Source organism: Gigantopelta aegis, chromosome 1 (assembly GCF_016097555.1).
Source record: "Gigantopelta aegis isolate Gae_Host chromosome 1, Gae_host_genome, whole genome shotgun sequence".
Classification (NCBI taxonomy): Eukaryota; Metazoa; Mollusca; class Gastropoda; order Neomphalida; family Peltospiridae; genus Gigantopelta; species Gigantopelta aegis.
The window spans coordinates 14,066,205-14,138,293 of record NC_054699.1 but is presented as its reverse complement, the minus strand read 5'-3'; the positions used below and the strand labels follow the sequence as shown (position 1 = coordinate 14,138,293).

Below are 72,089 nucleotides of genomic sequence, written 5' to 3'. Positions count from 1 at the left end.
GTACCGTATCCTCAACCGAACGTTCTTCGTACAGCGCAAGATTTCTCTTTTAATTGTTTGAGACGAACCCTACAATTTGAAATCGGCAAACGCACGTATTAACTGAAACTGACAACAGGCTGTCGTTTGTGCTTTGCTGAGCTATGGCGGCACAGGCGACGAATCGAGCGTATACTTTTAACTTTAATCTACCTCAGCTGCTGATAATTTGTAATTATTATTTTTATTTATTCATCATCATCATTATTATTATTATTATTATTTATTTATTATAATTAATTTTGTATTAGTACTGTAGGGACAATATGACGCTGTTTGTATATCTATGGGAAACGTACACAAAATGGTCCGCTAAATTCAGATACTCCCCCACCCCCTCGCCTGTTCAGAAAATGCACTGTCCGTACAGTACTTAGTATGTATTCCTCCTGTTCCAGATGGTTCGGTAGTATTGATCAATCAAATACATGTACTTATTTACCGCTTATATACATTTTTGCTGTGAATATAACCAGCCCTCGTTTGTGGAGGCTATAGACACGGCCTTCGTATATATAACAACATCGTATATAAACACCGTCTAGTTCAGAGTATTCTTTAAAAATGTAACAATTCCTATCCCAAGTCAGCTGTTATGGCATATTTTGTATAATAATGAATTTGACAAGGTGGAAAATGACGGTGTTTGTGATCCAGATGTTTAGAGTTTTTCGCGTACGACTAACGATAAATTTACCTATAGATGCAAAGGCCTAACTAGTCGGGATTGTCGATGTTTAATATGCTTCTGTTACTAAAATAAATTAATGTATGAGCTTATTATCATTCAGTACATGTTTTTTGTTTTTTTTCTATTTACCCTACGTCGCAGAGGACGGTCAAACGTTCTCGTTACACTAGCTTGGTAAATCGTTTTGGCACTGCGGTTATTCGGGGAATGCCCGTCACGTGACTCAAAATAATACGTCACCCCTCTGCTCTCCAAATTGCCGTTATTTGATTTCAGAATTATGGATCGTACCCATAATTTAATTATATGTTTTTTAAAATAAAATATCAATAATAACTGTGATATGGTGGTTATGTAGATGGTTCAATAAAGTACTTTTAGGTGCAAATCAAATGCATATACCTTGTTGGGTCAATAATTAGGTCAACCATCTGTGACAGAGCGCGTTTAACAGTCCCAAAATATATCAAGATATTGTATCTAATATTGACGTAGCCTTTGACAGTGATAATTTAAGTAATGTTACTCTAACAAATAACTTACCTTGTGATTTACCTAATAGCATGAACCATGTTACTGCTGATAGTACAGTCGAGTCACCTCTCAAAAAGGTTTACAATGTTAACCCACCCTGTATTATTAAGAGTAGCAACAACCCGCTCTGTGATAGTAATTCAAATGAATATGTTGAACCACCCTGTATTTCAAGTGTATACATGTATTTACCCTCAAATGATACTGTGTCTAGAAAGTTTGGCTCACCTTATGGTGGCACTACAAACGTATAATTACCTCCTGCTCGTACCACATATGCTAATATATCTTGTGATAGTATTTCAAATGTACATCCACCTTCAGTTTATCTCCACCTTCAGTTTATCTCCACCTTCAGTTAGTTATATGTTAACAAATGTTGGCCCGCCCTGTGATAGTATCTCAAATGTATACTTAACTTTGAAAATACTCAATTATCTGTTATTAGTATTAATGTGTGTGGGATGTGAAGTAAACTAACAATCCCTGACTTTGAATAATGTATATCTAAGTATGATATTCTTTGTTTTACTGAAACAAAACCCCCAAATCAAACAGACTGCATGTCAACATTATTACCTGGAATAACCATTGGTATAACAAATGAATTGTCTTCTACTATAGATTTCAATATCAAAATTAATTCTGAATATGTGTCTTGGTTTAACATTCCCACAAAAATTACAGGTCATTGCGGAAAACTAACCATCCGTGTTGTATGCATCCCCCCTGTTGGATTCGCATACTATAAAGGAGATATTTTTGACATTATTGAAAGTGAACGTATTGAACACATAGAACAACATAGCCCACTTTTACTACTAGGTGATTTTAATGCTAGAACAAATTGTTTCCCAGAATACACTGTAATTGATACAGGCATAGACATAATAAACAACATGGAAAATTATAAGTTAGAATTAGAAATTAGAAACATATAATATACCCATAGAAAGATCAAGTCAAGATATAACCAAAGTAAACACTCATGACATTAAATTATTAAACATATGTAAATCACACAATTTATATATAATAAATGTCAGATTAGGACACGATAAACACATAGGGACATTGATTTGTAAAGGCAACAGTGTTGTTGATTATGCCATTGGCAACCATCATTTGTTTAATGGGGCGATCACACTGGCCCGAATAAGCTTCCGTTTGTTTTCCGTATACGAAAGTGGTGTGATTTTTTAAACTGGCCGAATGTCCCTCCGAATGTGTTTTCCCCCATTGTATCACCGAATGCTTTCCGTTTGTATTCCGAATGTTTTCAGTATGGTTTCATAATGGTTTCAGAATAGACCGAATACTTCCCGCATGTTGACTTCGAAAGGTTTCCTTTCCGAACGCTTTCCGTATGCTTTCCGAATGCTTTCAGAACACGGCGAATCGACCTAGAATGGACCGAACTCTTTCCGCATGCTTTCCCGCAAGGGTTCGGAAAGCGTTCGGAAAGGGTTCGTCATGTTCTATGTCCATTCGGGGTGTTCGGAAAGCATACGGAACATACTGTGCATTCTGGAAGTGTACGAGCAGTTCGGAAAATGTTCTGAAAGAATACTGGAAGGGTTCTGGCTATTCGTTATACATTCGGCGGCATAAATGAAAACAAATCCGGAAAGGATACTGAAAACGTTCGGAAAGCATTCGTCATGTTCTAGGTCCATTCGGGGTGTTCGGAAAGCATACGGAACCCAGCACCTCCAAATTTTCATTCCGAATGCACCAAGAACTAAACGCATGCTTCCCGGACGTTTTCCGTACATGCCGTATGCTCCTAGAATGCTTCCCGAATACTTTCCGAATACACATGGACGCCACATTCGGATGGTCGATGAAAATTATTTTGAACATGCACAACAAATTTTTGGAACTACCGAATGCCGTTCCGTATGCATCTGTACGGAGCCGAACAGCCAGTATGCTCCTAGAACACACCGAATGCTTCCCGAATATGATCCGTTCGCTCCCCTAACACCCAAATTCGTATTCGGAAAACAAACGGAATGGCATTCGGGCCAGTGTGATCGGGCCATAAAATAGCAAAACATTTTGATGTATGTGACTTTGACCAACTGTTTGCAGATGTACATTGTGGTTTAATACTTAACTTATATGTCGACAAACATGTAAATAATAACGATATTTCTAATTGTATGACATATCCAGCTAACAAAAAACCTAGTAAATGGAAACCAGAATAACAGACAGAATTAAAAAATAATATTAACCAGGACTCACTTGAAATCATATCCACAATGCTTTGTAATAATTCTATTGACATTCAAACACGTATCGATACTGCAATAGAGGCTATGAATTTTTTTATTTTAGAAGCGGATGAATCGACTCTAGGTCATGCACGATCTTGCACGATCAAGCGACGAGTAAAACGCAAAGGTAACCAATCACTGTTGGGTAAGACAGTTGTCGAGTTCTCCGCGAAAAATATCAGGAGACCAAACAACTCAACAAAATCTTTAGAAAATAAAAGATTAATTTATGGAAGTAAAACGTATAAATCGTCCTTGCTGAAAGAACATTCTGTTCAAATACTTAATATAGAAAAGCAAATGCGACAACAGAGAAACAATGTCCCAAAGAATTTTACAAACTACTCAAACCATGTAACGAAGATAATAACTTACCACCGTTAGATGATTTCTATATTTCTTTCTAAACTTTAAACAAAGGCGAATCGGACGATAACGAAACACAAATAAACTTGAATAACATAGACTCAGATAGGGAAAATGTTTTAAACAGTGGGATTGAAGAAAATAAAATATTAAATGATACAAAAGAACTGAAAAACGGCAAGGCACCTGCAATCGATAATATCTTTCATGAATATATTAAAACAACTGCCGGTATGGTGCTACCAATCTATGTTAAATTGTTTAACACAATCTTCGACAATGGTGTTTGTCCTAATGGATGGTTGACTGAAGTAATCAAACCCATTTTTAAAACTAAAGGAAATCGTTCATTACCAGAAATTTATAGACCAATAACGGTGCTCTACTGCATCTCTAAACTATTCATCACAATTTTAAATAACTGATTAAATGCTTTTATTGAAGAAAATAATATACTGAATGAATCTCAGACTGCTTTCCGAAAAGATTACTCTACCAATCGACCATTTATTTAATATACATTCCCTGATCGAAATTTTAAAGAAAATAATAAACAAATTATTTTGTGCTTTTATAGATTTCCAAAAAGCTGTTGATCTAATTTCTAGAACTAGCCTCTGGTAGAAATTGTTAAAGAATAATACAAATGGAAAATTCTTTCAAATAATTTATCAAATCTATCAAGGAATAAAGTCATATATTTGTACAAAAAAACGAAACCTCAGATCTATTTCCATGGAACATCGGTGTCCGACAAGGAGAACATATGTCACCTGTCCTGTTTTCCCTTTATTTAAACGATCTAGTTACTTAAAAAGCCAAAATTGCACTGGGGTATCGCTGGATACAAATGAAACGTTCTCGGAAACAGCTCTTTACTTTTATGTTTATTATATTCTGACGATACTGCGCTTCTCAAATCAAACGCCTCTGACTTACAACAATCCATAAATGTATTTTCACGATATTGCAACAAACGGAAACTCAAAGTAAATGCAAATAAAACTAAAATAATAATTTTCAATGGCACCAATAAAGAACACAAGACAGTTTTACGCTTGGAAACCATGTCCTGGAAAAGGTAAAAGAATATAAGTACCTAGGTCTTACTTTTACCAAACTAAATAAATTTAATACAAGCAAAAAACAGCTAACTCCAAACGCAACACAAGCAATGCACTTTGTCCTGTCTAGATCTAAAGACAATAACTTTTCAATAGAATGCAAATTAAACCTATTTGACTCCATTGTACTCCCGATTCTCTTATACGGATGCGAAATATGGGGTTGCGAAAACATCATATCACTGAAACTATTCATATACAATTCTTAAGACACATTCTACCAGTTAAAAATGTCACCCCGCTATTCATGTTATATGGGGAACTAGAAAGAAGATCCCTTAAATTAATTATTCAACAAGAATTATATGTTTTTTGGCCCGTATCCGGTAAACAAACAGAATTAAAGTTTTTACTGCATGAATTTATGTTACACGACTCTTCTGTTAATGGATATAGTTATGAATGGATAAAATGGTAGAAGATACATTTAACCAGCTACGCATGACAATTGTTTGGATGTCACGGAACTTTTCAGCCATAAAAAAAACTTCTTAATCAAGTAAAATTAAGACAAAACGATCAGTATTTACAATAATGGAATTGTAACATACATGTATCTTTATCATCATGAGGTAAAACCTACACTATATTTAAAGAAAAACTTAGATTACAAAAATATCTTATTATATTACCACAAACATCCTGGGCTATATTGCTCAAATTTGGAACATCTAACCACTACTTAACAATCGAAATAGGACGCTGGGACAACACTCCAGTAGAATATAGAACGTGCACATTAGGTAATTAGATGTTCTGAGACCAACAGGCTGGTAGGTACTGGGTTCGGATCCCAGTCGAGGCATAGGATTTTTAATCCAGATACCGACTCCAAACCCTGAGTGAGTGCTCCGCAAGGCTCAATGGGTAGGTGTAAACCACTTGCTCCGACCAGTGATCCATAACTGGTTCAACAAAGGCCGTGGTTTGTGCTATCCTGCCTGTGGGAAACGCAAATAAAAGATTCCTTTCTGCCTGTCGTAAAAGAGTAGCATATGTGGCGACAGCGGGTTTCCTCTAAAACAGTGTCAGAATGACCATATGACCAATAGCCGATGATAAGATAAAAATTCAATGAGCTCTAGTGGCGTCGTTAAATAAAACAAAATTTTTGTTCTGTTCTGAGATGCATATACCATGAATGACGCACTGGAGCGTGGAGCCTGTTTTGTTTTAACTCGAGTAAAACGATGTCTCTATTCTCAGTGTTGTGACTTCGACAGAAAAGTAGATGCATATACATTGCGGCCGTTATGGTATGTTCAACTATCCATTTTGGACAAAAACAAATAGTGGTCAATATATCTTGGGGTCGTTATAGAAGATCTAATCATTCATTGTGGACCATAAATATTGACCGCTGGCCGCATTGGACAGGTGGCTATTATATACAGATAAAACACAGAAGAAAATGCAGTAGCATACAGCTACCGATAAAGCAACAAGGGTTTCGGTATAGAGTCATTTATATAAAGACTATGTACCAGAATTATCAAATGTTTGACACACAATTCCAAAGACAACACATTGTTGCAAGTGTTATATTTCAGTGTTGTGTTTACAATTGTAAGTACTAACTAAACTATAGGGATAATTTTTTTTTGCTTAATTAACTAAAAAAATAGCATTGTTACAATGTGCTACCAGAGAATTCCTCAATAATTCTTAACCAAAAGAGAAAAATATAGATAGTGCATCTATCAAAACAACATGATTTTATACCATCAAAACGCTCTTAATATGTCGATCATCCTTTTCCCAATAACATGCTTTTGGTAGTAAATGGTTTTGTTTATCTCGAATTTGTATGTGTTATTCGAGGTATAATCATTACATTTTAAACACATTTATACATGATGTAATCGTTATAGGACATAGATACATATATACCCCCATCAATATTGACAAGTGTTAGGCCAGTTTAAATCACCTGAATGTAAAACTAGGGTCGAGTAAACACGATGGAATGATTTTTTAAAAATATAAATGCCATAAGTGCTAAGTACCTTGTGTCATTAACGTTTTGCAGTAATCCACAGTGTGCCATCACGATTATAGCAATATGTTCCTTCAATTTGTCTTGTACAGGTATACACGTTGAGTTAGTGCAATGTTCTTAAATTAAATAATACAAAGCTGCAGTACACAATTTTGAAAATGTGTTGGGAAATGTTGCAAATTAAAAAGTAAAACAAACCCCTACAAAAACACAAAATCCCCAAACATACCACCACCCCCCCCCCCCCCCCCCACACACACACACCAAAACAAGATAATTTAAAAAAAAAAATAATACACAACAAATTTTATACCTCCCAGAAGAAAAACCAACAAAACCAACAACAAACAAACAAACAACAAACAAAAAAGCTACCCTCTCCCAAAACAACAAACAAATAAACAATAAAAATGCATAACAATCAACACAAAACAAATAAAAATCAGCCAACAAAAAGTACTCATGACGGGACCAACCGGTAGCACATTTACATCATATGCCTATATTTGACAAATACCTGCTATTATTACTATTTTAACAGATATTCGAGAGTGCATATCATCACATCTAGCTTTATTCCAATGATCTCTGTCCTATGCTATTTTTTATTTAGTAAACACATCTGGGAGTGACAGTTCTCTTTGTGGCAGTGCAGGATGCATTTTGCAGCAGTGAATCTGGTTGGAAGTGACTGTTCTCCTATAGACGAGACACCGGATAGAAATCCATGCAATCAATAACTCGTTTGTCCAATGCACACACGACTTTGCATTGCGCAGAGATACTGTATTGTTTTTTTTATAAAGACACACATTTGTATAGTCTTGTCGTGTCATGGATGGAACTCTCTGGCGACGTCAGAGGTTGTGCCCACGACAGACGTGCTTGAACAGTTCTCTGATGGAATAATGCCCAAAATACCCACAGCCACACCCACAGTCTTGTCTGATTTTCTTATTTTTAATGTTTGTTTTATGTGTTTAGGACATTACTAAATAAAGATACAAATTTACATAGTCTTGCCTTAGTTTCGTATTTTTGGTGTTTATTTTGTTTGTTTTATATGTTTTTGTGCGTTATGTTTTCAGATTGTGTTATGTTTTGGTGTGTTTAGTGCATTACAAAATATTGAGTTGTATCAGGATTATACGTTTGTTACTGGTACTTAACCAGATACATCGCGACGTTGTAACGAAGGCACTAAATCGTAAAAGCGGACTTTAGTTTTAGTACTTTCTATAGATAAGACAACACAAATTACCGATATTTTTGTTAATGTAGACACTGAGAACGTCATTTTTCTTCTCCGTGACCAAGACCACCAATCTGTCAGCTGACTGGCTGCATTTCGCGCGTGCGTCGTCAGCTTGTTTCCTATCACTTGACACGTTGAAGCACACGTTTTCAAGTAGTATGTACCCGTGTTCACTTGGGCAGTGACCTGCAAATATATTATATCTTTAATTATTATTAGGATTATCTTTTAAAACCAAAATTGTCAAAACTCATTTATTTGGTTTAAACTGACCCTCACCCCCCCCCCCCCCCCCGAAGAGAGAGAGAACGTGTTTGTGTACATACTTATACATACATATATGAACGCATACATATATTATGCATACACAACGAACACGCGCGCACACGCACTGATATACACAGGTATGGTGTGTGTGTGTGTGTGTGTTTCGCATCTTTCAGTTTATAACAGTGTTGAGTTGTGAAAATGCGATATTTCAGTGAACAAATATATCCCCAAAACGCCAACTGCAGTACTACAGATCGCGAGATATTATCTGCATCAAGACTACAACATTTTGTAATTTTTATAACAGATAGCGGCAGCAACTGCAACGCTAAATGTAGTTACTGCAGATCGCTGTCGCTCAGAATACCAGTACTCATTCAATGCCGACATCTCCAATGTGTATCAATTAGTCAGAAAATGTGACTCTGGAATGCATCTAATGGCCTCTGGGTATTTTTGCTAGTTGTTTTATGTGCGTATTTTTATTTTTGTCAACAGATTTCCTTGATGCAGCCTGAACAGGCGAAAATTTGAATTAAAAAGGGATATATGACTTTGTAAGGAGGCTTCTGACATTTTCCTTTTAAAATATATTATCTCAAGCCCCATTGCTAGTTTAGAGGAGAGGTGCCAGCAACCCACCCACACACTCACACACACACACACACACACACACACACACACACACACACGTGTACAATCTAATATGTATTTCAGTGATGTGCCCCCCCGATCCAAGTATGTGTATTGATATGCGTAGTACAGTTAGTGAACCTGTGTCCGATATAACACTGTCTTGTACAGGTGTACAATCTAATATGTATTTCAGTGATGTACCCCCCGATCCAAGTATGAGTACTGATATGTGTAGTACAGTTAGTGAACCTGTGTCGAATGTAACTCTGTCTTGTACAGATGGACAATCTAATATGTATTTCAGTCATGTGCCCCCTGATTCAAGTATGTGTATTGATATGCGTAGTACAGTTAGTGAACCTGTGTCCGATATAACTCTGTCTTGTACAGGTGTACAATCTAATATGTATTTCAATGATGTGCCCCCGATCCAAATATGTGAGTTGATATGTGTAGTACAGTTAGTGAACCTGTGTCGAATGTAACTCTGTCTTGTACAGATGTACAATCTAATATGCATTTCAATGATGTGTCCCCCTATCCAAGTATGTGTATTGATATGTGTAGTACGGTTAGTGAACCTGTGTCGAATGTAACTCTGACTTGTACAGATGTACAATGTAATATGTATTTCAGTGATGTACCCCCCGATCCAAGTATGTGTAGTACAGTTAGTGAACCTGTGCCTAATGTAACTGTCTTGTACAGATGTACACTCTAATATGTATTTCAGTGATGTGCCCCCCGATCCAAGTATGTGTATTGATATGTGTAGTACAGTTAGTACACCTGATTCGAATGTAACTCTGTCTTGTACAGATGTACTATCTAATATGTATTTCAGTGATGTACCCCCTGATCCAAGTATGTGTATTGATATGTGTAGTACAGTTAGTGACCTGTGTCCGATATAACTGTGTCTTGTACAGATGTACAATCTAATATGTATTTCAGTGATGTGCCCCCCCCCCCCCGATCCAAGTGTGTGTATTGATATGTGTAGTATATTTAGTGAACCTGTGTCCATTATAACTCTGTCTTGTACAGATGTACAATCTAATATGTAGTTCAGTGATGTGTCCCCCGATCCAAGTATGTGTATTGATATGTGTAGTACAGTTAGTGAACCTGTGTCGAATGTAACTCTGTCTTGTACAGATGTACAATCTAATATGTATTTCAGTGATGTGCCCCCTGATCCAAATATGTGCATTGATATGTGTAGTACAGTTAGTGAACCTGTGTCCGATATAACTCTGTCTTGTACAGATGTACAATGTAATATGTATTTCAGTGATGTGCCCCCCGATCCAAATATGTGCATTGATATGTGTAGTACAGTTAGTGATCCTGTGTCCGAGATAACTCTGCCTTGTACAGATTCACAATCTAATATGTATATAAATGATGTGCACCCCGATCGAAATGTATATATACCACAAGTGTTGTATGCAAGACAAATGTTGTCTTGTATTGATATGCGTCGTACAGTTAGTGACCTGTGTCCGATATAACTGTGTCTTGTACAGATGTACAATCTAATATGTATTTCAGTGATGTGCCCCCCCCCCCCCCCCGATCCAAGTGTGTGTATTGATATGTGTAGTATATTTAGTGAACCTGTGTCCATTATAACTCTGTCTTGTACAGATGTACAATCTAATATGTAGTTCAGTGATGTGTCCCCCCGATCCAAGTATGTGTATTGATATGTGTAGTACAGTTAGTGAACCTGTGTCGAATGTAACTCTGTCTTGTACAGATGTACAATCTAATATGTATTTCAGTGATGTGCCCCCTGATCCAAATATGTGCATTGATATGTGTAGTACAGTTAGTGAACCTGTGTCCGATATAACTCTGTCTTGTACAGATGTACAATGTAATATGTATTTCAGTGATGTGCCCCCCGATCCAAATATGTGCATTGATATGTGTAGTACAGTTAGTGATCCTGTGTCCGAGATAACTCTGCCTTGTACAGATTCACAATCTAATATGTATATAAATGATGTGCACCCCGATCGAAATGTATATATACCACAAGTGTTGTATGCAAGACAAATGTTGTCTTGTATTGATATATGTAGTACAGTTTGTGAACCTTCTAATATATCTCCGCCTTGTATAAAATTACACTTTAATATGTATTCCAATCGTGTTCCCTCGAAACCAAGTTTGTATATACCAGAAATGTTACCTTGTACTGATACATGCGCTACAGTTATTGAACCTGTGTCCAATATAACTCAGCCTGGTACAGAATTCCATAGAAAACCATTTACCTATGATATAGTAAGTAAGTCAAGTGTGTATGGACCACAAACTATGCCCACTATAGAAATACCTACAGTTTTTAAAACCATTGAAGATATTTACATTGCGGAGTCACCCTTTAAATCAAATCACGACCAAGTAGTCAGTTAACGTTCTTGAGTTTAAATGTGTACGGTTTGAGACGCAAACTTCATATCCCAGAATGTGTAGATTTTGTAGCAACATATGACATTATTTGTCTCACTGAAACTAAAACAGACGAACCGGACTGTATATCAAACTTTATACCAGGTTACAAGTTTTACCTTAATAACAGAAAAAGAAAGCTGCGCCCATCGGGTGGGATAGCCATTGGTATAAACGATTCACTGGTTACCTGTGTTGACTTTTGTTTTACAAATGGCTCTGGAAATAGGGTAATTGAGAATATAAAGGAGTACAAATACCTGGGACTAACGCTAAACAAACTTAATAAATTTAACACAACCAAAACTGCTAACACAACGAGCAACAAAACATATCTGGTCCAACCTTATTAAATACAGAACTGCGAACCATTACCTACCAATTGAAACCGGACGATGGAATAATATCCCTTTAGAATACAGACTTTGCACACTTTGTAAAACAAACGACATAGGTGACAGATATCATTACCTGTTTATATGTAATTCTTTCACAGATATCCGCAAACTACTGTTGAAACCATATTTCTATGTTAAACCAAGTACATTGAAGTATAATGAATTAATGAATACCCACAGAATTAGTTATCTAAAAAACACATGCAAACTAATAAAAGAAATCATGAATAAATTTAAGAAACCGTAAGTAGCAAACATTACATATTATTTACTACATCATAAGCTATATTTATATACCATTGATAAACTATCTCATTTACTGATTTTTGCATTTGTATTATATCTGTACTACTACCAATATTATAATTATACTATTTTTGCTCCTGTAAACCATGTCCTACCATTGAACACATGTCCTCATATGCCGTAGAATACGGCCTGAGTGTAATACATTCTTGACTTGTCTTGTCTTGTCTTGTCACCAACTGGGTGGAAGTTAAAATCACAAGTGTAGGGCAGATGACTTCCTACATTTGTCGTCTCGTAGGTTGTGATGAAGGCAGGTTGGGCGTGGTCAACAGTTGGTGGGCTTGGACAGTCTGGAAGATAAATCAAGCATCAGAAGGGTGGCGCAAGTCCACTAGTGAGAAACCTATTTCTTGTATTAAGTATTGAACATCAAATTAAAATATTTTATGCGGTGGCCCGTCAGTTTAGTCGGCTGGCTTTTCTTTGGTTTAAAAACACATTGGGCCAGTTTCTCGTGCTCGTGCTAAGTAACACCAGGTCATCGTATAACCTTAGGTTAACCCGGGGCTATGTAACACGCCGAAAACCTTAGCATGTAGCCGTGGAGTGGCGGCTTTTCACATGCTTTGATTATAGACGTGTTACGAAAACCACGGGTTTTATATGGGTTATCTGAAGAGTTCGCGGAGTGCATTTGAAAGTTGGGGTCACTGTCAGTGCAATTGCCCGGGGTGGTGGTGAACATTTTAGTCCCCCAAAGGGCCGAAATTGTTAAAAATTTCGGGGACATGTCCCACACCGACTCCCACCCCGACATAATTAATTTTAATGTTCAGGTGTCCAAATGCGACATTTCTAGCCTTCCTAATACAAGAATCATGGAAAGGGGTGGCCCCCGCGGTTCCACTATGTTGTGGGACCTGGTTTTCTTCGCTTGGAAGGTATATAAACCATCGTATCCACTACATGCATGTTACATCTTCACAATGGCTGAAACTAGAGGTAAAAAAAAAACTTCAGTGAAGATGACAAACGTCTATTGATAGATCTGATTAATGCAAATATTAAAATAATTAAAAGTAAAAAAGTGATATGAAAACACATTTAGTGAAACAAAATGTGTGGCATGAAATACTTTTAAAAATTCAATAGTCAGTCTTCCGTAAAACGAGACCTGGGACAACTGAAAGAACTTTGGAAACGTTTGAAGTGCAAAGCCAAAAAAATGTATCCCAGCTGAAGAAACATCAGAAAGGGACTGGCGGCGGATCACCTATGGCTGACATTGCCGACATGAGTTGTACAATTCGAGGCATGATTCCTAGTGAATTTGTGGAAATGATTAATCCATTTATGATGACAACGCCCTACATACAAAGGAGTCTGCAAATTTACCGTATGTTAAACTATTATAATAAGTATTAATTAATATCGTATCGTATTATTTCAGAAGCAGAAAGGGGTCTTTTATATGCAACATCCCACAGACAGGATAGCACATACCACGGCCTTTGATACACCAGTTGTGGAGCACTGGCTGGACCAAAAACTAGCTGAATGTTTCCACCATGTGGGATCGATGCGATGACCCACCGCACCATGAGCGAACGCGCTTACCACTGAGCTACGCCCCACTCCCCATATGTATATATTTGTTTGCAAATTTTTGGTCTATCGGTATTTATATTCATACCATGTTTCAGTTAAAATGGAACCATCAGGGGCGGATCGAGGATTTTCTAATGCGTATGCAAATTAAAATTTTATGATGTAATAAATTCCAATAACAACTCAAATATTAATATTTATACATTAACTATTCAAAAATAGTTAAACAATGGAAATACCTTGTTTGTAGGCAAAATACAATAAGCACGGCCATCGTATACACTTTCCAGATGTCCACTTACGAGATTGATTAAATGTAAAGCTGTTGGTCGCGTTAGCCGATACCGTTTTAGAAATTCAACATCATCATACAGGTCTAATGATTCCAAACGGTCCCTGAAAATACGTTCACGCCGCATGGCCCGCCGATATTGGCGTAAAAAACGATTACCGTGCCAAAATTGTTCCATCTCAAGCAGAAAACCAAGAGAAAAACCAGCTCGATAGCAGGTTTATCGCGCAGTGCAATTGTAAGCTGGTGTTAGCCTGGCGTTACTGAAACCCGGGCACGTAAAACGTGCAATCTAAATAACCCATGGTTTAACCTGAGGTTAACCTGGGGTTTCCATAACCCTCTGATAAACCCGACACGAGAAACTGGCCCATTGTGTTGCACAACGAACAAAGGAGTAGGACAAAAGTTTGCAAAATTAATCGGCTTGGCATAGACGTGTATGTGACGACGATACTATAACATCATAGTTAAATTAACATGAATAAAGCACACACACGCACGCACGCACGCACGCACGCACGCACACACACACACTTGAAAATAAGTTGAAATGAAATGGGATTTCAATCAGTGCCTCGATTCCCGATGCGATCCTAGCGCTAAGATCACCTTAAGTGCTAGCACTTAACGTGATCATAGTGTTAAGATCGCTTCGACTCTCCTTATTTGACGTTCATTAGGAATCAAGCTTACGATGAAGACCGAGGCTGTTTCAAGCCCTCTTGTGTTACACCTACCCCCACCTGGGGGGGGGGGGGGGGGGGTCCAAATGCTTCGTACGGGATGTTGCTAGAGTATCGCGTCGCGTATATCGGGTCACGGGCAACCGTGGCTTTGGTGTACGGCGGCCCTGCTCCACAGAAGGGAAGAGGACCGAGGAAGAGGAAACGCGCACTTGTGGCGGCATAGGGGGACCAAAACTGGCGGCTTAACCACCAGCGGCGGTCCGTTCTGCGTCGTCGCCCCCAGCCTGACAGGACAAGCCAGCTGGGGAGACCCAGCCAGCCACGCTTGACAAGTCGACGCCAGGAGAGGAGCTGAACATCGCCATTTGCGAGACTCGACGGCCGGCGTCTCCCGTTCCTGTACCTTCGCGTTCGTCTCCGTCGAGACCCCCATCCCAGGGGGACTCCGTTGAGACGAACAAAGAAGTTGGTATTGCGAAATGGAAGAACGCCACTCCTCAGAATGACCAGCCAGCCATGACACGGCCTTCCGTTTCTGGCCGAGGTAGGGACTTCGCGACATGGAGTCTCGCAGTCAGCAAGATCAAGAGTCAGTACTCTACAGTACTTTAAGTACTTGGTTGGAGACACACCAAACATGAACTCGCTGCCGGGAGGCATACAGGAGGGTTCTTTCAAGCACTTCCACGATGGCAATGAGGTGGCCATCCAAGACATGGACTTATCGCTTTGCCTAGTATTGACGACTCGTCGGGATGGTCCGTACAGACAGAGAATCGTCTTCTGTGAGATGGACAGCAACACCGTCTACAGAGTACTCAAGATCATCGCCGGCGACCATTACGCCGAACTAGCAAACAGCCTGCTAGGTCACAGGTGGAGGACGCTTGTGTCACAGTTCATCGGCAAGCACTTCATCTCGTCCCCGTAAGTATCAACTTCTCTGAGTACTTTCGCCTTCAGTTAAGGGCTTAGTCAGAGTATATTTCGAAATTTTATGTTTATTTTATTTTTTTGTAAACAGTCCGACACACTTTATTTTTGGATGCCCGTCTAAATTGCTCAAATCACCTTAAAAACTTAAAAACACTAATTTTATCTTTGGACTTTAAATTGTTTGCCAGACTTGTTAGTTTGGATGAATTATCTCATTTTGGCCGTAGGTATTTGACCTAACTACTAAAATTCTTATTCTGAATTCCGCCCACCCCCCCTCCTAGCCCTGACTTAATCACTGGCGATGTCAGAGGTTAAGCCCGTGACAGGCGTGTTCAAAACATTCGTGGTATATGAACACGTTAATATTGAGGATACCAATTATGGCATGACGTCAACAAAAACATAACGTTTTTAGGGGACCCTGCTCTATTGGTGACATATGAGTCGTGGATCCCAGTTATGTTACTGTTGCCAGTTTGTATCATCTTCAGAACAAAAACAAAAACAAAACATAGAAATCACCTCCGGCTCCTCCCCCCCCCCCCCCCCCGCCAAAAAAACCCCCAACAACAACAAAACAAAGCTGAAGTTGTCTAAATTTGTACAGGTTCGTGCTGAACCACTGACGTGTAACAAAACATTCACCAAAAGACATAACGCAACACTGTTTTCATCTTGTAGTTGTTTGTCAGGATTATCTTTTTAAATGGTTCAAAATTTCATTTACGTGATTCTTTAAACATGAAAGAAAATGTAGATAGACTGTAACATATATTGTTTTAATATTTTTAAAATCAGCGAAACGTGCAAAATACTATGCAGAAAACATTTTATACTGACCAACATGTCTTGATTCATAACAACTGTCGATCTTTCTTTTTGTCTTTCTTTTTGTAAACGCAAAGGGCAATATTTTAAAAACAATCAATGATCTGTATGGCAGTGTATTAAATATTAATCCAACGTAATTGACTTGCCACAGGATGAGGTCAGTGGGGCAGGATACGACGGGTGATGAAACACGATTCTACCAGTGAGTCCCTGAAACAACACAAGAATATGTCCAACAAACTGAAATCCATACGCTCCAACAACAAGGTAATGGTAGCAACTCTTCTCAGAGAAGAATGGAACGTTCATTTTACGACACCTCAACACAATCTAAACTATAGCTACATTTTGTATGTACCATCCTGATTCCCACAGACTGGGTAGCACATACAACTGTATTTGATATACCAGTCGTGTGGCAGTGGCTGGAACCAGAAATATCGAAATGGGATCAGCGACGGGATCGATCGCTGACCGACCGCGATGTATAGACGACGATACTCACCCACTCGATATGGACCGGAACGCATCGCAGAGAATAAACTTTTCAAGATAGCTTGTAGCTTGTAACACACTTTGTTAATAATCCTACCGGCCTCGCTGGCGTCGTGGTTAGGTCATCGGTCTACAGGCTGGTAGGTACTGGGTTCGGATCCCAGTCGAGGCACGGGATTTTTATTCCAGATACCGACTCCATACCCTGAGTGAGTGCTCCGCAAAGCTCAGTGGGTAGGAGCAAACCACTTGCACCGACCAGTGAACCATAACTGGTTCACCAAAGGCCATGGTGTGTGTTATCCCGCCTGTGGGAAGAGCAAATAAAATATCCCTTGCTACCTGTCGTAAAAAGAGTAGCCTATGTGGCGACAGCGGGTTTCCTCTAAAAGACAGTGTCAGAATGACCATATGTTTGACGTCCAATAGCCGATGATAAGATAAAAAATCGTTAAATAAAACCAACTTTACTTTACTTTTGTTAATAATCCAGTATACAATCCACATGCCTTAGTCCCTGAATCTGGTATGACACTAATCATGTTAGTTTAAATGAGAGTTTACTTCAAATTTAGTGTTTACAAAATAATTATAATGAAGTAAACACAGTTGGGTGCAACTGTTACCACCACGTTCGTCAAGAAACAACGGAAGCAATTCGATGTATGGGGATCTTTATTGACAATTGTAAATCAATAACAATCTTTAAAACAACATAATATTATGACACGAACATCGGCATAAAAAGATAGTCAAATTGTACAAATGTACTCTCAATTATACAAATATAGTCTAAAGTTATACAAATATATTCTCTGCAGTATGTTTAGCAAAAAATAGAATACTCTTGTATATTAATAGAGAAGCATACAATTAGATACACTAATGGAATTAGCGCTACTTCAAAGTATCACCAAATATATATTCATGCAACATTAATAAATAACCCGAGGTAACATATATATTATCAATGTATAAACCACAACATGAATCACTAAGTTACAATCACAGTATAACTACATGTATAATCCAAATATTATATACTAGGATCGATCCCCGTCAGTTTTTATTCCAGCCAGTGCACCACGACTGGTATATCAAAGGCCGTGGTATGTGCTATTATGTCTATGGGATTGTGCATACAAACGATCACTTGCTGCTAATCGAAAAGAGTATCCCATGAAGTGGCGATAGTGGGTTTCCTCTATCAATATCTGTGTGGTCCTTAACCATATGTCTGACGCCATATAACCGTCAACAAAATGTGTTGAGTGCGTCGTTAAATAAAACATCTCCTTCCTTCCAAATATTAAATAGAACAGCATTATTTTAAAACTAAATAACATTTATATCTAATTCTTCATACATATCTATATTTAATACTAGCTACAATTTATAAAACTATAATGGCTTCTTAATGATATTTAACGTTATGCATATTAGTATAAAGTAGTGCAGATAAGACAAATTGAAGAAAACTAAACTCAGGATTTGAAAGATGGCAAATGTTCAGAGAAGGAAAACAAAACATATCTTAGTAGTATATTAATAGGGGTCAGAAATCCTCACAAATGAGGATTCTCATCAGCATGCACGATCATTAATTAATATGCTAATGTATGCACGACGTCACAGACCAGCCGCGTAGAGGACAGGTCGGCGGACTTTTTGCACTAAATCAACTGTTGATGAGTTCATTCATTAAGCTAGAACAGTGGATAATAATCAATACCATATACAGCAAACGGCGCGAGTCACATGGTCCTTTACAAATAACACGGGCCAGGTGTTCGGGAAAATCGATACGACCACACCCGAGTGAATGCGAAATCACGTAGTAGCGCGCTATGTATACCCGACCATGGTTGGGTATTGATTTTTTTTTTGTCAGACCAAAGAGTAATATTGTATTTTAAAGTTTAAGGTTTTAAAAGATGGGATTTGTTTTGCATTCGTTAATGACAATTCATTATAGATAGATGCATAAAAATTAATAAATTGTGTTTGCTATATCCATTTAGGAATTGAAGAAAAGAAATTTGCGCTGAGTTTTGGTAAAATGGGGTTTTGATGCAATATCGCCATTAAGAAATATATTGCTTTCATTCGTGGTAGACTCGTCCGTCATCACCCCTTGTTTCTATTTATAATAGACTCGACCATATATGAAGGAATGTAATTGGCTGATTGAAAGGGGGAACAATAAAAATCATAACCCTCGTTTTTTTTTTTTAAACGTAGTTCAAGATGATGCGGGTTTAAACCTTAAATAATATATAAACTATGAATTTGCTTTGACGTCATTTTTAATTCGATTCATCATGGGGTTCACATCGTGTCTCGAATGTGAGAGAACGGTTACATCAGATTCTCCCTCCTCTTCCTCCACCTCCTCTATTTCCTAATTTTCTATTGTTACAAAACCTATTTCCAAGAGGCAAAAAGTCACGTGACATTGCTCTCAACTCTCATTATGTAAGTTTGTTTAATTTACCCGTTGACAGACACGAAGTAAAGTTGTTTGCGAGAAAAAATTTACCCCCAGTGACAGTGATCACTTTATGTCGTTTTATGATAATGCTGTCCAGAGACCATATGGCAAGTTTACCATCGACTTACGACGACCTACAACAAGTGAAAAGAACAGGTTGCAACCCAATATGTTAGATAAGCCATCACGGAAGCAACACAGGCAGTACGCCCTACCTACGGACAACGAAACTATATGTCAAAATAATACTTTAAAAGACTATTCCTCTCCATTCAAAAATTCAGATACTCGACCCGTAGACACGGTAAAATCGTGTTCTGCCTGACATAGGGCCACCATGCTCAGATTTGTTTTTCCGAGCAAACACATGAGGAAAGAGTGAACAAGGCATATGGCCACCATGCTCAGATTTGTTTTACCCAACAAACACACGAGAAAAGAGCGAGCCTGATATAGGGCCACCATGCTCAGATTTTGTTTACCAAACAAACACACGGGAAAAGAACGAGCCAGACATATGGCCATCATGCTCAGATTTGTTTAACCCAAAAAACACACGAGAAAAGAGCAAGCCAGGCATATGGCCACCATGCTCAGATTTGTTTTCCCCAACAAACCCACGAGAAAAGAGTGAGCCAGACATATGGCCATCATGCTCAGATTTGTTTAACCCAAAAACACACACGAGAAAAGAGCAAGCCAGGCATATGGCCACCATGCTCAGATTTGTTTTCCCCAACAAACCCACGAGAAAAGAGTGAGCCAGACATATGGCCATCATGCTCAGATTTGTTTAACCCAAAAAACACATGAGAAAAGAGCAAGCCAGGCATATGGCCACCATGCTCAGATTTGTTTAACCCAACAAACACACGAGAAAAGAGGGAGCCGGGCATATGACCACCATGCTCAGATTTGTTTTACGCAACAAACACACGAGAAAAGAGCGAGCTAGGAATGTTGCCACCATGCTCGGAGTAGGTTTTCACAAATGTACTTCTCTGTGACTGTGCACGGGAAGTCAACAACAACAACAACAATCGACAACAACAACAACAACACACAATAAACAACAACAGACGTCGAGAAAAGGGCGAGCCAGACATATGGCCACCTTGCTCAGAGTAGTTTTTCACAAATGTACTTTAGTGAGAGTGTGCATCGGATGTCAACCCATGACTTGATCTGAGACTTTAACACGACACAATCTTCCTTTCCTCGCAAGTCGTTTGGTTCTCCAGGTCTCCATTTTGAAAATGTGACGACACTTCCGTCCTCCCAGACAAACGCACCCTCTGTTTGCACGTCAGACAGGCCAATAATGTACCATGCTGGACCTAGAATAAGAAAGAAAGACAGAAATGTTTTATTTAACGACACACTCAACACATTTTATTTGCGGTTATATTGGCGTCAAAATAGAATAAGAAAGCAATATTCAATGCTATAGGCAAAATTTACATACAATAGAGCGATTGCGTAATTAACTAAAGTGAGGGATTTGACCCGCAAAAAACCCACAAAAAAAACCTTTCTGCTTAACCTATAATTATCACGTACAACAGGTTAATTACGACAAACTAAATGCAACCCCGTGGGCGGGATTTAGCTCAATCGGTTGAGTGCTCGCTTGAGGTGCGTGAGTAGCAGGATCGAACCACCTCAGTGGATGCATTAAACTGACGAAAAGAAATGTCTCATTCCAACCAGTGGATCGCAACTGTTTAAAAGCTGTGGTGTGTGCTTTCCTGTCTGTGGGAAAATGCATATTATTGCTGAATTAGGGAAAATGTAGCAGGTACCTGTGATGAATACGAGTCAGAATTACCAAATGTTTGACATCCAATAGCCGATCATTATTTAATTCATGTGCTCTAGTGGGGTCAAACAAACATTTAAATGCAACCCTAACTATGATAAATGCACTTAAAACCCAGATGGGGGCGGACGGGACGTAGCCCAGTGGCAAAGCTCTTGCTTGATGCGCGGTCGGTTTAGAATCGATTCCCGTTGGTGGCTCCATTAGGCTATTTCTCGTTGCAGGCAGCGCCCCACACACAACTGGTGTAACAAAAGCCGTGGCATGTACTACCCTGTCTGTTGGATGAAGCCTATAAAAAAGAAAACCTTGCTGCTAATCGAAAAGAGTGGTGACAGCGGATTTCCTCACTCTATATCTGTGGTCATTAACCATATGTCTGACGCAATATAACCGTAAATCAAAATGTGTTGATTGCGTCATAAATAAATCTTTTCCTTCCTTCCTAAAGCCCAGATGTTTTCTTGCCCTGTACAACCGTTAATGTGTGTTCTAGTCTCTCTTCCCCGGTTATAAGTTCCCGCTGGAGGTAATAAATTAATCTTTCAGGCACACTGGGAGCATTATACATTTGGGGTGGGGGGTGGGGGTGGGGAGAGGCTGACTGTGATTGATGACACAAAACGCGCGAGGGTGGTACTACCAATAATGAGATTTACTACCAATAATATATTTGATTCACAATTACTGGGGGTGGCGTGCATTTTCCCCTGCTCTGTTGTGCCTGTGTTTTCTGCCATCCAGTAATCTGTGACCTTTGCAATCTATTGGGTCATTTACAGCTTTGCACGATAACTAAGCCTGATGAGACTTCGACACAGTCACGTCGCTTTGTCGCCCTTGGAGTGGCTGTCATATGAAGTAAAAGCAGAAAAGTATGTTTAAAGCCTGCGTGGTGTATTTGACGAGGGTTTGGGAGCTCTGTGAGTGCGGGTGGGTGATTTAGATCAGTTGATTGAGTGCTCGTCTGAGGGGCTTGCGTCGCAGGATCGAACCTGATTCAGTCAAGTGATTGGCACTTTCTCGTTCGAACTACTGCATCACAACTACTCAAATGCCGTGGCATGTGCTTATCTGTCTCAGCGAAGGTGCATATAAAAGATCCTGTGCTATTAATGGAAAAATATAGTGGGTTTCCTCTCTAAGACTGTTAGAATTGCCAAATCTTTGACATACAATAGCCGACGAATAGTTAATCAATGTTCTCTAATGATGCCATTAAACAAAACAAACTGTCAGTGCTGTGGGGTATGCGAGGGACTAATCAGGTTAAACCAAAACAAACTGTCAGTGCTGTGGGGTATGTGAGGGACTAATCAGGTTAAACCAAAACAAACTCTCAGTGCTGTGGGGTATGTGAGGGAATAATCAGGTTAAACCAAAACAAACTGTCAGTGCTGTGGGGTATGTGAGGGACTAATCACGTTAAACCAAAACAAACTGTCAGTGCTGTGGGGTATGTGAGGGACTAATCAGGTTAAACCAAAACAAACTGTCAGTGCTGTGGGGTATGTGAGGGACTAATCAGGTTAAACCAAAACAAACTGTCAGTGCTGTGGGGTATGTGAGGGACTAATCAAGTTAAACCAAAACAAACTGTCAGTGATGTGGGGTATGTGAGGGACTAATCAGGTTAAACCAAAACAAACTGTCAGTGCTGTGGGGTATGTGAGGGACTAATCAGGTTAAACCAAAACAAACTGTCAGTGCTGTGGGGTATGTGAGGGACTAATCAGGTTAAACCAAAACAAACTGTCAGTGCTGTCAGTGCTGTGGGGTATGTGAGGGACTAATCAGGTTAAACCAAAACAAACTGTCAGTGCTGTGGGGTATGTGAGGGACTAATCAGGTTAAACCAAAACAAACTGTCAGTGCTGTGGGGTATGTGAGGGACTAATCAGGTTAAACCAAACAAACTGTCAGTGCTGGGTGGTATGTGAGGGACTAATCAGGTTAAACCAAAATAAACTGTCAGTGCTGTGGGGTATGTGAGGGACTAATCAAGTTAAACCAAAACAAACTGTCAGTGATGTGGGGTATGTGAGGGACTAATCAGGTTAAACCAAAACAAACTGTCAGTGCTGTGGGGTATGTGAGGGACTAATCAGGTTAAACCAAAACAAACTGTCAGTGCTGTGGGGTATGCGAAGGACTAATCAGGTTAAACCAAAACAAAATGAATGAATGAATGAATGTTAAACCAAAACAAAAGAAATCTCGTTAAAACGTTTAACTTTACTTTGCACAATACAGTTGATATAATACCATACAGTAATATCAGGATCACATATTACCTTACATTGATTTACCCGCAAGTGTTAGATATAAAAGAAACATCTGGCGGTATTAAATCTATGCAGAAATTTAAAGTGAAACTTGCCTCGAAAGACACCTATGTGACAAAAGTAATGATATCAACCTTTCAATAGTCAATATCCCTTTATGTCTAGCAATATACCTTTGGCTCCAGGTTTTGTTATCTACATATCCCAACTTGTACGATACGCTAAGGCATGTTCATTGTATGTAAATTTTAAACAACGCGATATCATTCTGAGACACACATTGTTCCATCAAAGTTATGATGTGCAGAAACTCTGCTAAATACGATGCACCACTGACCAAAATGACAGCTGAGGCTGTACCATATTCTGAACTTGTGTATAATTTTTCATCACTTTTGTGAAATTCTTACCCATTTGTTATCCGTTTAGATGATGTGACAAACTGTGGTGGCAGTACTCATGACGGGATCAACCGGTGAGACAGCATATGTCTATCTTTGACAAACACCTGCTATTATTACTGTTTTAACAGTTACACAAGGCTACATGCCATCACATATTGCTTGATTCCAATGAACTATGTCCTATACTATTTTTGATTTAGTAATTTTGGTGTGTTTAGTTCATTACTAAATATTAATTTGTGTCAGTTTTATACGTTTGTTACTGGTACTTAAAAAGTTAAAATTTTGGTTTGTTTAACGACACCTCTAGAGCACATTGATTATTAATCATCGGTAACATTTGGTAATTTTGACTGGTAAATAGAGGAGACCTGCAACATCTTCTTAATGCAGCAAGGACTCTTTTATATGCACTTTCCCACATATAGGAAAGCACATACCACGGCCTTTGTCCAGTTGTGGTGCACTGGTTGGAATGATAAAGAACCTAGTTAGTTGAACAGATCCACTGATATGGTTCGATCCTGCGACGCAAGCACCTCAAGCGAGCACTCAACCGACTGAGCTAAATCCTGCCCCATCTGGTACTCAACCAGATACATTAAAATGTTTTAACGATTGTACTATATCGTAAAATTGATATTTTATTTTAACACTTGTTATAGATGAGCCATGAACAAATTACCGATAGTTCTATCGACGTAGACACTGACAAATTCATTTTTCTTCTCCGTGTCCAAGACCACCAATCTGTCACCTGACTGGTTGCATTTCGCACGTGCTTCATCAACTCGTTTCTTATCACTGTCCTCCTTGATGCACACGTTTTGAAGTAGTATGTACCCATCGTCGATCGGACAGTGACCTGCAAATATATTATATGTTTAATTATTATTCGTATTATTTTTAAAACGAACATTATTAAAACTCATTAATTCATTAGAAGAAGAAGAAGAAGAAGAAGAAGAAGAAGAAGAAGAAAAACACAAAACCCACAACCCCCAAAACCCCCAAAACAAACTAGAATCAAATTGAATTTTCAGTTAACCTAAACAAAAATTAAAACATTTACATTCATTTTGGTAATTCGATTTATTTGATTTTCGAATATGGCGATTTAATAATAAAATATATTCTCTATATTGGAAATTAGCTCGCATTTGATATTGCTTGGAACGACAGTTTAAACCACAGTTAATGTTCGATTAACAATGAAGTGTGAGTTCAAATTCAGCAACCCTGACGTTCTGTCGTAGATATGACAAATATAGATCTATGTAGTTTTAATATGTTTCAAATCAGATCTTCCATTAGGAAATGACCACTGGTCATAAATATCGATACTGAATGCGTTAAGCTGCTGACACATATATGTTAACAATGGTTAGATTGGTTGAACAAAAGATCACCAAGACTCAGAACAGCGTCGTCTTTAGGCAGACCCATTTTTCATTTTATTTCAACTTATTTTCGTGCTTATATCAAATTAAGACTGAGGGACACTGTCCTGGGCACACAACTCAGCTATCTGGACTGTCTATCCAGGACAGTGCGTCAGTTGTTATTATTATTTTTGTTTTATTTTATTAAAAAAGAAAATGTTTTAATTAAAAAAAGTTTTATATTTGTTTTATTTTATTATTTTTCTTTTTTTTTCTCATAAATTTTATTGTCCCCAGAAACAAGAGCAATGTCAAGGTTGGGGGCCTCGAATCATTACTGTACAATTGTATGACGTATAGGTATAGATAAATCAAATTCGGACCCCCCCCCCCCCCCCCCCCCCCCCCCCCCAAAAAAAAAAAAAAAACCCACCAAAACATTAAAAACAATAATAAATAATAAAAAAAAAAAAAATAAAATTAAAATAAAAAAAATTAATAAAAAAAATTAAAGGAAAATAAAAAAAAGAAAAAAAAAGAAGAGAAACAACATAATTTTGGGGATCAGCAAGATGAGGAAGAATAAAGAAAGGAAGTGAAGAAAAGAAAGTAGAAGAGAGGAAGGAGAAGAACGAGTTTGTATTCTCCCACTCTGCACAATGATCATAACTAAAAGTATCCATTTCTAAAATATCTTTTCATGATATAAGACTTCTTTTGTCTTCTTTTATTTTCTATTTGAAAAGATTCAACCATGATGTCCAGTTTTCGGTGAATACTTTATAATCACAGTTTTTAAGAAGAATGTATTTCTCTATTGCAAATTGTTATTGTAGAGTATTTTTAATTGGTAATATATTTAAATTCTGTTTTTTTGGTTCTCATTCTGTAGGTATAATATTTTATGTTAATTGTACGCCAGTTTACAAATCTGCTTTTTTCATTGTCTACCATATCAAATATTATTATTTTCTTTTTCAGCTGAAGGTATACACCAGTTTCTGCCAAAATCCATTTTTCTACTTCTTGCTATAGTTCATATACTATTTTACAGTCATAAAAAAAGATGTTGTTAGTTGGTTAGTCGTTAGTGAGAGAGAAGAGTGTGTCCTTACACCTACCCATTGAACTCTTGAGAACTCGCTCTGGGTTGGAGCCGGCACACACACACACACACACACCACACACACACACACACACACACACACACACACATACATATATATATATATATATATATATATATATATATATATATATATATATATATATATATATATATATAACTATCGATAGATCTAAAACCCCAGTCTCACATACACGAATTATATCCCGAATGTCCAGGAATATACACCATCCTATGCAGCTCCGATTGTCCTTGATATTTCGGCAAAATTTGCATAATTCGGCTTCTTTCCCGAACTGAATACAAATGCTCACGACTGCTGCAAGAATTAATACGATACCACTACGATCTTGAACCCGATTCATTACGGATCGGGACGACATACTACGTGTCCCCTAGGATAACTTCCTGAATAGGCTACGAAAGAAAGAAATGTTTCATTTAACGACGCACTCAACACATTTTAATTACGGTTATATGGCGTCAGACATATGGTTAAGGACCACACAGATATTGAGAGAGGAAACCCGCTGTCGTCACTTCATGGGCTACTCTTTCCGATTAGCAGCAAGGGATATTTTATATGCACCATCCCACAGACAGGATAGCACATACCACGGCCTTTGATATACCAGTCGTGGTGCACTGGCTGTGATGGGAAATAGCCCAATGTGCCCACCGACGGTGATCGATCCCAGACCTACCGCGCATCGAGCGAGCGCTGTGCCACTGAGCTACGTCCCGCCCCGAATAGGCTACGAATCATGACGATTAATGTGGAACGCGTCAAGAATGACTACGACACGCCTACAAATCCGCACGACTGCTACACGAATGAGTACGACTGCCTCAAAAACCAGTACGACTGCCGCAAGACGCCTATATGAAGGCTTCCAAACAGGCCAGATTTCACCATGTCGCTCTTGAAGTCAGCAAGGGACGTTAGAAGAGCCAGCCTACCCCTGGAGAAACAGAAGCAGAGAAACATCCAGAAGCAGAGAGAGAGAGAGAGAGAGAGAGAGAGAGAGAGAGAGAGAGAGAGAGAGAGAGAGAGAGAGAGAGAGAGAGAGAGAGAGAGAGAGAGAGAGAGAGAGAGAGAGAGATAGAGATAGGGAGAGAGAGAGCCAGAGGCACAGGTAGAGAAAGATGTGTTTGGCATGTGGAAACTGCCATCTGGTCCCAAACTTATCAGCTACCTCATCCCATTCGGCTTGTGTTGTTGGTCATTGGATGACTTCATTAGAATATGCTTCAATGATTGCTTCACAGACATCACGCACAATAGAGGAGATGGTGTTGTGACCCACACGAAAACCACAGATCAGAGAATGATAGTTGTCTCCAGATGCGAGGTGCCCGAGGGTTATGGCCAGCTTCAGCTTTCCTATACCACGTGTCCTTCTTCTCTAGTCTATCACCGAGTCTGTTCAGCAGCTCATGGGACATATTAGGCGCCATTGTGAGAAAGTTCCTGTAAGCAGGTATATCTTCATCTCTCAGCTCCATCATCAGGTGTTCATACTGTCCCACCATAGGTCTCCTGAGCAGCCATGGCCTGGTCCAATATCGTCTCGTCCTCCTTCCCTTTCCAATTCTTCTCCAGTCTTGGTCCACATGCTGGGCTATAGCAAGCTCATTCTGTGCAATGTCTGCCTCCATTTGCACCAAATCATGAAGAAACACTAATGTTCTAGGACCATCACCCATGGTTGTTGTTGGTAGATGTAGTCTTCTTGTAGGTCACAATTTAGACTGAATGTGCCTTGATGCCTTGTATTTATACCAGTTAGGCCATGTATCGTAGTGCAAACGTGAAAGGTTTTAGCAGATCTTACTGCAATCTTACCGAGTTTCTTATTGGTCTTAGTCATTCATATATAATCGCCAGTAGTCTTGGCGTTGTCGTGTTAACACCATGGGGTGATCGCGTGAATTCTTGCAATTACATAGTAGGAACTTATTAAATCTTAGCTATTCTTAACAGAAACGTACTGGATTCGTACGTACGTCGTAGTGGTGTTGTATCAGTTCTTGATGGTTCGTAGTGAATCTTGAAGCATTCATACTTCAGTAGTCGTACGAATACCCACCGTTTAACCACAAATATCCTGAATGCGTCTACGAACATACTACGGTTAGGAACGATGCCGTCAAGAACTCGTAAGATTGAGTCACGATTTCAACTTTATTCACGATTACTCCTGACAGTTTTGAACATGTTCAAAACAATCGGGAGACGATCCAGAACATTCAAGAATACTGATGAAAGGCCAGGAACCCCATACGGTGTCAGTACGTATATCGAAGAATCACCAAGAATTCTTCAATCGGGCCCATTCGGGATATAATTCGTGTATGTGACACTGGGGCTTAAGTAACCATTTTGTGTAAACAAAAGGAAGTTAACTAAGATTGAATGTATACTTGCCAAATACACATTTGAAGTTGGACCATGTGCCATCTGGGAGACAGGTTCTGTTACCAACTGGATGGAAGTTAAAATCACAAGAATAGGACAGTTTACTTCCTACTTTTTTCGTCTGGTAGGTTGTGGTGAAGGCAGGTTGGCCGTCGTTAACAGTTGGCGGGCTCGGGCAATCTGGAAGATAAATCAAACATCAGAAACCTATTTCTTGTATTACATATCGAACACCATTAAAATATTTTAGGTGGTGTCCCGTCAGTTTTATGTTCGGCTGTTTTTTTTTTGTAAAATTTAAAACACATTGTATTGCACAACAATAAAAAAGGGTTAGGACAAACACTTGCTAACTTACCCTGCTTTCTATATGGTACATTTTAAAAAAATGTTTTATATATTTTTTATTATTGTCCCCAGCTAATTTTGACGATGCCAGGGTTGGGGTGCCCTGATTCATTGCCTCACAGAATATGAATTAGATTATACACGCTAAATACTGGAAGTACATACACTTTGTGGTAGTATGCTGATTATAGTAATAGTAATACTTATACAAATAATGTACATGGTGATATATTTAATATTAATGCATATGTACATGTAGATAGTAGTATTATAAATGACTAGTTAATAGAAATATATTTAAATAGGCTGGTTGATGTAATGGGGACATAAAATAAATATATAAGTTTAGAAAGAAAGAACGTTAAAAAGAGAGGTTATAGTAGGTGTCACAACCGTATTTTATTGTACATAAGTTGTGGAGTATCGGTTGTGTAGATTATTTGAATATTTTATTTAGCCTATTACTCGCAGTTGTCATATGGTACCTTTTCACACGTGCAGTCAAATATCTTAGCACTTGCAATGGTTTGGTCTGCAGTGGCACAGCGTGATTGTGGACTAGTCCATTTTCGTTGACACTTGGTTAAAAGTGCTGGTCAGGGCTATTGTTAGGGGAACCCAGAGCTGTGATGCACACGGTGCACGGGCAGTGATACATGGTGTGTGGACACGTGTCACGTTTTGGAACTAGAGAGGTTTCCTGTGAACAGCTGGGGTAAGTAGGGTTTTGTTATGTATCTATGTTTATATTATATTATACTTGGAGTTGCATTATGTTGTAAGTATTTAATTTTAACTTGTATATTAAGGAAAAGGCGGTAATTTGTTAGGAAATTGTATAGTTTGGCAGTAAATATTGTATGTATACTTATAGTAATAATTGTTAACACTGGTTAAAGTAAAATTGGTTGTATAATGTAATTTTAATAGTTGACAACTTTGTATATGTATATTTAATGGACATAGTGTATTAAATAAGAATTGGCCGTAGTGTTTTGTAAATAGGTTGCACTAATAAATGGCCAATGAAAAGTACTGGAAATAGATATTTTTTGTGGAAACCAGGTTATATGCCAAAATCCTGTAAATCAAGGTTTAGTTACTTTATTATGGTGTAATCATGGCAATTGTATTATTTACCATGTTTTTATTGTCAGGTCAGGTGTATTATTGTGAGCTGGGGTGATAATGGGTTACCAGCAGCTTGTTGCGTCACCGTGGGGACTGATACCGATGGCCTCGTTGATAGTGGAACAGTGACGGTCGGATTTATTGAGTTGGGGTGATAATGGTTACCAGCAGCTTCTGGTGTCACCGTTGACCGACACTATAGATGGCCTTATTTATGGAACAGGGTGACGGGCGAGTCGAGGGTTGCAAGAACAAAGCAACACTGTCGATGAACTTGACCTGGACTTGGTTACACGTATTTGAAAGGGGTCTCTATTCGAAAGGGGTCTCTATTCCAGAGACTGATAATTTACTGGTGCTTGGTGCCTGGGTGTTATTATATATGAACAGTATTACCTTATTTCCAGTGAATTGTTTATAAACCACCACTAAATATTAAGATTAAATAATTTATTGATTCTTGGTGTATAATAAATGTTCAAATATTAAAATTATTGTGTTTTTGTTTTCTGTTGGGATTTGTGTGATTAAGAGCCCTTGGTCACTCTTGACGTGACAGTAGGTAATAATTGATTTATTTATTGTATTCGAATTCCTTTTTTTGTTTAAAATCCAATTTACAACAACATGCCACATATCAGTCACTTTATTACAATAGTAAAATAAATGTGTTAATGTTTCTGGTGAACTGCCACAGAATGTACATTCATTAGTATCTATGTATTTAATTTTATGTAAAAAAGTATTAGTTGTTAGTATCTGGTGTATAATTCTGTATTGAAACCATATCAAAGTTGTATCTTTGAGACATAAAAGGCACTCTATAATAGTTTCACCATTCTTTTGAGTCAAAAGCAAAACAATGGTTTCTACATCTTATGTGTGATTGTCACGGGGATCCTATAATACCCGTAACTGAATAAAACACGATTATCCAAATATCTCTCCTAACTGTATATCTATTAGATCTCTCTGTATCGGGTAGTCTAATACCCGAGTGGCTCAGCTCTAGGTATAATCGGAGATAAGATCTTATATAAATATATATATGTAGCACGTTTAGTTCACTAGAAAACACAACAACACACAATACACTTTGGAATCTGTATTAACACTACGCTGACAAATGTACTTGCCGCAGTAGTTAATTAACAACAACAATATAATAACAATCCAGAACTAATCACTTAATTAGGTGTCTAGTTTACACAATGTTCTAATCACTTCACGGTGATACAACACACACACGTGTGATAATTAAGAAACGCTGCCAGGGGAACTTAATTAATAAAGGAATTACAACTCTATTCCTAACTGGTTAATTTTTAATTAACCCTTAACTACTCATTCAGTAACCTTGTAATACAGAATTAATACTGGTACATATCCCAATAAAGACAATAACCTACAGTTTACCTAGGTCCGCTAGGATGACTGGCTACGCTTTAATATTTTAGAACAGTGAAGCCTACAATTTACTTCGTCAGATTACCGGAGATACTGTCTAAATAATATAGGTATATATATATATAAGTATTAAAATATTTAAAGTCACATCAATCACATCAAGGTTATACAACAGAGCAGAAACATATATTTACCAGTCCAGTCGGACTACGTTCCCCGGGAGCCTTCCAATGTTTCGCGCCGATATATCTAAAATCCTATCTATTTATTCAAAAATCTCAGAGACAGGGAATATCGCCTGGGGGCACAACGCGGTACCTCACCTATCATGTGATATTTCCACAACTCCCAGGGACGGTATTTTTTCTTAGATGGCCAGACTTACTGTCGCCAGTTCGCTAGAAATACCCCGGTCGTAAACCGCACTACCGGAGTTATTACGTAACTACTGGCCACATGGCCTCCACATCTGGTCTAAGTGCATATTGGGACGCAGCTCTACCACGTCGCGCGGGGGTATTACGTAACCACGGCCCTCTAAAACAATTAACATCGCCACAGGCGAAAGATAAGAGCATGTTCCGTCACAGTGATGTTGGTGTAATAATTTTGTGATTTAATAATTTATACATGCCTTTAATACCTGTTTGACTTTTAAGAATAATACTAAATTTCACTGGAAATACAGGATTAGTTAGCAATGTAAAGTGGCCATTTCTAACGTTGTCTGCTTTATTTATAAATGCCTTAATGCCGTTTATAAGCAATGAATATTCTAAAAAGTGTGAATTTACATTATATATATTTTTTAATTTCTCAAATGTAAAGAAATTTCCATCTTCATCAAGTAGATCGTTTATAAATATTATTCCCTTTTCTAAATAATTTATATAACAGAATGGGTTTGTATTTATTGTTATATTGCTGTTGTACCAAATATTTGTGCTTAAAATGTCTTCTATTTTTTCCAAAATATGTTTTTGTTGAATTAACTCCCAACTGTATAAGACATCTTTCCAAAACATGTTTTTTAATTTCTTTCTTTTTATATTCAAATAATAATCTCTATTTATTACAAGGTCTCTATTGGATTCTATATGGTACATAACTATATATTTAAATTAGCACACACACACAAACACACACACACACACACACACACACACACACACACACACACACACACACACACATATATATATATATATATATATGCACGCATACAGAAACACACACACACACACACACACACACACACACACACACACACACACACACACACACACAAACGAAAATAAGTTGAAATGAAATGGGATTTAATTCATTTCCGTGCATATTTTTGTGCATATATCCAATTAAGGATCACACCTCAGCTATTTTGGCTGTCTGTCCAGAACAGTAGGTTTATTGTTGGTGGTTAGTGTTTATTGAGAAAGATGGGAGAGCAGTGGTCTTTAACCTACCCAGTGAATCCTTAAAGTTCGCTATGGATGACAGGCGGTACCGGGCTGCCGAAGTCAGTACCTAAGAAAATTATGTTCGATGGCTTAGCCAGGACACCATCGAGTGCTGGCCACTCTCCTAAGTACACCCTTGAGACTTGTTCTAGTTTGAGGCAGTTAGTTCGATTTATTTGACACTAGTTGCTGTTTTCAGTGTTTCTAGCAACCAGTCGATCTCCAAACAAAGCACATCCTTAGAGGAACACTATACACGGTTCCTTGCATGTGGTATTAGAGTTTGTACGTGTGAAGTTGTTTTATTACTGCCAAAATATGTTTAGGTCCTTAAGTTATCGAACGGACGCAATATAATACCTACAGTTGCTATATTACACACACATATTATGCACATATGTAATGTTTGTGTATGTACATTATTGTGTGATCCCCCTAGAAAACAAAAAGAAACAAAGTAACAAAACAAAAGCCATTAACAAAAAAACACAAAAAAAAAAAATCCAACTAGCAACGACAAAAACAACAAAGAACAGTCAGCAAAACACAAACACAAGAGCAAACTGCGCCACGTATATACCATGTAAAACAGAAGAATGTTGAATGCACCTTACAATTATTATCTTGTCTCGTGCTTACAATAATCACTAATTGATGACACGAGAATACAGTTCAATCAAAAGCTGTCATGCGAATTTCCTGGTTATTGTCAAAGGTAAACATTCTACAGTTTAGCTTTCATTTTCCGTGAATCACCCTGCACTTGTCAAAAGCTACGACCATCTACTTAGCATATCACATCATATGTTATTCAGAAATCCAATTCCAGAGTTTAGCTTTCGGATTCTGTAAATCAACACTACACTTGACTATAGCTACGACCATTTACTTAACCTATCACAACACAGACAGTGTTTCAAGTCTTACAGCTCTCTAAAGCTCTCCTCTCTCTGACATTCGTGTCAGAAAAACTATTCAACAAACAGACTCGTGCTAGAAACTATTAATATCGAACTCCTTTATCTCATCAGCTCAGAGCTGGGAATCTCGAACTCGAGAAACTACCAAGCGACACATCGCAGACGAAACCTACATATTGGATTTTCAAGGAATTGTAACCATCCATCAACAATTTACCAAGACAATCAAGCTGACGACAGCGGATTAAATACCGTTAAAGCTGGCTCACACATTCATTCATCTGTCTCATCTATCACACTCTGCCTATCATTCTCGTTATCTTAATATATAAAACTTTCCAATTTCTCCCAAGATTTCGATCTGTTTCGACCCGTTCTGTTTCCTCCAACATTCAGTAGATTTTTAAAACAGTAAATTCAGTACCCGTCACATCACAATGCCAACCCATATTTTCATATATACCATGCTTTTGGAAACATGCACAGCAGCGACATCTACGGCTATTTTCCCTAAATCCTGCCCACGACCAATCTTCCAGACAGTGCATAATCATTCCCATCTAGCTAAAACAATCTAGAATCGTCACTGTACTTACACGCTTTGACACATTTCTTTGAGTATCTGCTCGTCGGTTTACACACTTCGTAAATGGAACAGCTGTGTTTTTCACAAGGACCTGCTATTCTCTGTCAGAAAGAATAACTACAAAATTAAGACCGAAAGTATGTGATTTAAGGACAACAGTAATTCTAAATGTTAATTAGTATGCTATTTATATTACATTTATTATTGTATATATTGATAAATCCAATAAATAATCGAAATAAATAAAAAGTGCGAAGGAGAAACATCAATGCATAAATTCACAAGACTATACACCGTTTATATTAAACAAGAGCGGGACGTAGCCCAGTGGTAAATCCTTGCCTGATGTGCAGTCGGTCAAGGATCGATACCCGTGGGTGGACTTGTTTGGCCATTTCTCGTCCCAGCCATGCAGACCATGTTATTTGCTATCTTGTCTATGGAATGGCCCATATAAAATATATTTTGCTACTAATGGAAAAATGTAGCGGGCTTCCTCTCTTAGACTATATATCAAAATTACCAAATGTTTGACATCCAATATGTCTTAAAAATAACATTTCATTAGATGGAGAGAAATCCAAAGTTGTACATTTTCGGACCCCATCTATATCTAGAGCAAGTTATTATTTTAAATGTGGCGATGTGGTTTTAAACAGTGTAGATAAATATACTTATTTCAGAATTCTGCAACATGAGACTGCAGATGTTAATGTAACTGTTAAATCGTTTGCACAATCTGGAAGTAGAGCGATGAGGCTTCTTATGTCCCAACATAAGACTATGCGTGGTATGGCCTATAACATTTTCAGTAAAATATACTACTCATTTGTTTTACCTATTATCACTTACGGAGCTGGTATATGGGGTACTAAGGAGTTTTCTGTTAATAACAAAGTACAAGACAGTGCTTGCTGATTTTTTTCTTGGTGACGGGGGAAAATAGCCCCAATGCAGCTGTAAATGGTGATATTGGACGGATTCCAATGAAACTGTCTTCGTGGAAGTCTGTACTTGGACGATGGAGCAGACTTGTAAATATGAACAATAGAATAGTTAATAAACGCATTTTAACTGATCAGAACATTTTAAAAACGTACCATTTAAGAATTGTAAGTTTAATGTGCACCAGATTTGTTTGCAACAGAATATTCAGAACGTTTGTAATGTTAATGTGGTTTTACCCAAATTTATCCTTAAGATAGTTTTAGAACAATATGGTAATCAGCTTGCTATATCTTCGACAGAAGCTATTTTACAGAATGCAAGAAACCTAAGATCTTATCGTTTCTTAAAGCGATGTGTGTACATTTTAATAACAGACCGATATAGCAGTGCCTTGCTCAATGTCAATATGGCGTTGTTCCTATTCGGTTAGAGACCGGCCCATTTGAGAATTTGCCGGCGGGTCAACGATTCTGTCTTATATGTGATAAACAATCTGTTAGGATGAAATTCATGTTGTTTATAAATTACCCGTAATATGATGATCTTCGTTTTAAAGTGTTCCAACATAGTCAGTTATATTGTAAAACGTCTATGTTGTTACCTGATTTTCAGAAATTAGTTTTATTATTTATTTAAGCATACTGTTTCTCATAATTCCATAAGTAATGACTTATGTACTTTTATGTTTGTTTATTTTGTTTATTTTGTAAATGTGTGATGTACATACAGTGAGACGTTAATAAAGTGGCAATGTTAGTCTGTCCATTTGCCGATGGTAAATAATTCGATGGTCTAGCGGTGTCGTTAAACAAAAATGTTAACTATGTTTTTAATATTTTGACTTTTACAGTTGAATACATAATGATATTCTTCTCCAATATCAGTATTACACAGTTTTATAGTCCTCGTTTTAAATTCTGTTGTCCTGGCTTAATGTTTAGTTTTCTCGTGATGATGTGAACATTTAGTTGCCGAAACGTTGAAACTGTTACCTTGTGGTTTTCTACAGATATTTATTTATATTATAAGTTATAATTTCTTTTGTTTAACGACATCACTAGAAAACATTGATTTATTAAAAATCATCGACTGTTGGATGTCAAACATATCGTCATTTTGATGCAGTCATAGGGAGGAAACCTGCTACAATTTTTCCCATTAGTAGCAAGGTATCTTTTGTTTGCACCATCCCATATACATGATATCACATACAACGGCCTTTGATATACAAGTCATGGTACATTAGCTGGAATGAGAAATAGCACAATAGGCCCACCGACGGAGATCGATCCCAAACTGATCGCACATCAAACGAGCGCTTTACCACTGGGCTACATCCCGTCCTATTTTTATTATAAAGTTTAGAGCATATTATCTTTAGGAATGTTAAACTATCTGCCTGTTTCGAGTGGTATTTTGACGTATGCAATTTTGTTATCCAGTGTCTATTTTAATAAGATAATCTTGTCAAATAGGTTCCAAAGTAATATTCCGTTTTGAATAATGTATTAAATGGGTCCCTAGAAGAGGTTGTAATATAAAAAAAAAAAACACAAAAAACCTCCAAAACAAACATACAAAAAATAACCCCAACAAAAGCCAACCCTACCCATCGTATATGAAATCAACGTATCATCGAAAATAAAAATTTTAATGAATGTTAGCCACTCACGTGACATCACTACTAATACACTATCATGAAACTAGAGACATGTTTTATGTTCTCGACTGAATGTACGTGGAAAGTGCTATGCAGAACTGACTTTAGAATTAAAACATACCACATTATCCACATCATATAGAGTTATTTCCCATTCCCATCACCCCCCCCCCCCCCCCCCCCCCTTTCCAGGTATTTCGAATACTTTAAAACACTATTCACATATTTTGAATAGAACATTAATAATGACAAATATTCGAATATTCGGACGAACACTAGTAGCTGGTAATACTTACTGAAGGCCAGTCTAATTCATCACTCATATCTGTTCCAGTTTGTGTGACAACCGAATTTCCTGCTTGTTGGATTGTAATTCCAAAAAGTTTACATTTCCCACTGGAATGCTGAAAGCTGCTCGATTTGCACTTGTTGCGGAGCTTGCATTCTGTCGCACATTCTACAATACCAATGTTTTCTATAATGTCTAAAATAAAGGCATTTAAATCTCTGTTCCTTCGTAAAAAGCTGAAGTAGTCTAGATTTGCACAGGTACGTACCGAACCACTGACGAGTAACAAAACATTCAACGAAAAACATAACACAAGTACAACTGTTTTCATCTTGTAGTTGTTTGTCAGGATTCACTTGTTTTAAATATGTCGAAAAACTCATTTACCTGATTCTTTAAACATGAAAGAAAATGTAGATAGACTGCATCATATATTGTTTTAAATATTTTTTTAAAATCAGGAAAACAGTTATTTAATGATTTTAAAACACTTTATACTGACGAACATGTCTTGATCCATAACAACTGTCGATCTTTCGTTTTGTCTTTCTTTTTGTAAAAGCAAAAGCCAATATCTTCAAAGTAATCAATGATCTATATGGCAGTGTATTAAATATTAATGGAACGTAATTGACTTGGAACAGATTGACGTCAGTGGGGCAGGATGAAACGGGTGATGGAACACGATTCTACCAGTCAGTCCCTGAAAAAACACAATTATATGTGGAATGGAAACATCAGGCTCAAAGTCCAACAAACTGAAATTCATAATCTCCAGCAACAAGGTAATGGTAACAACTCTTCTGAAAGAAGAATGGAACGTTTATTTAACGACACCTCAACACAATCTAAACTACAGCTACCTTTTATATGTACCATTCCGGTTCGGTCCCACAGACAGGGTAGCATATACCACAGCATTTGATATACCAATGGTGGGGCACTGGCTGGAACCACAAATAGACAAATGGGATCACCGATGGGATCGATCGCTGACCGACCGCGATGTATACACGACGATACTGGGCCGGAATGAATCACAGAGAGCAAACTTTTCAAGATAGCTACTAGCTTGTAACACACAATGTTAATAAACCAGTATACAATTCACACGTTTCAGTCTCTGCATCTGGTATAAAACTAATTATGTTAGCTTAAATAACAGTTTACTTCAAATTTAGTGTTTACAAAATAATTATAATGAACTAAACACACTTAGGGGTAATTGCTACATAATTATAATTGCTTGTTAATGATATTTAACGTTATGCATATTAGTATAAAGTAGTGCACACAAGAACAAAAATAAAGAAAACTAACCTCAGGATTTCAAAGATGGGGTGATAAGTTTGAGGTGGGCGGAATTTGGAATAGGAATTTAGTAGTTAGGTCAAAGACTTAAGGCCAAATATGAGATAGCTGATCCATCCTACCATGTCTGGTTAAAAAGTTTAAAGTCTAAAAATAAAATTAGAGTGCTCGGCCGGAAAAAAACCTTTTAAGGTGATTTGAGTAATTAAGATGGACATCCAAAAATAAAGTGCTTCGGGCTGTTAACAAAAAAAAAAAAAAAAAAAAAAAACCCAAATAAATAAATGAAAACCTCATAAATAAATACACTTAAAATTTTGAATGGCGGCCAAAAAGTCCGACTAAGCCCTTACCTGGAGGCAGAAGTCCTTGAAGAGTTTGGCGCCTACGAAGACGAGATGAAGTTATTTCCGTTGAACTGTGGCACACGTTTCCTCCACCTGTGGCCTAGCAGGGTTTTAGCTAGCTATCGCCGGCGATAATGCTGAGAACTCTGCGGACGGTGTTGCCAATGTAATTAAAATTAGCTCCACTGTTACATGTGTATCTCATAGCAGCCCGTTGAAGCTCATGTCCAGTTGACCTTTCATGCGACCAAACAAAACCGTACTTGCAGAATCATGCCAGTGATTTGAAAATAATTTGAAAACATTCTGAATTATCCCGAGGGTATACGACATGTCTCGTGTGAATTACGAATGCATTAAAACATGTTTTATTTTATAAAATAAATAATTTGTAATGTAAAACTGAAGACTGATTTAAATAAATAAATAAATAAATAAATAAATGTACAATTGAAGATTGATAACCCATCCCGTACGTATTGGTATGGTTCGCTGTACTGCGGCCACTAAAATAGACGCCCGATATTTTTAGAATTTGTATGCTCCCAAATAACGTTATAAAAGTCGACGAGTGATTGGTCGATATTTAAATTATTACTTACAGATGAAATGTCACCTTGACATGGGAGTCTACGCAATGTTGTTAGATCTACTGGTAGATGCTGTTAGATCATCTCGGCGCGACATCATCACTAATCCAAGCGTCCCGCTCGTAGCTCCGTGTCGTGCATGCCCACCTCACTGCCGTCGGAGAAGATCTTCAAGGCTCCCTCTATGATGCCTCCCGGCAGTGTGTCCACGTACTTAGAATACTGGTTCTTGATCTTGCTCACGGCGAGATTCCAGGCGACGAAATCCCTGCCTCGGGCGGAGGCGGAGGCCGTGCGTTGGCTGGCTGGTCACTCGGCGGAGTGACGGCCGTCCGTTTTGCAACATCAACATCCTTATTCGTCTCAACGGAGTTCCCCGGGGGTGGTGGTCTTGATGTGGACGAACGTGAAGGTGTTGGAACGGGAGACGCCGGCCGTGGAGTCTCGCACATGACGATGTATAACTCTGGCGTCGGCTCATCAGGCTACACTGGCTAGGTTGCCTCAGCTGGCTTATCGGGTTGCGTTGGGACCGGCGACGCAGATGGGACCGCCGCCAGCTTTGCGCCACCCCCCCCCCCCCCCCTACGTGCCGCACGTTTCCTCCTCCTCGATCCTCTTCCCTTCTTCTTCTGTTGTATCGGTCGCCAACACCAAAATCACTACAGGCTGACCTAGGTACGGGACTCGGATACCAGTCGAACAGCATGGGATTTTTAATCCAGATTATATCAACACCCAGAGTGAGTGCTCTGTGCTGGGGTGGGTATGGCAAGTTAAACACTTGAGCCACGATCCATAACTGGTTCAACGGCCATGGTTTGTGCGATCCTGCCTGTGGAATAAAGTTTTAAAAGATCCCTTGCTGCCTGTCGGAAAAAAGAGTAGCCTGTGTGGCGACAGCGGGTTAGCATAAAAAACACTAAAATGACCATATGGATACACCTCCATCTAGCCGATGTTAAGTTAAACCGAAAATCAATGTGCTCTAGTGACGTCGTTAAATAAACAAACTTTACTTTTTCCTTCTTTGATCGGGTCGCCATACACCAAAATCACGGTTGCCTGTGACCTGGTAGGTACGGGTTCGGTACCCAGTCAGCATGCATACCATATCAACACCCAGGTGTGTGCTGGGGATGGCTCAATGGGTGGGTGGGGGGGGGGGGCACCAGTCAGTGATCGAGCACGGTTCGACAAAGGCCATGGTTTGTTCGATCAAACTCGGGGAAGTTTTTAAAACTTGAGGCATATGTGTCTGTGTACCCATGTAGTGGCGACAGCGGGTTTCCTCTCTAAATCTACCATGTGATTACATATGTCATCGCCGTTTTACCCGTCGACCAAAAACCAATCGAATAACGACGAACCAATAGACATCTTTCACAATCCCATTGCGCATGTGCGCGAAGAGTAACGTCCCTTGCCGAATTAAGACAGTATACAGCTTTGGTGGTGGTGGTGGTGGTGGTGGGGGGGGGGGGGGGCACGATCGACAGTTGTCATGAGCGTCGTCAATCGCCTCGTAGCTTCTCTAGCGACAAGCGAACATATTTCGTATCAGATGGTAAAATGGGTGCGATAAACTGTCTGCTAGATTTTACATGGGAATGGTATAATATCAAAAGCAGTGAAATATTAATCTTGGACGAAGTCTCTGGAGCCGCCTGGCATAGGTTTTAACAACGCAGTATTAAAAGGTGCATACCATAAAATTAACTTTAAGGGTTTTAACAACGCAAAATTAAAATATCCATACAATAAAAAAATTAACTTAAGTGGAATGTGTTTACTACTTTTAACAATTAAAATTATACTTAAATATGCACGTGGATTTTTAATTATCCACATGTATCAGTATTTAAAATTTAACAAAATATGTCTCCCCTTCCTCATAAAAAAAAAACAAAAACCCGTACCTCACATAGACCTTTATCACAGCTCTATTTTCCCCTTGTCGTTTCATTAAAAAGACAGCCCTACAACTACTAATCAATGCTACATGTATGTCTGTCCACAAATTATTTATTTTATTTTATTTTATTTTATTTTATTTTTACTATCAATTATATCAGATATACATACAACTTCAGTTGAAATAATATCTGATATTTACTTAGTATCTATATGAATATGTAAAAATTATGTATATTTATACCCCAATTCCGGTCTCGTTGCCATGGTTTCTTTTGTTAAAAGTGCAGGTGTATTTTCCGATACAGTTACACTTTTCCTCCAAAAGTGTAGATATATTACAATACACCTACACTTTTGGAGAAAACGTGTAGGTGTATCGTGATACAGCTACACATTTCATTTAACTACACCTGTAGTTTGAAAAAAAATAATTATGGATAATAGAATGAATTTTTATTGTCATCACTTACATTGAAATCCGGAAGGTATTTCCGTTGTTTCTCTTTTATTTGATGAGCACGTGTTCACATTTGGAGAATCGCACAACTGCGCGACCGTTACTAACACTTTCCCTCACGTTCACACTTGCGATGTTCGGTTGCAACGCATTGTCTTTTAAATCCTTCAACACTTGACTTACTCTTTAGGTATCCATATTGGGGGAATGTAGACGAATTTTTCCCTTGTACACGTCCAGCTGTCATAACAAACATACACCATACACCACCACGTGTTCTTGGACGTGTTTGCGGGAATCGGTAGCTTAACTGTCTCCAAAAATATTTCTCCTCCTGCAATATTCTTGATTGTCCAAATTAAAATGCACAGAAAATTAAGTCCCATTTAACTAAAACAAAATATCCATCCTGCTGGCTTATTTTCAGACACACGACCATCGTTCACAATTCGCCGTTACAAAATAAGACAAAAATGGTCTTGCATGGTAACATCATTTGCATACAACAAAGTTCAAACTATGTTTTCGTAATATTTCAACCAATAGAACCAGCAATCTACAGAAATTAGTTTGCAGGATGACATCATTTGAATATACTACAGTTCAAATTACATGTATGTTTTTGTAATATTTCAACCAATAGAAAGAGCCATCCAATTACACTTGCGCACTTATTGACAATAGTTCCTTTGAGATATTTACAGCACGATACGTCTATTAAAATCATGCAATGTGCCGAGCTATAGTCAGTGTGGTATGGATGTTAACTACCCCCCCCCCCCCCCCCCCCCACACACACACACACACACCCACACCCATAAAGTAAATTCCCCAAACTTAAGAAAAATCACTAAATATTATTTCTAGTTCTACATATCTTAAAACGTTTTGTTGTTTTTTTGTTTGTTTGTTTGTTTGGGGTTTTTTTGTTGTTGTTTTTTTATTTGTTTTTTTTGTTGCTCTTTTTGGGGGGGGGGGACGATCTAAATATAAATATGTTCTCGGAAATATCATTTTAGTACTTAATTCTCCATACTATTCCCATCCCGAGAAACAAACTCCGTCCCTGAGTTTTAATATATTCCGATACCAGTACAGACCTAACACACGCTGATAAAACTGCCTCAAACTGCATTTGCACGTGCGACACGAACTACTGAAATAGACCGCTTCATTGCTCCAGAACAAAATGTGAGGTTCACGACGTCTGGTCCCCGTTATTTTCGTTTCACTGTTTACTACTTTCTAGTTATTGATTTGATTTACCATAGAACTAATATAATAATTCACTCGACCTTAAGTAGGGTATAAGTCAGTTATACCCACACTTACTCGGTGTATCAGTGAATATCCCAACAGTTTTGGTCGTGAGAACCTCTTCAGCTTCTCCTCGGAGGCCTAACGAACGAACACAAGTGTAGGGATATTCACCGATAAACCTCGTAAAGTGTGGGTGTAACTATTACGTATATGTATGTGTATGTGTATGTGTATATATGTATGTATACGCAGGTCTGTTTTTGCGAGGTCTCGCGTGAGTTCACGGGTAGCGTCCACGAGTTGCTCCGCGACACGGACATGTTCAGTGAAACGTGAAAGAGGTAATTATAATTGTGTTACAGGTTAACTTTTAGCGTCATTTCGATATAAAATGCCTTTCTACGTAATACGTAATGGACGCAGATAAACAATGGTGTCTTGTTTCAAAAATGTTCCTTTCGCGAAATTGTCATTTAAATGAATAAATAGTTTTATTTCTCGACGCACTCAACACATGGACTATATTACGCTTATACAGCGTCAGACAATGGTTAAGGACCACTTTCTTTTTGCTTCATATATTCCTGTCGCCACTACATGGGCTACTTAATACCCATTGCAGCAAGGGATGTTTGTCATTAACGCGTACCCACATCTGGTATTCACTCTACGAACACCAAGGACAAATGTTGAACCAGTTATGAATCAAAACGTGGTAAGGTAGTTTACTATAACCCATGTGTGCCTTGCGGAGACTCACTCAGGGTTTGGAGAGGTATCTGGAGAGAAAGATGCCTCGACTGAGATACGAACCCAGTAGAGACCAGCCTGTAGACCGAGAGAGAGCCACGACGAGAGACCGAGGCCGGTCATTCATTTTAAAGAAGAATAGCTGTATGTCGCTCGCTCGCTGACATCCAATATCCGATCATAAATACATCAATATCTGTCATTAAACATGATAATCATCTCTCTCTCTCTTTGTCTCTTTGATCTCTCTCTCTCTCTCTCCACTCTCATCTGCCTGCTACACGGTGTAGAGATTTTCGCCTTTTTCAATTGTCAATACTAGTTTGTATTTCTGCAAATAAACTTGCAAGCTAAACTGGTTACACACCACACTAAATACTCCATGCAATCCAATACAATATTTTATGTATTGTTTATATTTTCTAAAAAAAAAAGTAGCTCGAACTGGTCATGTGCTACCAATTTGAGGGAGTGCTCTCAACTGACAAGTACCTTGCAAGAAAAATAAACAGATCGGCCACAACATTTTTCAGTTAACAGCCCTTATGCCAGAGCACCGCCGCGTGTAGCTGTTATACAAGTGACACTATGCCACCTGCACAGTAGTTATCAGTTGTTACTGCATATAACAAAGAACTTCAAATCAATGGATTGTCTAAATACTACAGATGCCATCCTACATGTAAATATGAAAGAAAGATTTCAAAAAGCATATCAGAATTTTGTAGTATTTTTTCTATGAGGAACTATTTTCTAAACTGTACTATATTAAGCTGATACAGCAAGTAACGACACAACAGCGTTTCTTTTTTGCTTCATATGTTCCTTTTCTGCCACAATTTAATACCTGACAATACGCATGCTTGTCATTAACGGCGTACCCATATCTGGTATTCACTCTACGAACACCAAGGACAAATACAAACAAACAATTAATCAAAACGTGTTACGGTAGTACTATTACAAATGTGTGTTGTTCGAAATGGTCAAATGTCTGACATCCAATTTCCGATCATAAATACATCAATATTGTCATTAAGCAAAACAAACTTTAACTGATTGATATGATAATTATTACCTTAAAATTGGTCTCTTTGATTGGTCTCAGAGTCCATCTCCCCTTGGAATTCATGCCTTTCTGTCATTGTAATAATATTTTGGAACTGCAACTAAATTGGCATATTAAATATTATTCTTGTTTAGAATACCCGTGTCTGTATATTTTAGTATTGTTTTGTCTTTCTAATATTTGTTGTAGCTGGAACTGGATATTAGCTCGCAATAATGTCGTATGTAGGAAGAAATAAAAACTATATTTTAGGAAATAAAATGAAGGTTTAGTTACTACAAATATTAAGAATACCAAAAAAAAAAGAAGAAGAAGAGAAAACATTATATATAGAGAAACTGCTATTTAAAACAAGAAAGTGTATTTAATATGTAATTATAGTGAATAAAGGCGATATACTCATATCAGACGGAAACATTCTACGAAAATCAGCAAACTCAGCAGAGTCTATTTAAGCATCACACATGCGCGGCTTATTTGGGATCGAACCCCGTCGGTGTGCCATGTGTCAGATTAACATAATCTTAAGTGTAATATTTTCCTATTTGGTGAACCAAGCCTTAGTTTCCTAGAAAATAAAGTTATACTCAAATCTGTCCAGAACCTTATTATGAATGGCAAAGATTTTGAGAGTAATTAACCAGTCACATTCGTTCTCTCTCGTGTGACATCTAATTGTAAATAAAACCTGACTGATTGCATTTCGCATGCGCTTCATCAACTGGTTTCCTATCAGTTAACACCTTGATGCACACGTTTTCAAGTAGTTTGTAGCCATCTTCGTTTGGGTAGTGACCTTCAAATATATTATATGTTTAATTATTATTTACATTATTTTTAAAACGAACATTATCAAAATGCATTAATCCCCACACACACCTAAGAAAAAAAGAAGAGAAAAAAAGAAAGAAAACCAACCACCCCAAAAACCACCACCACCACCACCACCACCAACAACAACAACAACAAACCAACGAAACAGAAACAAAACAAAACAAAACAAAACAAAATAATAATAAATAAACAATAACAACCAACCCCGAAACTAAAGAACAATACAACAAGAACGTTCATCAAAACATACAAACGAAACACAACAAGAACTAAATTGAAGAAGAAGAAGAAGAAAACAATCCACGAAAAAAAAAAAGTTAACCTTAAAAAATGAAACAAATTTACATTCATTTTGGTAATTCGATTTATTTGATTTTCGAATATGGCGATTTAATAATGAAATATATTCGCTATATTGGAAATTAATTCGCATTTGATATTTTTTGGAACGATAGTTTAAACCACAGTTAATGTTCGATTAACAATGAAGTCTGGCTTCAAATCAGCAATCCTGACGTTCTGTCGAAGATATGACAAATATAGAACTATGTAGTTTTAAATATGTTTCAAATCAGATCTTCCATTAGGAAATGACCACCCATCATAAATATCGATACCGAATGCGTTAAGCTGCTGAAACATATATGTTAACAATGGTTAGATTGGTTGAACAAAAGATCACCAAGATTCAGAACAGCATCATCTTTAGTCGGACCCATTTTGCATTTAATTTCAACCTATTATCGTGTTTATATACAATTGAGGTTCAAGCACGATGTCCTAGGCACACACATCAGTTATCTGGGATGTCTGTCCAGGAGAATGAGTTATTTGTTAGTTGGTTAGTGAGAGAGACGAGGGTGTAGTGGCCTTACACCTACCCATTAAGCCCTTAAGAGCTTGCTCTGGGTTGGATCCGGTACCGGGTTGCGAACCCTGTACCTACCAGCCTGTAGTTCGATGGCTTAACCACTGCGCCATATATATATAACCATTGGTAAATCTAAGTAACTATTTTGTGCATACAAAAGGAAAGGAACTAAGATGCAATGTAAAACTTACCACGTTCACATTTCAAGTCAGACCACGTTCAGTTTGGGAGACAGGTTCTGTTACCTACTGGGTGGAAGTTAAAATCACAAGTGTAGGACAGACGACTTCCGATTTTGGTCGTCTAGTAGGTTGGGCGTTGGCAACAGTTGGTGGGCTTGGACAGTCTGTAAGATAAATACAATCAGAAGAGTGGCTAAGTTCGGTGGTGCAAAACCTATTTCTTATCTTAAATATCGAACATCATTAAAATATTTTAGACGGTGGGCCGCCTGTTTTATGTTCGGCTGATTAAAAAATAAAAAAATAAAAACACATTGTATTGCATAACAACAAATGGATAGGACCAACGCTTGCTAACTTACTCTGTATACACGTATGTGGTTTAAACAATACTTATTCCCAATTATAATGTTGGCCAACAGGCAAAATGCCTATATCAAAGCCTCTCGCTACAATTTGAAAATATAATACAGGTTTACGAAAGATGCCAGACCATTGGTAAATCCCATGATTCCAGATCTTAAAGGCATATTACCACCGGCAAGTTCACAAATCTGTTCGCAACCCAGGTCTACCAAGGATTATAAAAAAAGTAACCTTGATTACAACTGGGATGGAAGAAAAGGTGGTTATTTCTATAGTCATGTTATAACCCCCGGGGGTAGGGGAGGGGTTATATGCCTTTAAGAGTGGGAAACAAAGTATAAAATATAAATCATACATTTTAGATATGCTAGCAGTTATGTGCAAACAAGTAGTTGTGTGACCACCCAGTTACTATAAACCAATTACTATACACGTATTTGAGAACAATTGTACATACCTGTATACAACAAAACGCAAACACAAAAACAGACTGCACCACCCTCTCTGCATTTTTAATATATATATATATACACACACACACACACACACACACACACACACACACACACACAGAGAGACACCACGTAACACAGGTGAATGTTAAATGCACATTGTAAATATTGTCTTGTCTCGTGCTTATGATAATCACTAATTGATAACACGATAATACGTTTCAATCAAAGACTGTCATGTAAATTGCCTGGTTATTGTGAAAGAAAAAAAAAAATGCTGCAGATTAGCTTTCGTTTCCCGAGAATCACCCTACACTTAACTATAGCTACGACCATCTACTTAACATATCACAACATGTGTTACTAAGAAACTCAATTCTAGAGTTTAGCTATCGTATTCCGTGAATCAACACTACACTTGACTATAGCTACGACCATCTACTTAAACTATCACAACACGTGTTGTTAAGAAGCCCAATTCTAGAGTTTAGGTTTCGTGTTCCGTGAATCAACACTACGCTTGACTATAGCTACGGTCATCTACTTAAAATATCACAACACGTGTTGCTAAGAAAACCATTATGTTCAGAACATACTGGATTTCGTAAAAACAAAAACAAAACATAGAAATCACCCCACCCCACTCCAAAATAAACCCCACAACGACACCATTACCAACAGCAACCTTATGTTGTAATCATGTGTGTGTGTGTATGAGGTGTGTGTGTGTGGGGGGGGGGGGGGTGAGGTAGGGGTTGCATGGGGACCCTGTGTAGTCCATGGCCTTTCTTGTTAACGCACGTATAAGTGGTGAGGTGTGTTATTTGAAAGATATACAATGCCTGTAATATATCATAAATAGCAGTTATTACCAGGGTATGTTTGGGTATCGTGAATATCTTATATTAGGAATAAAAATGGTATTCCTACTATATGATATTGACGATACCGAAAGAGATGAGGATAATAACTTATTTATCATATATAATAATATAAAGCCTAATACAAGGTGTTTTTGTAAACTGTATACGCAACTTTAATTCCAGTCATTCATTACTCGATATTCAAATGGCGTAAGACTATGTGACGCAGTGTCGTCATGGATGGAAATGACGTTAAATTTGGCTAACGTCATTTTGGATATCGTTACATAAAAATAAACTAGTAATAAATGTTTTTTTTTGTTTCTTAACAGAACGCTGAAAAGTGTTCTGTTTAAAATTGCTATTGAACTGTTTTTGTTTCATGACTATGGGGTGTCACTATAGTACGTTTGATTAAATGTCAATAAACGTAGTGTCGTGATCTCAATTAATTGATGTAAAGTTATCAAATTCTGAAAGTAAGTGATCTGAAAAATAGTACGTTTTATTTACATTGAGTATGCCATCTGATTTAATAATAAAATCCTATATCATCCATTCTGCTTCAGTCAACCAGTAGAAAGATGCCAGAAAGCTGTGCTAGAAAAACCGTCTAGCACACGTCCCCTAGACGGTAATGCGCCCTTTTCGTTGTTCAATTCATTTCATTTCAACTTATTTTAGTGATTATATCCAAGTCTTGCGAGAGTGGCAATCCTCCTATAGACCGTGCAGGAAGGACAAAATTGTCTTGTGTCGTGCCCGCATCGGTCATACTTACTTGACCCATTCATTTATTTTAGAGAAAGCTCCTCCACCTCAGTGTGAGCACTGTCAGTGTACTCTGATCGTGCGCCACGTTTTGGTGGAGTGTACTCAGCTCAAGGAAACTAGAAAATATATATTTGGACAACGATCCGTGACGGAAACATTTCGATTCCATCCAAAATTTATTTTACAATTTTTACGTGATACTGGATTTTATTCTAAATTTTAATTGTATCTATCTATGATATTTGTATTTTTGCAGTTCTTTACACTGTGTTTTTATTTAACTGTTGCATTTTTAACTTGATGATGTTCATAATTTATTGTTTACATTTACCATAGTTTGACACCCAACAGCCGATGTATTTTTCGTGCTGGGGTATCGTTAAACATTCATTCATTAATTTATTTGAGTATATCCAATTACGGTTCAAACTCGCTGTCCTGGGCACACACCTCAGCTATCTGGGCTGTCTGTTTAATACAGTGGTTTAGTTGTTACTGGTTATTGAGGGAGAAGAGAATGTTGTTAAAACTCGTTCTGGGTGGGAGCCGGTAACAGGTTGCGGACCCTGTACCTCCAGCCTTATGTCCTGTGGCTTAACCAAGACAACACCGAGGCCCGCCATTGGCTGATTGGTCCCGTCGTTTAGTAAGCAGATTGTCGTTGCTACCTCTTGACTTCGTTATTCTCTAAGTAAAGGTAGTACTTGACGTCATGTAATATGTAACACTGCATGCATTTCTTTAGTGATGTAACATATATCAGCTGAGAGAACGAGTGACGTCATGATACAAAATTAAAATGCAGTGAATGCTATATTAAGTATACTAAAATTATAAGAATCATAGAACTAGAAAATAGTTCTGACACTCGTCCTTTTGTAGATGTTTTTTCTGACACACGTCTCAAGAAAAATCAATCCTTGGAGCTCTCTAAAGCTCTCACCAGGGATCGATTTGTTTTTTAGATTCCTGTCAGAAAAAAAAACCCATCTACAAAAAGACTCGTGCTAGAAACTATTAATCTCGAACTGTGTTATCTCGTCAGCTCAGAGCTGGGTATCTCGAACTCAAGAAACTACCAATCGACACATCGCATGTGTACTTACGTGTACTCGTGCCCACGACCAATATTCCAAACAGCATAATATAGTTATCCCCATCAAACTACAACAATCTAGAATCGTCATTGCACTTACATGCTTTGACACATTTCTTTGAGTATCTGCTCTGCGGTTCACAAACTTCGTTGATGGAACAGGCGTGGTTTTCACAAGTACCGGCTATTCTCTGTCAGAAAGAACAACTACCACTTGAAGACCAAACGTACGTGATTTAAGGACAACAGTCGTTCTCAATGTTAAATAGTGTGCTATTTATATTACATTTATTAGGGTATATATTGATAATTCCAATAAATAATCTAAATAAATAAAAAGTGTGAAGGAGAAACATCAATTCACAAGACTGTATCATTTATAATAAGACGTAGCCCAGTGGTAAGGCCTTGCTTGATGTGAGTCGGTTAAGGATTCATACCCGTGGGTGGACTCATCGGACCATTTCTCGATACAGCCTCGATGGCCATGATATGTGCTATCCTGTCTGTGGAATGGCTCATCGATAATATATTTTGCTACCAATGGCAAAACGTAGCAGGTGTCCTCTGTAAGAGTATATGTCGAAATTATCAATTGTTTGACACCCAATATGTGTAAAAAATAACAGGTCATTAAATGGAGAGAAACCCAAAGTTGTGTATTTTCGAACCCCGTCTATATTTAGATCAAATTATTGTCGTAAATGTGGCGATGTGGTTTTAAACACTGTAGATAAATATACTTATTTGAGATTTATCCTAGATGAGATTGTAGACTTTTAAGGGACAGACACTAGTGTTTAAACACTACAGCATATGTTTCACTATTAGAGCCATTTATGATCACTGAAATGAAACATTACTTATATATTATTGTTTAGATTATCCATTTCCGTAAAACGGAAGTGTTTCTGGCCATCCTGGTATTTCTAATACCACAAAAGAGAGTACATTTCATATTTTTTAAACGCACGTGCGTATGAGAAGTAGCAGTTTATTGATTCCAGTTATTGTCCATTTTTACGGATATTTCCCGTTTTAACGTCACATATCTGTACATTAAAGTTACAGTGTCTGGCTACCATATAATAATATCATGCACAAATATGAAATACAAGTTCAACTGCACTTTTAAAAAAATCGTGTGTGTTCGCTATGAACGGAGAACGTCAACAATATACGCTCGATTCGTCGCCTGTGCGGCCATTTCTCGGCAAACCACAAAGGACAGCCTGTTGTCAATTTCAGTTAACAGGTGCGTTTGCGGATTTGAAATTGTTGGGTTCGTCTAAAAAAAATTAAATGAAAATTCTTGCGCTGTACAAAGAACGCTCGGTTGAGGGTACGTACTATTCTTTCGTTAAAACCGGTTTTGATCTTGACAACGTACTATCAACAATCGTACCTTCCTATTTAAGAACTAATATTTTATAAAGTGTTAGTAGAACTTTCGAAGTTTAGTTTGTATAACACATTGATCATGTATGTATTTTAAATACAATATACTAAAGTAGAAAATGACCGTTTTCCCTTTTTAATTCTACGTGTGGTAAAATCGACACATTCAAATAAATAGTATTTCGTTTGGAAAGGGTAAAGTTAGTTTGTTTTGTTTAACGGCATGGGGATCGATCCTAGACCGACAGCGCATTAAAGAACCCCACCATATTTTTAGGTCTAAGTAATGAATAGAAATAACATATAGTCTTCATAAATGTTACGTATATCTTCCTCTACTCCTAGAGCGTTACGTAATTATTAACACCACCTTACATGTAACGCGTATGCCAACCGCTGGTCACTGTCAAAATTTCAAGGCAAATCCCCCACCGACCCCTGAAAAGGTATTGTACCATACCTCTATGGATATAAATACATTTTGGAGGTATGAGACGACCTCTCAATCAAGACAGTTAAATTTGTTCAAAATCACGCGAGAAGCTCAGCGCCTGCGCAAATCGCGTACATTCCCAGTTCTACTGGCGTCCCGCTAATTGAAGAAAAACAAGCTGGCCATTGGGTTTGCAGTTGACCTAGGTAATGTAGATAAGCGAGCATTGCGAAACAATCGCGATGTGGTGGGCCTTTTATGTACCAAACAGAACTGGATCATCTATTCTAAATGCTTAAATAATAAAAATATTCCAGAGACTGCACCTTTAACTAAACTTAATGTCCATGTTTAGGGTGTACACTACCAAATCAAATCCCATAGACGACAATAGTAACATATACGGCTAAAACTCCTACCTGCAACGTATCAACCGACATAAACGCCACGGATATAAATACTACCACCCCTTGCGCTTAAAGTGAATCAGAAAAAAATGGGGGTCAAGCTGCTCGTTTCTGGGATAACGGGTAGCGTCTATGACTACCCTAGTTTCGCACAAAATTTGAGTACTTTTTTTTACAGGTACCCCATACATGTTTCAAGCACACGGCTACTTGACACATTGGTACTAGATGAAATAAAATTGCACATTTATTTTACCCAGATGAAACTATTATTTTTTACAACCAACACACTCACATTTATAACCAATCACAGGACTTGTGGTGTTCACTTCTCTATCAAAAGTTCGGTGCACCTCGAACTTTGACCCAGCCGGAAGTTATTTGGTATCGTACTACCTATACTGATAACATACATTTTTCAAAAAGTGTCCAGCTATGTGTCTTTATGACAACCAGGATCTGGTGTATTCTGACATAAACTGACAACCTCACTGAAACTGTTGTTTCTACAGTGCAACCTAATATAATGTACCCCTCAAAAAGCATAATATTGCATATAGTTTTGTACAAATGCAATATGTCATATTAAACAACAAAATGTTTTAAAATAAAACTCCTGAAGATATTTACTTTCAGTTGGGTGTGTGTACTCAGGTATATATGTAGAGACAACAAAGATAGTCAGAGTACCTCTACCCCTTTAAAGAATTCCATTAAAACACATGCATTTGATTGACCCCTAGATTATGAAGACCTTAACAGGCACATCAAAGAAATATCAGTATTAAAAAAATACACTGTCTGAGGAAGGAAACACAAACATGACTGTACCTGTATGAAGTAATGACTTAATGTCCTGAACATTAGTGTTGGGGGGAAATCCTGTATGCTGGGTGTGGGTGTCTTCAAGTTACCAGGTGTAGGAATTTCAAATCCATCGGCCATGCTGATTTTCATAATGAACTATCAAAGCCAATGGCAGCCACCAATATTCCTGACTATATTTTATTTATAGCCTACTGTAGTTGGAGGTTTTAATAGTTGTGATATCTGGAATAATCATGCAGCTTTAACACATTTATTTTTTATTAATTACCGAAAAAAACTATTTTTAAATGACAAAATTACCCGAACATCTATTTTCTTGCATTATTTTCTAATCCGGATGAATACAATATGTACATTAGATGTATTCCTACAATCTGTAATCCAGCATTTTATTTAGCTAGTAACATTAGGTAATACAGCTTTAACAATAAAATAAATTATCAACTTAATCCAAGGCAGATAATCAAATCTGAAAAAATTGGTTCTGAATCTAGTATAAACTCAAAATGCTTTTCATGAGAGCTAACTAAGTGATTATTAAGAAACAAAAATGATCTGGAGATCTAAGTATATGTTTAACAACCTTATTGTTATGTACAAATAAGAACAGAAGGCACAATAGTGACAACAAATTTAATTATGTTTTTGGTAAAGTTTTTCTTCAAATTTACTTTAAATTTTGCATAAAACTACAAATTTGTCTAAAATATAACTTAGCACCCTATAAATATGTCAAAATGACAATAAAAATCAACTTCTTTACAAATTTGAGTTTTCAGAATTTCATACATAAAAAATTAACAATGTTAATGGAAACTAAAGACATTAACCCACTATTGGCACATGCTATTTTTAATATAAAAATAAATTGCTATTAAAATCTTAGTTCAGGTTGCCTATATATAATACCATATTTAAGAGCAGTTGTATATGGCAAGTCAAATACCATGTAAAAAGAAATTATTGAAATCTTTACAGTATGAATTATAGGCCAAAACCAACTTTTCTTCACTGCCAACTTTGATTCAAACTCCATTCAGAGCCATGTACAGAGATTATTGTCAAGGTCAAGGTCATTGTGAACTTGCATGATCGAGTGATGGCTAATTAATCAACCAGTATAGTTTAATTAAATAAAATGACAAAATCATAATATTTTTTATTATGCACTGAATATGTGCTATAGGGTGTACACTACCAAATCAAATCCCATAGACGACAATAGTAACATATACGGCTAAAACTCCTACCTGCAACGTATCAACCGACATAAACGCCACGGATATAAATACTACCACCCCTTGCGCTTAAAGTGAATCAGAAAAAAATGGGGGTCAAGCTGCTCGTTTCTGAGATAACGGGTAGCGTCTATGACTATCCTAGTTTCGCACAAAATTTGAGTACTTTTTTTTACAGGTACCCCATACATGTTTCAAGCACAAGGCTACTTGACACATTGGTACTAGATGAAATAAAATTGCACATTTATTTTACCCAGATGAAACTATTATTTTTTACAACCAACACACTCACATTTATAACCAATCACAGGACTTGTGGTGTTCACTTCTCTATCAAAAGTTCGGTGCACCTCGAACTTTGACCCAGCCGGAAGTTATTTGGTATCGTACTACCTTTACGAGTTAAAGTAGGCTGTGCGCCTTTAACGTAACTGCTAAAGCGTTTGCGCAATCTGGAAGAAGAGCGTTGAGGCTTCTTATGGCCAAACGTAAGACTATGGGTGGTAAGTCATATAACGTTTTCCGTAAATTATACTACTCAATCGTTTTTCCCATTATTATTTAAGGAGCTGATATATAGGGTACCAAGGAGTGTTCTGTTATTAACACAGTACAAAACAGCGCTTGTAGCGTTTTCTTGGTGATGGGGACAAATAGCCCCAATGCAGCTGTAAATGGTGATACGGGGCGGATACCAATGAATGTGTCTTCCTAGAAGGCTGTACCTGGACGATGGAGCAGAGTTGTAAATATGAACAATAGAAGAGTACGTTTATCTGTCAGAACATTTTAAAAACGTACGATTTAAGAATTGGTTTTCAAAGTGCACCAGGTTTGTTTGCAACAGCATATTCAGAACTTTTGCAATGTTAATGCAATTTTACCCAAATTTAGTCCTAAGAGTTTTAGAACAGTATGGTGATCAGCTTCCAATGTCTTCGGTAGAAGTTATTTTACAGAATGCAGGACACCTAAGATCTTATCTTTTGTTAAAGAATAGTTACTGTATTGAGCGATATGTATACATATTAATACCAGGCCGATGTTAGAGTGCCTTTGCGCAATTTCGATGTGGTGTTGCTCCTATTCGATTAGAGACCGGCCGATTTGAGAATTTGCCGGAGGATCAACGATTCAGTCTTGTATATGTGATAGCCAATCTGTTGAGGATGAAATTCATGTTATTGATAAATTGCCCATTATATGTAGATCTTCTTTTCGATTTGAGTGAGACAAAGCTCTGTTCTGTTCTGTTCCAACATGCTCAGTTATATTGAAAAATGCTTATGGTGTTACCTGATTTTGAAAAGGTATGTAGTTTAATGTTAGAGCCTAACCTTGCATTAGTTAGGTCGTATTACACAGTTTTATACTCCGTATTTAAAATTATGTTATCCTCTTTTAATGTTTAGTTTTCTTCTGATGATGTCAACATTTATTTACCGAAACGTGGAGACGTTTACCTTGTTGTTTGTTTTTATACATGACTTATTTTTATTATAAGTCTAGAGTACATTATTTATTAATCATCGGCAATTGGATGTCAAACTTGTGGTCATTTTGACGCAGTCATAGAGAGGAAACCCGCTATTTCCATTAGTAGCACGGTATTTTTATATGAGCCATGCCACAAACAGGATAGCACATATCACGGCCTTTGATATACCAGTCGTGGTGCACTGGCTGGAACGTGAAATAGCCTAATGGGCCCACCGACGGACATCGATCCCAAACCGACCGCGCATCAAGCGAGCGCTTTACCACTGTGCTACGTCCCGCCCTATTTATATTATAAAGTTTAGAGCATATTTTCCTTAGGGATGTTAAACTATCTGCCTGTTTCGAGTGGTAATTTGACGTATGTAATTTAGTTACCCAGTGTCTATTTTAATAAGATAATCTTGTCAAATACGTTTCGAAGTAATATTCCGTTTTGCATTGCCAAAACATTTACATTTCCCACTGGGATGTTGAAAGCTGCTTGATCTGCACTTGTTGCGGAGCTTGCATTCAGCCGCACATTCTACAATTCCAATGTTTTCTATAACGTCTATTACAAAGCCCGTTAGGTCTCTGTTCCTTCGTAAAAAGCTGAAGTTGTCTAGATTTGTACAGGTACGTGCTGAACCACTGAAGTGTAACAAAACCTTCACCAAAAAACATAACACAAGAACCACTGTTTTCATCTTGTAATTGTTTGTCTGATTTCTCGTTTTTTGAAATGCTTCAAAAACTAATTCAGGTGGTTCTTTAAACACAAAACAAAATGTATATAGACTACATCATATATTGTTATTAATATTTTTTAAATAAGCCAAACAGATATTTAATGAATTTAAAACATGTTATACTGATAAACGTGTCTTGATTCTTAAGAACGGTCGATAGTCGATAGTCTATAGTTTTAAAGCAATCAATAGTCTATTTGGTAGTTTATTAAATATTAATACGTAATTCACTTGCCACAGGGTGAGGTCAGTGCGGCAAGATAAGGTGGGTGATTAAACCTGACACAACACAAGCATATATGGAGTGGAACCATCAGGCTCAAAGTCGAACAAATTGAAATTTTGTCGCTCCAGGAAATGGTAGCAACTCTTTTGAGAGATGAATGGAACATGTATTTAACGACACCACAACACAATCTAAACTATAGCTAGTTGATGTCTAATATATATATGGTGACACTCGATCGAAAAAAAACGTTTTGTTTAACGACACCACTGGAGTACATTGATATATTAATCATCTGTTTTAACATATAGTCTCAGAGAGGAAACCCGCTGCATGTATCCATTAATAGCAAAGGAACTTTTATAAGCACCATCCCACAGACCAGGTAGTACATACCACAGTCTTAGATATGTCAGTTGTTCGGACTACACAGAGAGATCGAAGGTCTTGACCGGTATTAATTATAAGACAAATAAAGCAATACTAAAACATGGATCACAACTGTTACGTAGCATACATAATATGTACAAATGTGGGCATTTTCTATTTCTTACCGACACACTAAATGAATGCTATTAATTACTCTTATTAAGGTACCACAAGTTTTGTTTATAATTGTACGTTCATTATTACACATATATACATCTTGAATATAACTACATGTATAATACAAATATTAAATAAAACAGCATTACTGCTAAACTAAATAACCTTAATGTATAATTCTTCATACATATTTATATTTAATACTAGCTATAATTTGCAAACCTATAATGGCTTTTTAATGATATTTGACTTGATGCATATTGATATAAAGACGAAACGATAAAGAAAATTAACCTCTGGATTTCAAGGATGACGAATTTTCGGAAAAGGAAAAAAACATGTCTTCTTGCCAGGTGAGATTTCTAAACAGACTAATTTGTTACCTGTTGGGTTAGCCAATAGCAGAGCCCTGGTCGGTGTCAAATAGTGTTATTGCATATTCCCCATATGTCGTTGCGTAACGGCCTGGGAGAAATAAAGTTCTGTTCTGTCAAAGGTCAGTGGTCAACAGTCAAGTACCAGCCCAAGCTACACTTATTGATCAAAAATATAATCCCACTGATTAAACGCAATCCATATGTTCGTGTACAGTGCAGTGCAATGACTTTTAAAAAAAACTACCTTATTACATAATATCTACCGTTTTACCTGTAGACCGAAACCCACTTCATTACAACGCACCAATTATCATCGTGTTACAGGTTAGCTTTTAGCATCATTTCGAGTTGCATTCTAACATTAAGAATGCATTTACATTTAATACCTAATAGACGCAGATAAACAATGCGCTGAGGGGTCTAAAACGTTCCTTTCTTGAAACTATCAATTAAATGAAGATTTATTCTCATTCTCTCTCTCTCTCTCTCTCTCTCTCTCTCTCTCTCTCTCTCTCTCTCTCTCTCTCTCTCTCTCTCTCTCTCTCTCCATACAATTTCCATATCAGAATATATTCTGTGAAAAATACAACACTGTTGAGAGGGCCATGTGACTACTAATCTTAGGCAGTGCTCTCGACTGACAAATACCGAGTAAACAAAATCAACAGGTCGACCACGATTTTTTTCAGTCTGAGCACCGCCTCGTGTTGCTGTTATACAAGTGGCACCATACCACTTGCACAGATGTTATCAGTTATTACTACATATAACAAGCAACTTAAAACCAATTAGTATGTATATACTACAGATGTCAAACTATGTGTAATTATCAAAGAACGATTTCAAAAACCATTTTAAAATTGTGTAGTATGTTTTTACGAGGAACTTGTGTTTCTGACTCTGCACCTCCATACTTATTGTGCCTCAGTTTTTGGCTCAAATACAGCATATTGGAATTCTTCTCAGAATCATGATTAAAAGTTAAAAACTGGATACATATGTTATGTTTGTTTACTGTCAAAGATGTATTATTGCAAAACACATTCGTTTTTCCGAGGTTATGTTATGAGGCTTTCAGCGCCAAATCTCGTAAGACAGGTCATTGTGAAAAATACAGAGGGTGCTTAACTTGTTTCTTTGTGTATATTATGCTGATAAGTTGTAAACACGTAAAGCAATAAAGAACTTGAACTTGATTTGTCAGATTACCATAATCTTAATCGTAATATTTTACTATTTGGTGACCTAAGCCTTAGTCTCCTTGAAAATAATTCTTTACTCAAATCTGTGTCCAGAACTTTATTATAAATAGCACACGCTTTGAGATTAATTAACCAGTCGCATTCGTTGTCTCTGTTGTGATATCTAATTCTAAATATTGTAAAGTGCTTAAAGGTAGTAACCCGTTCATCCTCTGTATCATTTCTTCCTTCGATTTTCCCTCTTTGGTAGTAAATCTGTAACAAGTTATAATCATGTTTTATTTTATTGCTTGTAATATACATTTGTATTCATATTGTAAAGTGTTGGAAGAGGCCTTAGTAGAGGCTAACGTCTGTTTACCAATCCCCAGACAGCTACTGTTTTTGAACGGTAATGCATATTGTTTAAACTAAAATATCGTAATGGAAAACATGTTGAGGGTTTCCTGTGAAGACTGTGTGCCAGAATTACCACGTATTTGAGAAACAACAGCCTGCGGTTAATAGATCAGTAGTGGTGAAGTTAAAACAACAAAACAACACAAACACAACTCGTAGATGCAAGTGCTATATTTCCCTCTGTGTTTAATTTATTCGTGATTGTTTTTGCTTTTAAATCACACAACAGTACGTGCTTAATTAACTCGAAAATATCACAATTCTAATGTTTCTATTAGTGAGTGTAAAAGGTAGCCATGGCTTCCTCTAAAAATCTTAGTAAAACAGAAAAAAATATAGGTAGAATATCTAACAAAACTATTTCTTCAAAAGATGCTAGCAATAACGCTAACGTCATGCTCTTAATCTTTTAAGCTTTCTCAACAGTTTGTTTTCAATGGTAAATGAAATACTATAGTAGTGTGGGAAATAGAATAAAACTGATTTTCGTCGATTATGTCTTTCATATTAAACTGACAGGTAAATATTGTGTAAATATATATTTAATGATACTCTACCTAATTTAGCATTGACTTATTTGGGCTCTCATTGATGTACAAGGTGGTATTTACTCTTGAAAATAAAAGAAAGATGTCAGTAAACAGGTGATTTGTGCTCTTTATTGGAACAGACTATAACACATTTTGATCGACATATGTCAATTTTATTGCCGTTGTAATATGTGAGGGACCGTCTCTAAAGACGGTTTACCCTTATCCCTTTCCAAAACAAAATATTTGTAGACATTTCTAAGTAACTTTTGAGTAAAACCTGTCAAGAACCATTCTGATTGTGTGATCTATTATACCGGTATTAAAGGTGCTATGTATAAAGAAGCTATCGCCAAGTTGCATAATGACAGCTATTGCAAATGATTTGTTTTTAAATTAAATTTTGCTTTACAATTTAAAGAATACAACGTCTACTATACACCTATAAATGATTCTAACAAAATAAGTTTATCTACTAGTAGAAAATACATTTTTATTGGAGAACTTTTTATCACAAACACATGCTCACATATAACTATGATATAGCACCTTTAAGTGGTTGCAAGATTGTGTAAATTTTTAATGTATTTATATTGAATTTATATTCACTAAATATGCTGATAATAATTAATAAGTTATGCTGCAATTCAAAATACTCAGTTAGCTTGCAGTTTTAAATAAAAAAATTGTTTAAGGGTAAATGAAATTGACACATGTAGACCAAAATGTGTTGTAGTCTGTTCCAATAAAGGTCACGAATCAACTGTTTACTGACATATTTGTTTTGATTTCAAGAGTAAACACCACCTTGTACATCAATGAGAGCCCAAACAAGTAAATGCTAAATTAGGCTGAGTATCATTAAATAGATATATATATATATATATCAAATGTTTACCTGTTAGTTTAATATGAACGAAATAGTCGACGAAAATAATTTTTATTCTATTTCCGACACTACTTTAGTAAACAAAAAAATATGTATGCTATTCTGGGTATATTCTTGACATTTCAAAACAATAATCAATCAATAATGTAGTAATTATGCATCCTCCATATATATATATATATATATATATATATATATATATATATATATATATATATATATATATATATATCTTTAAATCTATCGTACAAGCTAGGATATTTGAAATCGCCTGTACGATCAAGAAAAACGTTATCGATTCTGAGCATTATTTGCATAAATATAATTATTTCTGTGCACTTGGTGTCATCAATGTTTTATAGTTCACTGGCTGTCGCCTTCACGGTTAAATACTAATAATCTGAAGCAATACAACAATAAAGACAACAAAAAACAAACAAAAGAACAACAAATGAGGAGAAAAGAGTGAGCCAGGCATATGGCCACCATGCTCAGAATGGTTTATCCCTAGAAACACACGAGCAAAAAGCGAGCCAGGCATATGGCCACCATGCTAAGATTTGTTTAACCCAACAAACACACGAGAAAAGAGTGAGCCAGGCATATGGCCACCATGCTCAGAATTGTTTCACCAAACAAACACACGAGGAAAAAGCAAGCCAGGCTTATGTCCACCATGCTCAGATTTGTTTAACCCAACAAACACGAGAAAATAGCAAGCAAGGCATATGGTCACCATGCTCAGATTTGTTTAACCCAACAAACACACGAGAAAAGAGTGAGCCAGGCATATGGCCACCATGCTCAGAATTGTTTAACCCAACAAATACACGAGGAAAAAAGAGAGCCAGGCATATGACCAGCATGCTCCGATTTGTTTAACCCAACAAACATACGAGAAAAGAGGGAGCCAGGCATATTACCAGCATGCTCAGATTTGTATAACACAACAAACAGATAATCCATTTATATTCTGTGTCATATTACATAAAGTCATAAAACATTAGTTTGTAAACACACAAGGATAATTTTGTACTTCTACCTGTTAAAAGTCTAGCCCAAAAACAAACCATTCTATGAAATACAATCAGGTAAAGAAGTGTTCTTCCAAATTAACCATATAACATATTTACAGGAGTATTCTTTCGAACTGGAGCTAGATATTTTAAAAATTGAATATGAAGTTTTCCTATATTATCGATATTTGCAAAACCCCATATCTCGCACCCATACAACAAATAGACCAACTGAGACGAACAATTGGATTCGGTATTCTATAGATAAACAAAATGCATTACATTTTCTTAGTATTTAAAACATAGTTTTCTGAGCCTGTTCAAATAAGGTTTTCTGACATAAGTTAAATTTATTTGTTTTATGAAGCCAAATGCCAAGATATTTATATTCGTCAACATTTTCAAGGTGAACGTCGTCTATAAACCATTCACTTCTATAGTCCTTTTTGTTTCCACCGAATATCACCACTGTAGTTTTTGTTATGTTGATTTCATGTTTCAAAGTTTTGCAGTAGTCCTTGTATGCGTTTAATAGTTGTTGAAGATCTTCAGATTCTGTTGCTAGTAGAGCGGTATCATCAGTGTACATCATAGTTAGTAAATTAAGACCAAGATCAGAGTATATATATATATATGTATATATATATATATGTATGTATGTATGTATGTATGTATGTATGTATGTATATATGTATATATATATATATATATATATATATATATATATATATATATATATATATATATATATATATATATATATATATATATATATATATATATATATATAAAGCAATATCCAATAAATCCAACTATTCTTTCATATGTTTCGACATATGTGATTTTTACCCGTCCATAACAGAAAATCTCGTGAAACAAGCTCTACAGTTCTCATCCAAATTCGACGATATTTCTAGCGATGAGATGGAAATAATATTACAAGCAAGAAATTCACTGCTATTTAACAACAGCAAAGCGTGGTGCAAAAGAGGCAAACAATCACCGTTTGATGTAACTATGGGTAGTTATGATGGAGCAGAAATTTGCGAAATTGTCGGGCTCTTTCTTCTTTCAGAACTACAAGCCAAATACGGCAACAATATAGGACTACATCGCGACGATGGCCTAGCCGCATTCAATGAGTCACGGAGAACCATAGAGATAATCAAAAAAGATATTTGCAGAATATTTGCAAACCATAAACTCAAGATCACTATAGTCGCCAACAAAAAATCTGTAGATTACTTAGACGTAACTCTAGATCTTGAAAAGAGCTCAGTCAAACCCTATATGAAACCAAACAACACACCTTTATACATCCACAGCAAGAGCAACCACCCTCCAATTTCATCCGCAGTATACCAAAAACAATAAATAAAAGACTTTCTGATATATCTTCGAATGAGTGCATCTTTGAAGAAGCGAAACGCCCATATAAGGAAGCCTTACTCAAGAGCGGATATAACTATAACCTCAAATACACCCCAACAGCAGAAAACAACAGACGCAGAAACAACCACAATAGGAACATCACCTGGTACAACCCACCATATAGCTCCAACGTGAAAACCAACGTAGGTCACCAGTTCCTCAGATTACTCGATGAGTGCTTTCCCAAAAGCTACCCTCTCCACAAAATTATAAGTCGAAACACCGTTAAAATTAGCTATAGCTGCATGCCTAATGTCGGGAAAATAATTTCAGCGCATAACAAAACTCTACTTCAACAACAAAGAGACAAAGACGCCGTTCCCTCCAGAGAATGCAACTGTAGACGAAGAGATGAATGTCCACTTGAGGGTAAATGCTTGCAGAAAGGAGTAATATATCAAGCTACCGTTAATACACTCGATGACAACAAGCAAGAAACGTACGTTGGTTTGATCGAGAACACATTTAAGACGAGATATACCGCGCACACGAGCAGTTTTCAAAACACAACATAGAAGAACGCAACAGCGCTAAGTCAGTACATTTGGACACTGAAGGATAGATTCACCCCATACACCATTAAGTGGAAAATTTTATTCAAAGCAAAGCCATACTCCCCAGCGAGCAAAAGATGTAACCTCTGCCTGAAGGAAAAACTGTTCATAATGTATAAACCTGAAACCAGCACACTAAACTCCAAGAATGAACTCGTATCAGTATGTCGACACAGACACAAATACCTTCTGTGCGCATACCACACATCACCTATAGACCTGCATAGTGACGTAACCTCGACGTCACAGAGTCCATTACGTCATCAGCTTTCCGTTGACGGTGTAATTAAATCTACATCTGATGAGTGAGAGCAATTCAACTCTCTCACGAAACAAGCCTGTCATGTAGAGATAAACATACACTTTTAACGATATATATATATATATATATATATATATATATATATATATATATATATATATATATATGTCATACGCAGTAATTGACACTCCTTCACACTGAGCTGCTTTCAACATGGGCTCTCCAAGTCATTTAAAAAAATTTAAACAAACACACGATAAAAGAGTGAACAGGCATATGGTCATCATGCTCAGATTTGTTTAACCCAACAAACACATGAGAAAATGAACAACAACAACAAACAACAAAGAACGAGGAAATGGTGAGCCAGACATATGGCCATCATGCTCAGAGTAGTTTTTTTTTTAGAAATGTATAATTCTGAGAATGTGCATGGGAGTTGAACCCATGACTTGATGTTAGACACTAAGACGACACAGTCTTCCTTTCCTCCATCGTCGTTTGGTTCTTCGAGTCTCCATTTTGTAAATGAGACGACACTTCCATCCTCCCAGACAAACGCGCCCTCTGTCTTTACATAAGACAGGCCAATGATGTACGACGCTGGACCAAGAGAATAAGAAAGCAGTATTCAATGCTATAGGGAAAACTGACATAAAATAGGGCGATGCCATAATTTATTAAAGTGACGAATTGACCCGCAAAGAGTACAAAATATAGACAGAAATTAATATCTTCATTGTTTGATATCTTTTATAGTAGAGATAAGTTAACAATAACAATACTTTCGTCCATATGGGTGAGTATTGTCGTTTCATTTATTCACTGACCAAAATGTGTCATTTATTTCTTTGCTGATTTAAGTTTTTGTGATTTTGCTAAAATACGCATTCCGTTGGGTTCTTACATTCCTGGAAAATGTAGTACGTGTGTAATAAATTTATATTATAAGATTTTTTGTTGTGTTTTTAAATTCGTTGACGGCACTAGACCACAGTTATTACAAGAAACGTATACCACCACGAAACGTGGTTTCTCTGTATTTAAATAGAATTATCAGTGAAAAGAGTCAATTAATTTACAATCTTACAAATAATAAATGTATTTCAAATTTTCTGCTTAACCTATAATTGTCATGTACGACAGGTTAGTGATGACAAACTAAATGCAACCCTGAGGGCGAGATTTAGCTCAATCGGTTGAGTGTTCGCTTGAGGTGCATGCGTAGCAGGATCGAACAACCTCGGTGGATGTATTCAACTGATTGAATTTGTTTCTCATTCCAACCAGTGCACCGTAACTGGTCAAAGGCCGTGGTGTGTGCTTTCCTGTCTGTGGGAAAGTAAATATATAGGATCCCTTGCTGAATTAGGAAAACTGTAGCGGGTATCCTCTGATGACCACGAGTCAGAATTACCAAATGGATGACATCCAATAGCCGATAATTAATTAATGTGCTGTAGTGGTGTCGTTAAACAAAACACACATAGTAGAGATACGTTAACAAAAACAATACATTCGTCCCTATCGTTGAGTATTGCCGTTTCATTTATACACTGACCGAATGTGCTGTTAAGTCATTTATTAATCAATGTGCTCTAGTGGTGTCGTTAAACAAAACAAACATTTAAATGTAACCCTAACTATGATAAATGAACTTAAAGCCCGAATGGGGGCAGGGGGGCAGTGACAAAGCGCATTTGCTTTCCCCCCTGCTCCGTTGTGCTTGTATTTTTTGCCATCCAGGGTTTTTTCTAAGCATGACCTTTGTAATCTATTGGGCCATTTACAGGGCTTACTCCCATTTGGTCGAATTCCCAGTTGGTCGAACGGCTAAAACAACAATGGTCTTACTGACATGCATGTTGTTACCTCAGTCGTTATAATGAACTGTTCCAGATTATTTGGAAACCGATTATTATTGTATAGATATCGCTTAACGCATAAAGTATACAAATATGAGAAATATCAAGATAATCCATGTATTGAATGTAGTGAATATATGTAAATAATTAAAAAAGAAGGTCTCCATCTAAAAAAAAATATTTCACAAAAAGCAAAAAAAATTCAACATTTTAAAATATTCATTCTTTCAAGTACATATACAAGTACAAATGTCCACTTAAGTTGTCCGTTTGTAATGAAAATTTGTATAAACAGAGTTTTATTCACAAAATGCCACGGAGAAACTATGAAAGACTGGAGAAAATATGTTAATGTACGGCAGCCCGTTTATGTACATTGGTAAATAAACCATTGTCCGTCTATAATCAAAACTTGTATAAACATGAATAGGCCATGTTTATTACATACACAGGTAATCAGGTAGTGGTTATATAATAGATTGCTTTGATTCCAATGAACTATGTCCTATGCTATTTTTTATTTAGTAATTTTGGTGTGTTTAGTTCATTACTAAATATTAAATTGTGTCAGAATTATACGATTGTTACTGGTACTTAACCAGATACATTACAACGTTGTAACGAAGGCACTATATCGTAAAACTGGTCTTTTATTTTAGCACTTTTTATAGATAAGACAAGGACAAATTACCTATAGTTCTGTTGACGTGGATACTGACAACTTCGTTTTTCTTCTCCGTGTCCACGACCACCAATCTGTCACCTGACTGGTTGCATTTCGCACGTGCTCTAGCAACTTGTGTCCTATCACGTGTCACCTTGATGCACACATTTTCAAGTAGTATGTACCCGTCTTCGATTGGGCAGTGACCTGCAAATATATTATATTTTTAAATATTATTTGCATTATGTTTAAAACGAACATTATCAAAACTCATTAATTGTGTTTAAACTGACCTTAATCCCCCACCTAAAACCCCCACAAAAAACAACAACACTACAACCAACCCCGAAACTAAAGAACAATACAACAAAAAACAACAACACTACAACCAACCCGGAAACTAAAGAACAATACAACAAAAAACAAAACAACAACATTACAACCAACCCCGAAACTAAAGAACAATATAACAAAAACAGCCATCAAAACATCCAAACGAAACACATTAAAAACTAAATTCGCAAATTGAAGAATAAACTAAAAAACTAAGATTGAATATAAACTTACCAAGTTCACATTTGAAGTCACACCATGTGCCGTCTGGGAGACAGGTTCTATTACCAACTGGGTGGAAGTTAAAATCACAAGTGTAAGTCAGTTGACTTCCTACTTTTATCGTCTCGTAGGATGTTATGAAGGCAGGTTGGGCGTCGGCAACAGTTGGCGGGCTTGGACAGTCTGGAAGATACATCAAGCAAGTCCACTTGTGAGAAATCTATTTCTTGTATTAAATATTGAACATCATTAAAACATTTATGTGGTGGCCCGTCAGTTTGGTCAGCTGGTTTTTCTTTGGATTAAAAACACATTGCATTGCACATTGAACAAAGGAGTAGGACAAACGTTTTCTAACTTACCCGGCTTCGTATAGACATATTTGAGAGGATAAAAGTACATAACTTCATATTTAAATTAACTTGAGAAAAACACACACACACACACACACACGCACGCACGCACGCATGCACACACACACACACACTTGAAAATAAGTTGAACTGAAATGGCTGACCTTGATCCACGATGCGATCCCAACACTAAGATCACCTTACGTGCTAGCACTTAACGTGATCATAGTGTTAAGATCGCTTCGTAGGACCGACTCTTCTCATTTCACGTTCATTCCGGATCAAGCTTACGATGAAGACCGACACTGTTCCAAGCTCTCTCGTGTTAACCCTTCCCCCCACACACACCTTGGAGGGGGGGGGGGGGGGGGGGGGGGGGGAGAGGGGGGTGTTAATTGCTTCGTACGGGACGTTGCTAAAGTTTTGCCTCGCGCATACCGTGTCACGAGCAAGAGTGACTTTGGTGTACGGCGGTCCTTCTCCACAGAAGAAGGGAAGGGGAACGAGGAAGAGAAAACGCGTGCCAGTGGCGGCACAGGGGGTACCAAAACTGACGGCTGAACCACCAGCGGTGGTCCCTTCTGCATCGTCGCCCCCAGCGTGACCGGACAAGCCAGCTGAGAAAACCCAGCCAGCCAAGCCTGACAAGTCGACGCCAGGAGAGAAGCTGAAGATCGCCATGTGTGAGACTCCACGGCCGGCGTGTCCTGTTCCTGTACCTTAGCGTTACTCTCCGCCGAAACCCCCAGCCCAGCGGGACTCCGTTGAGACGAACAAGAAAGTTGGTACTGCGAAATGGCCACCAATCACCAGAGTTACCTGTTAGCCATGGCACGGCCTTCCGTTTCTGGCCGAGGTACGGACTTCGCGCCATGGAGTTATGCTGTCAGAAAATCAAGAGCAGTTTAAGTACTTGGTTGGTGACACACCAAACGTGACCTCGCTGCCGGGAGGCATCCAGGAGGATGTTTTCAAGCACTTCCCCGATGGCATTGAGGTGGCCATCCAAAACACGTCCTTACGGGACGGATCGCTTTGCCTAGTGGTGACGATTCGCTGGGACGGTCCGTACAGACAGGAAATCCTCTTCAGGGAGATGGACAGCAACACCGTCCACAGAGTACTCAAGATCATCGCCGGCGATCATTACGTCGAACTAGCAAAAAGCCTGCTAGGTCACAGGTGGAGGACGCTTGTGCCACAGTTCATCGGCAAGCACTTCATCTCGTCCCCGTCGGTACCAACGTATTCGAGTACTTTCGCCTTCAGCTAATGGCTTAGTCAGACTTTATATTTCGAAATTTTATGGGGTTTTTTTTGTGTAAACAGTCCGACATACTTTATTTTTGGATGCCCATCTAAATTGCTCAAATCACCTTAAAACCGTTTTGGCTGAGCACACTAATTTTACCTTTGGACCAACTTGTTTGCCAAACATGTTAGTTTGGATCAATTATCTCATTTTGGCCTTATGTATTTGACCTAACTACTAACATTTTATTCTAAATTCCGCCAACTTCAAATGTACCCCCACACCCCCTCCTGGCCCTGACTTAATCACTGGCGATGTCAGAGGTTAAGCCCGTGACACGTGTGTTCAAAACTTTCGTGGTATATGAACACGTTAAAACAGTTACTCACTCACTCCTTATTTCATTTCACCGTATTGTCGTGCTTATATGTGCCAACCAATCGATATCTAAACAAATCCCTGCAAATACTTAGAGGAATAATATTCATGGTTCCTTGGTTGGGATATTAGTTTTTGTACCTGTGAAGTGGTTTTGTAACTGACACATTTAATCCAAAATGTGTTTAAGTTGTTAAGATATATAAAGGATGCAATAACATAGTTGCAGTTGGTATACTACACACATATATTATGCACATATGTAATGTTTGTATATGCACATTATTGTGTGATCCCACTAAAAAATAATAATAATAATAATTAAAAAAATCCATCAAAAAATAATAATTAAGCAACAACAATAAAACAACAATGAACAATGAACAATGAACAATGTATGTATGTATGTATGTATGTATGTATATGTATATATATATATATATATATATACATGACCATCTACTTAACCTATCACAGCACGTGTTGTTACGAAGCCCTCTTCTAGAGTTTAGCTTTCGTATTCCGTGAATCAACACTACACTCGACTATAGCTACGTATCCCATTATGTACCTTAAATACCCACAATTTATCGTTTACTACTTTACAAAGATTTACAAAACCAAACGTTTGTTTGGTTTAACGACACTATTACAGCAAACATTGATTTATTAATCATCAACTAATGGATGTCAATCAAAGCCCTTCTTGCAATTTTGAAATGCAGTTTTGTGAGTGTGTGCGTGCGTGTGCGCGCGCGCGTGTGTGTGAGTCTATATATATATATATATATATATATATATATATATATATATATATATATATATACACACACACACACACACATGCACACACACACACACACACACACACACATACACACACACACACACACACACACACACACACAGGCGCGCTCCTTCTATTCCGGACTTCGGATGCAAATACAAGAACAAAAGAACGGGTCATGTAGTAAATAGCTCTGTCTACACCGATGCGCGATCATGCCCCTACTGATTACACCGGCATGCGATCAAACCTCTACTGTCTGCCAGTGGTCACCTTTTAAGCAATGACGGCATGTCCCCAGCAATTAGGACACCACACAGTGTTATGAAATAATTGCGCCTCTTTGAAAGCTTAATAAAAAATTAACAACACCTGTAGTAACGGGTGTAGGTAGCAAGATAAATCGTATTATTATTTGTATGTGTTCATACCTGCATTGCATTATACCGATCTGTCTAAAACAATAAATTTAGATACCTATTTTATGTGATATTAATCAATAAAATAATGTTATTTATTCTGCTTGGTGTTTTAAATCCGTTCTGATCTGGACACATATTACAGTCAAGTGTTAATATCCCACTTTCAAATGTCGGGACTGATATTGTGTCCTCCTTCGCACAGGTAGGTAGGTAACTAGCTTAACGTGCTTATATACCACTTCCTCACCAATCGAGATACCATTCGAGTAGATGTACAAAAGTTATGAGACCAACATTTCCAAACTAGCGTCCGTTAACCACCAGCTGTTTTTCGAAAAATCATTCTCTACTGTCGGTATGTTGACCTACTAACACTAGGCCTGATGCTACGTCACATGTCTGATGAGGGTCAAATTGACTGAGCAGTGGGTTTTTCCACAAGCGTTTTACAAAATGTCACTTTATTAATGACTGATATGGCATTTTTGTGTTTTATTTTTAATTCTGTAATGTGTATTTATTTGTTTAATATACTGTGTATTAATAATGTGCCATGAGCGTTTACATTTATCCATGACACCACCGAGGCTGGCGACTCCTTAGTGCAGCCTTGGGACTTGTTCCAGTTTCAGGTAGTTAGTTTGATTAGTTTGACTCTTTTTGCAGTTTTCAGTGTTTCTGCCAACTGGTCGATATCCAAACAAAGTGCTGCCAATCCTCAGAGGAATACTATTCACCGTTCCTTGCTTGACGTATTAGCTTTTGTATGTGTGAAGTGGTTTTGTCACAGACACATCTTTAATGCCAAACTAGGTTTATGTCGTTAAATTATTGAAAGGACGCAATAACATAGTTACAGTTGTTATACTACACAC

At 37.4% G+C, this 72,089-nt stretch overlaps 1 protein-coding gene and 1 long non-coding RNA gene across 2 annotated transcripts in view; both read right to left on the bottom strand.

The window, feature by feature from the left end:
- Positions 1–18,348: 18,348 nt before the first annotated feature.
- LOC121370899 (macrophage mannose receptor 1-like) lies at positions 18,349–38,488 on the bottom strand. The gene is made up of 5 exons (XM_041496434.1): positions 37,840–38,488; positions 34,946–35,036; positions 29,096–29,266; positions 24,845–25,024; positions 18,349–20,988 (listed from the first exon to the last, which is right to left on the bottom strand). The coding sequence occupies exons 1-5, from the start codon at positions 38,161–38,163 to the stop codon at positions 20,771–20,773; spliced, it is 984 nt and encodes a 327-aa protein (XP_041352368.1). The 5' UTR covers positions 38,164–38,488; the 3' UTR covers positions 18,349–20,770.
- A 29,064-nt stretch (positions 38,489–67,552) lies between these two features.
- The window catches only part of LOC121368455, a 10,133-nt gene continuing 5,596 nt past the window's right edge, over positions 67,553–72,089 (bottom strand). The window contains exons 2-3 of the long non-coding RNA XR_005957521.1: positions 68,035–68,205; positions 67,553–67,674 (exon numbers count right to left, since the gene is read on the bottom strand). This is a non-coding gene — a long non-coding RNA (uncharacterized LOC121368455). The remainder of the gene's footprint in view (positions 67,675–68,034; positions 68,206–72,089) is intronic.

Coding starts and splice junctions, on each gene's coding strand:
- LOC121370899 (XM_041496434.1), bottom strand. CDS start 38,163: ATGAAAACAGTTGTACTTGTGTTATGTTTTTCGTTGAATGTTTTGTTA. Junction 35,037..37,839: donor ATGAATTAGACTGGCCTTCA/GTAAGTATTACC, acceptor TCTTTCTGACAG/AGAATAGCAGGTCCTTGTGA. Junction 25,025..29,095: donor CAACTTCAAATGTGTATTTG/GCAAGTATACAT, acceptor ATATATTTGCAG/GTCACTGTCCGATCGACGAT.